Source organism: Clarias gariepinus, chromosome 4 (genome assembly GCF_024256425.1).
Source record: "Clarias gariepinus isolate MV-2021 ecotype Netherlands chromosome 4, CGAR_prim_01v2, whole genome shotgun sequence".
Taxonomy (NCBI): Eukaryota; Metazoa; Chordata; class Actinopteri; order Siluriformes; family Clariidae; genus Clarias; species Clarias gariepinus.
This window is the reverse complement of record NC_071103.1, coordinates 25,870,919-25,937,500: the sequence shown is the minus strand read 5'-3', so window position 1 is coordinate 25,937,500 and position 66,582 is coordinate 25,870,919. Positions and strand designations below refer to the sequence as shown.

Here is a 66,582-nt window from a genome sequence, read left to right as displayed (position 1 = left end):
CATATACAGGAGGTGGTTGAGTTCATTAAGGGTCATACAGGTCTCTGGAGATGTGGAACCTTTGTGCTGATGAGCGAGGTGGGAGAGTAAAGCCAGTTTCCACTTTCAAAAATTTTTGCTATGGATTGTTACAGTTATTGCGATCACATGACACAAGACAGCTATGACTGTCTACAAGTGACTACTGAAATGACCAGAGATAGGCTAGGAAACATATGGTGATCCTACAGGCCATGAAAAGCCAGTTTTGTTGTAAACGGCAAAAAGAAGCGAATTAGTACGTCACCCTGACAACCGTCAATCTTACTGTCCAACTATCCACAGCACATCACAAATTGTGAATTCATAGCGATCCGTAGCAAAAATGCGAAAGTGGGAACTGGGATAAGAAGAAAAAGATTTCAGGGATGTGTGAATAATGACATCAACCCTGTTATTGCTCACAGCAGCTAACGACAGCTCGATTATGCTCAGCGTTACAAACCCTTACATGCCATTAATCTTGCAGATTGGAGCAAATCATTATGCACTATTAATCTCTGCTTGCTGGGTGTGACAAATTATGTGTCATTAATCCTGGAGAGCCAGGCTTGCTGCACTGGGTCTGACCTGCTGGCTTTGGACAGTTCAAAAAAACAAATCACATCTCCTGCAAACACCAAGTGCTGTTTAGTAGCGTTCTTATCTGGTGAAGATAGCAGAGAATAAATAAAACAATTGTTACTTTGCTGGCATAACCTCTCTTCCACCGTTATCAGATAAAGATATGTGGGGGAGATAGCGCTCAACAATGAGTCCACTCTCAGATATATTACTGTGCTACAGAATGAAGAGTTGGGTCACAAACCATGGTGAAAATGTAAGTAGGAATCCTAATGTGCATATGGGATCATAAAAATAGCCCCTAGGGCCTTTCACCATGTTGCATAAAGAGACTGTTGACGCAACAACTTGAGCATGAAAACATTGTGTGAAATTGTATCTTTGCCAGCTAAGCACTTCTAGCATTCATCAACAAATCCCGCAATATGCATGTGTTTTATACTTACTGTAAAAACTTTCCTATTAATTAATAACTCTAAAATGACTGTTAAATTTATTTTCCGTTCCTCTTTTTTTAATATTAGTTTTTTAACAAACGAGTCTCCCAGATATAAAAGCACCCCAGCAAGAGAGGGACAGAACACAACTGGAACCTTGCCTACTACCTAAAAAAGCGCGACCATGGGAAAATCATTTAGCTGCCGAGTATCTCAGTGAAGTGCACTACTGTCTGCTCCAGACTCTGCTCGTCCACCTCCACAGATGTTTTATTGAGGACCCAAGGAACTGCTGGATAGGTAATTTGCCTCTAAAAAAAGAAGGGAAAAAAAGAAAGTAAGGAAGAGAGAGTGAGTGGGTTGGGGGGGGGGAATCTGGTAAAGGAACCACTGTGGTAAAGATGTGAGTAAAAGAGGAGCCATGTGCATACTTTCCATAAAGTCTCTCTTCCATATCCATCTTCTCTTAGTTCTTCGCTTTTGCTTTTCCTATCTATGCTGAAGAACCAAGCGGCACAGCCCCCTCTCCCCCCCTGCCTGCCTTAACCTCTGCAGGGGATCTAGGTCAGGCTCGCTTGCTTAGGACAACTCTTTGCACAAGTTAAATTGAACACATATGCATGCACCAAATAAGAGAGCCCATTTGACCAATTCTCACTGTTAATCTTTGTGAAAAAGCACACTCTGTCACAGAAAAATCCACTCACACATATACACATATGCACAGGAGCTGTAGTGTTTGCTTATGTGTTAGGGAAAGTGTTAGTAAGTAGCAAGCTTGTGTGGAATGTCTCAAAAGGTACAGAGAGTATGATCCAGCCAGCAGCACTGAACAGTCCGAGGTAAGAGTTAAACCTTATACAGTTTTCTCTGAATGTCTTGGCTGTTCCCCCATAATGACAATACCAGATTGCTATTATCACCAGCAGTATGAATGCCCAGCATCCACCCTCCTCACTCTCATACACTTCTCCCCTAGCAGCATCCAATAGGAAGTTTCCTCACTTTCAGGGGCTGTTGGTTTTTAATTGTTATTTGCTATAATGGTGAGTTGTGTTTTTATATGTAAAGTCAAAATGTCCCACAAGGATCCTAAATGTTTCCCAGTCCTGTTCAAGTGGTCACTGCTGCCTGCATGTCTTGCACTTTTTTTTGTTGTTGCATTTTCTCTTTACAGCACAGAGATCGAGATGCCTCGTTTCTACACAGGCATCTCTACAGTGAAAGGTTACATTAGCAGGAATAAGTTTACCCCCAAAAGTACGTTAATAGAGTTTGACACTTCATTTGTGTGTGTGTGTGTGTGTGTGTGTGTGTGTGTGTGTGTGTGTGTGTGTGTGTGTGTGTGTGTGTGTGTGTGTGTGCAGTCAGAAAGGTCCCCTGCAGAGCAATCCGCACTATGTACAGTTATTGAGAAATCACTGTCAGGTTTGTGAAATAGAAACCCTGCTGCGAAGGAACAGCCTTCAGAGTTTCATGACTACTTCAAATCTCCTTTCATATTCCTTATTACTGTGTGCAGTGTATATGTAATGGGTTCATGTGGGTTTGTGTGCGTTTGTCATTGACCATGCATGTAATGGTGATATATGGCTCAAGTGGAAGTTAAGTATAAGAATAGCTTCTGCAAGCTATTTGCAGAACAACATTTTGTAGTGTGTGCGTTAATCGTGCAGCTGCAAGTGCCAAGTAATACACATTAAATGAGAATTCAAGGTTGTGTTCCAAACAGCATAGTGCCTGTTAATTAATACATCGAAATAGTAAGGACACCAACAGTGTACTGACACACTATTTACTATGGTAGTATGAGGTTTGGGATGTTGCCCATGTCTTCACAACTTTGATGATATAAATAAACCGTTGCCCTTTTGGTAATACTGAAGTGTTATTAGAATAGAATCTTTACCGTGCACATCAGCACATTTACTATATGTAATGTAAAAGAGCTTTTATTTATAAATAAATCTATTAAAAATGTTTAGAACAGTCATCTAGATAGCTCACAGTGTATATGTCCAGTAGCATTGCTAGAGGAATACTGATGCCATGGTGTGTTATCATCTTTATGTACTATAGAAAAAAATAGGATTGGACTTTTAAAAAGTCATGGAGAGGGGGTCTAAGCAGCAGCACCGTCAGCTTCGTTTTGGATACCACTGCCACTACCACTGCCTCTACCAGGTCACGATAGCTACACTGGCCTTGGTACTTTTAACTCCTGACTTCCACCAACGCTATCAAAGGCCTGTGAGTGCCATTCTGGCCTTTACTGTGAAAATGCTGCCGAGAAGCCTGTAAAAGCCACCTATATTTTATGCCCATGTCTTCTATCTGCCACTGCCATCGTTCACAAGCTTTATGTCATCATGCCTGCTGGTCACTGCTTCCGACACACACTGGGTCATGAAACTCTTATCTTTTCATTTTTCCTACCCCAATTCCCTGTCTTTCCTCAAAACCATCCCATTAATTATAAATAATAATAAAAATAAAATGATAATTTAAAAATAATAATACTTTTTTTTTTTTTACGTGAAACCTCACCTCATGTCTGTATGTCTGTGGAGCTCACAGTCAAGATCTTACATTGGTGGAGGATGCGGGCACTTAGCACAGAGTTTGGTTGAGTCCCTCACGAGGTCAAGGTCTTGTTTTTCGGACGGGCAGTGAACGGCGACAACCGTGAGCTTGGAGGTGAGGGAGGGATAATGTCACAAATCCTTCAATTAAGGGTTTGCGCTTAAAAGAATTTTTCCGCTCCTCACTCACTACAACCTTGAACTTCCAGCCCCAGGAATGTAAGGGGGCAGGGCTGCTAAAAGTGACACGAATGGACTTTCTCACCTCTTTAATAAATGTGCAGTAAGGAGCAAAGGGAGGATAGTCAGAAGGTGGTGTGGTGCTTCCGAAGTCAAGATCGTACAAGGAGATACGTTTATAAATATACAATTTATATACTGAGTTTAAAGAATACTGTTAAAACTGAAGAAGATTTTCTATTTCTCAAAAGTGGATCAGTTATCATTGATTACCATTTTAAAATGTTTATAACAGAAATAAACCCTTTGCAGCCTGGTACAACAAAAACTGTTTTGGTCTTCATAAAACTGTACGGGGAGTTACCAAGTGACTAAGAATTCTGTGCTTCAGGGTTATTTTTTTTTATTTTGAGTGAAATTTTTAATTTTAAGTTAATATTTTAGTTCCATCTTCTTTTTATTTTGTGACGCTGCTTTGAGACAATGACCATTGTTAAAGTCATTATATATATCAAATTTAATGGAATTGAATTGAATTAGTTTTATTCCTTTTTTTTTAAGTTAAAAAGATATTAGTTTAAAAAGGTTTAGGTTAACTGACCACAAGAAGTGGAGGATTTATCCTGGGACAATGTGAAGGACTCTAATGGAGTTTGATCTAAGGAAAAGTAATATTAGCAAATAAATTAATATTAGCATGTTAGCTAAGCTAGTAAGTATGTAAGTAAATTTCTTTTCAGAAAATATATGTGTTAAAAGTAGTTTTTATCCATTAAATTTTATTCAAAGCAAATCAAATTGTATTTATTCATTTACAATATATATTATTGCACTAATTAAAAATTGCCTTTGTTAAAATAGATAAAGTTTCTGTAACGCTGCCATTGGCTTACAAAATATTGTGCAAATTTAGTCACAGAATGAATTTTCTAAAATCTGGTTAATAATTAAATATACTGTAGTAAGTAAGTATTTTCAAAGGATAATTCAAAATGCATTGTGCCTATAAATACATAGGAAGTAAGTGTATGTATGATTTTTTTTTCTCAAATGTTTTTTGTACAATCGTTATGCAGAGGTATTAAAGTACATAGATATTGGAGATATTTGGACTGATTACATTTTTCTGTGATAAAAATGTTTGCCTTTAAAGTACTTAATTATCTCCATCAAGATCATGTAGAAGTTCCTGATATGGAGTTGTATATGCCCATGGCTGAATAACATGACCATAGGCCCTGGGCCTGTGGGTGGTCATTAAAAATATGAGTCTATTGGAAAGCCTTAAAATCAGAATGACATAATACAAACACCTAAGCTTCTTGTCTAATATGACCATATAAACAAGCTCTAATAAGCATATAAAATAAAGGGGTAAGCCCGAGGCTAAAGGATCAGTGAAACAAATGGCTAAATTCTGCAATGATGTTAAGTAAAACCATGACCTTAACCAAAATAATATGTCTATGACTAAAGCAAGTGATAGCTTATCCGCAAATCATTTCATAACACATGGCTAAAAGATCACGTTTCTGTTTAAAACACTGCAGCATTAAAATAATCAGCAATGACCTAGCTGTGCATGTTAATCATTAGAAGCTCTTGTTTGAACTTGTATGATGTCAAACCAGACTGACATTTGAAGAAACATTTATCATACGATGGCTTTATGATTAATCTGAGTAGGAAAAAAGAACTACTATATACCTCACCCTACTCTCGATCCCTTCAGTTCATACTGAATATGCACGTTATCTGTGAAGCAAACTTTTAAGTAAAAGAACCATCAGACATGGTGGCCAAACATGAGGGCAGAGATTCAGATACATACAGCAGCCCCGGATATGCTTGTGACTTATGTGATATAAATGCTAAAAACTATCATTGGATTCTTTTTGGAGAAGAATAAGCATGTAAACCAATTATACAGTACTTATCTTACCCATGAGGGGTATTCAGGGCTGCTGAGCTTCATGACAGGTAAACACAAACATTAAGAGTGTGTGTATATTCAGGGAGGAATATGTCCATATGTTTCTATATGTACTGTAAGCATGTATACATTTCTGACATCAGTTGGAGAATGAAAACAGTCTCAGCTATTGTCCAAAAGCTGTCAATACAGCATGTATGTTGGAAAACATCTTTTTATAACTTGGTGGGGAGCAACTGTCTCCAAAAAAATGGAATTGGAATATCTGACAGTTTTGTCCTTGTTTGGACATTTGGCTGTTCCTTAAAATGAAAACATGAAAACCTTTGTTTATTCATTGCATTAAATAGCAGCGATAATAATTATTCCAACTGCATGGACAATAAGATTCCTGTGTGTGTGTGTGTGTGTGTGTGTGTGTGACCCAAGTAGGGCAGGCACACAGTGTGGGTATGTGTGGCAGAGTGCTTGGCGCATTTTGCCCAATCTACAGGCACGCAACTGAGCGCCAGAAGGATTGAATGCCTGAGGCCCTGCATTTTTCTTCCAACCTTTCTCCATCATGACATCTCCAAAAATGCCTGTCAAGAGTAACTGAAGAGGAAGGTGGAGGGGATGGAGGGAATCACTTTGTACTTGGATGCACTGATACTTCAGGCTGCCAGTTTAGGTGGATTTTTTTTGGTCTCTTCAGCGCCCTCACAAAGAGTTACTAATCCTTAGTTCAATAGAACAGGCTTTCCTGTGTAATTACAGACACAATACAAGACTCTGGTTACATGCCATTTACCGCTGAGACATGAGAGAGAGAGAGATGCCAAAATGATGCCAAGTAGCATCAAGAATTCAAAGTAATTTGTACACTATGCTCTCTCTCTCTCTCTCTCTCTCTCTTCCACCCATACCCCACCCCACCCCACCCCACCACCAGCACCACCACCACCACACACAGTCTGATATTAATATCTTTTTTGGAATATTTCCATTAATGTTTGCGCGAAACTAAAATAATAATACTAAACTCTAATCTTAAGGTCCTTTCAACACTTTAACTTTCATTGTCTATATTTAATATTTTAGATCTCTTTTTGTTTATTCTTTAAAAAAAAAAACATCCCATGGAAATAAGCCAGATGTTCATACAAAGTTGAAACTGACATTCGTATTATAATGGGATACAAGTATTTGATCCTTGAATGAAGTAAAGTATATGAGCACACATTTATACACAATATTTTTGCCATCTTTGATTCATCTCTAAATTGTTGTCTGCGCTAATGGGCTCCCTGCATTCTTGCAAAGTGACATCACCTTTGAGAGAATGTCTTTTTCTGATTTCATATTGTTGTGTTCAGGCAGCTGCAGCTGAATTACTAAATCCCTCAAATGGCTGTGATCATGCAGTACTGCCAACCCTTTCACCTCAAGCCTCCCTCTTTTGCACAGGCCTTTGGAGTGTGTCTCTGTGTGTGAGAAACAGAACACCCATTGCAACTGAAATGCCTCAAACACACTAGCGGAAAGTGAAGTCTGGCGAAAAATGGCAACAATATACATAAACAATATACTATTGTCAAAGGCAGACATTCTAATTCCATTATCTTTTATCCATGAACAGTTGGTATTGAGATGTGTCTGCTACTTGTGTCTTCTGAACAGCTTTAATCTGAGGTGCTGTACTGTAAAATATAACTGTAAATTGGTGATTTTTGAGGCTGGCCACTAACTTCTCCTCTGCAGCAGAAGTAAGTTTTGGTCTTGCTTTTCTCGACTGGTCTTCATGAGAGTCAGTTTCATCGTGGTGCTTGATGGGTTTTGGAAATGCACTTAACAATACTGTTCTTGCAAGAACAGCTGAGCAACTGGTCTTACAGTAACAACTGACATTTGTTGGTGTTACTCAATTACCTATAATGCTATATAGGTAATTTCATAGTTTTGATAGTTTTGACTGGTGCTGTATACATGCATCTATCCATACATACATAGTGTACATACATACATACCCTAAACCTCCAGGGTCAAGAGGTTGAGTCCCGGCTACTCCGGAGTCTACAGTTGAGATACAGGCGAAACAGGCTAATTGCCATTTCCAAATTGCCCATAGTGTGTGAGTCTTCCTAGTTCCATTAGTCTTCTGGGGTAGGCTCCAGGCCTTCTGCATCCATGTATAATAGCAAGTCTTTGCTGAAAATGACCAGGGCTTCCAGGAATTTTTATAAAAACTGAGTCTCACACAGCCTATATGTGTGACATCATCTGCTTGTGGTGCATTTATCTCTAGAATGTGAAGTTCAGAGTTAATCAAAGTGCATGCTCTTAGAAAGTGACAGTCTCCAGAGCATAGCCCAATCCTCCGCTTAGCTCCTAAATAAAGAACCACAAACTTACAGCTAATGAGGCTGGCACCATTCCAGGACTGAGAGGCCACTGGAGGATATACAGTATCAAAGGATCCTCAAAATAAGCCAAAGGGCATATAAGGCAGCCTTGTATGTGTGTAAGGACTTGTTTGTGTATGTGAAAGAGAAGAAGAAAAAGTAAATGGAAATGAATTTTTGGGTGCACCATTCAGTGACCTTTCCCAGTTCGCTTTGAGATTTCATAACTCTGCCTTTATGTATTAGTAGAGTCACCGCCTTGCTAGAGTGTAAATGATGAATCAATTTGCAAGGTGTAGGATTTGTTTTGGCAGCACTGTTTGTCTGTTGCAGAGCCAGAGTCTATATTAGGTTCTGCAGTTCCCTTGGCCTGCACACAGAGCACAGACCACACCATCTTTATTTATGCAAACGATTGCCCAGAAACACGCCACATAATACTTTCACAGGATGCTTTCTGTCTTTCTGAGCAACATTCTGCATCATTGCAAGATTCCGTATACAGTATGTATATGTAGTGGGATATACAGTGGGATAAATACGCATATGATCAGCAATACAGCATACTTGCAGAGTCATTGTTCATTAAATAGCAGTTTCACAGAAATCTGTACATAGACTTAGATCTCTAATAAACAAGCCAGAAGCAGCACAGGAAGGACTATATATAAATTGACTTAGGGAAAAAAACATTCAAAAGCACTGGACTTATTTTAAGTAAATCATCTTCTTCTAGGTGATACAGCACATTCATTACATTACACATTAAGTGTTGGGGCTTCAGTATATTGAGTGGTTGTTCATTATGCACATGTTGTCTATAAGAGCCCTGGGATTCAAACAGGATAGTTTTTATGATTACAGGAATAGGTCTTGTCACAAATTTAATGTGAATATTAAATGGGATAAACAGATGGTACATGATGTGCAGGGCTTCCAGATATTCTGTGTCTGATTTATAAAACCAGGAAAAAGAAAAAATGTAATAAATAAATACAGTTAGGCAAAATGCTGCTTAAAGTCAAACTGACATCAAAGTAAAATAACATTATTTTGTATCGCTTTATATCATTGTATATACAGATCATGTGGATAATTTACCTAGGAATAAAAGCTGTAAAAAGGATAAATGCTAACCCTCTGGATCACATTTGAAATCTTTCGTTTATTCGGATCACAAAAAAAGACATGTGGAGACATTTATTTTCCCTTCTTAATTAAATAATTTATTTACCAATAGAGCACCACAACAATGTGTTACAATACATCATAGTGGGTCAACAGCATCAACATCATCATAAACAACAATAACAATATACAGCTCTAACACAGAGGTCACTGATATGGTCCTCGAGGACCCTCGGCCAGTCCACACTTTAGTCCAGATCCTATCAGAGCCAGGTAGTTCGAGTTGCACAGTTCTCTCTTACATGGCTTAATATGATCGGAAATGGGGAAAGAACACCAAATGTGGTTTGGCAGTGGGTGTTGGAGGACAGGATTAAGAAACCCCTGTTCTAATGTGACAATGGTTGTGCTTCCTTCTATTTCCTGTGTCTTAAAGAGGTCCACTAGCACTATGAGGGAGCTGGGGTAGAGTATGGTATACCGTCCCTTACATATCATATAATGGTGGAAGAGATCATTCTACACTGATCTGAGCAGTTTTCTTTTTGCCTGGCCGAATTTCCTTCCTGAAGTCATGTCATCAACACTTGCCTTACTGCATGTTGAGAATGAGGGAGCATGAACTGCATGTTAAAATTCAACAAACAGGAAAAAGTTACAAATAAAAAAAAGGTAATAATAAAATACAGTCAGTGCAATTCTTCGTATCAAAGGATCTCGGTTCCTTGGAACGGGAAAATAAACAAAGTAGGGGCTTTGCTCTCAGATTTGAATGCAATTCAAAGTTTCTCAATGGCACATATCCATCCATGGCTACTTGACTACACTTGTATGGCTGGCCTGGCCCCATTCATGCCACATGTTGAAACTCGATAGGCTGGAAGTGCAAAGGCTTTTACTGACTCTCATTACCATAGCCAGCCACAGAGACATTGTCAGACATCTGTTCTACATGCCTCTAATCACTTGGCAAAAATCCCTCCGCTGTTGTCCTGTCCTTCCTCTGACTTTCCTGACACAATCTCCTTCCCAAGCCTTCCACAATACATTGTCACCTGCCATAACCCTGCTCTCTGTCCCACTCTAATTACATCTCATCACATTACTTCATAAAATGTTGACATGACTGTACCTAATCAGCAGAATTGGCTATATAGGAGCTCTTAACGTTCTTCTTAAAGTCTCTAAGGAGAACAGATTTCTATTCTGTTTGTGCCTTATAAAATAACCCCAATTTTTTTGAGTGAATGTGTGGAGCTGCAAAAGTTTTTGCACTGCAGTATATATATAATATTATGTTATGTAGTGTGTGTGCTCATGATCACTGGGCGTTGCAGATGATAAACATAGATCCAGAGAACATTTCGGTTTAACAGACTGATTCACAGAAACTCTAACATTATGCTTTGCACATCTTCCAAACTGAAAAAGCATAATGATACAGCATATTCCTAAACCCTGGGCGGATCATGAGGCAGACTTCACACCTGCTGCTTTCATAGTCATTTTGCTTGCTTTTTTGGAAGTTCAACTCTTGTTTAGCTACAATGGAATTTAGCTAAACTATTTTCAGTCCCTTTGTGTCTCTCTGTATCACACAAATCTTTTCACCTTTCCCTTCGCCGTTCCTCTTCCCGTGTCTTAGCCAGGAAAGTCACTAACAGGCCCCGTTGACATTAAATAAGTGAGGTCTTCAACAATTTCCAAGAATCAAAACCAGCTTTAAAAATAACAAAAAACAAATGTTTCTACAGATTCAAGGGACGCATAGGTAGAGAAAGAAAAGAAAGAGACAGAGTTTGCTGTAACTGCTTGCTGAAATGAGGGATTCTCTTTTCTACTACATCACATGTAGACACTTAATCTTGTACTTCCAGTGTTTGCCATACTCCCGTCCTGGTGTGATGAGTGTGTGAGATGAGATGTACTAAAAGGGCTATTTTGTCCCAGCACACATACACACACAAACACATATGCGGACACTTAGGTGCAAACTCTGTGTGCGCCTTTGTGTGCTCACTTTAAACAAATACATACTGTTGAAGGAAATGTACATTTCTGTTCCCGGCCTGCACAACAATTTCTCTACCTGTGTGAATGAGACAGTTTGTGACTGTATTCAAATTTATAGTGTATGTGTTTCATGACTGTGTGTGTGTGTATCTGTGTATGTGTGTGTGTGTGGGTATGTGCAGCGTTAGCCAGTTCCTAGCTGCACTTGCAGGACTTTACAATCATATTGGAAAGCTGCTCGATTTTGGGGGTCTTGCCAATGAAGTAAAGGATGGTAAGAGGTTCCAGGTCTTGAGAAACGCAGCACGGAGAGGCTGATGCTTCTGGATTAATTGTGTTATATAGACCAAGGACCTGAGAGAGAACACAATAAACACCATTTTCAATCCATCTTGCACACTCCAGTGTTGTGGCATGCACAAGTAACACCAAAGATGCATATTGTTTTTTCATGCATTTTTTTTTTTATTCTGTAAACAAAATGAAATGTCAAAGTATTACACATGAGGTCACATACCCACAAGTAAATCTTTATTTGACTAAAGGCGGTAATTCATAATATTTGACCTCTGACCAGGAATAAACTAAGAAAATGGGAGCTTTAAGCAATGATGTTTCTTAGATTAATCAACACACAGATTAGCCTGTTTAATCTCTAGCACTGACTATGCGTTTCTCTGTTCTGAGAGAACTTGTTGCTTCAAAAAACAAAGATGGGTTTTTTCTCCTTACTTTAAAGCGTAAAACACTAAAAGATGACGTCCCACTTGTGAGGTAAGGTGAATAGAGCATTATGAAGAGAATTGAACTGCTTTTGGCCAAACTTAGCCATACATGATAATAACACATTTTTGTTAGACTGACAGAGAAACAGACAAACGAAAGAAACCTTTTGAAAGCAAGGAAATGTTAATTCCCAAGGTAAAGCATGACTATCCTGTACTGCTTAGTATTTCTGCCTGTTTGTATTACAATTTTTAATGTAATCTGTTAATTGTGTTACATTAACATATGATGCCGATCTGCAGGAACAGGAAAACCTTAAAATAAAATAAAAAAGTACTTTGTTTCTGATTACACTTTCTTTTCCAAATTAGTGCAACCAATAGTTCCAGTGACTGATGTGGACATTGTGTAAATACATGTACGAGAGGCATTCAAGTCAAACCAAATGAAATTATGTTTTTTTATAAGAAGAAGGCATAAAACTGATTTGAAGAATTCAAGCACAATACAGTGATGAGACTCTTAGTTGCAATAAAACATTCATGCACACCAGTTGCACAGTACAGGAACTAGGCTGGGCGTTATCGCCACATCCCTTGTACATGTACATCACCATTCTACATGTTTGGCCTGTTAAAGGAGTTCCTGAGAGGTCAGCGTTTCAGACGTGAAGCAGTCAGTCTGGTAATGGCTCCAGTGTACTGGAAAAACTTTCTACCTTGATGGTATGTAAGTACTAGTGAAATGCTAATAAGGGCCTTCATATGGCAGGGAATAATGGTAGTATTCTCATAATTGTGTTCTGTTATTCTGCACAATCAAAAATCCCAATTTGACTTGAACGCCCTTATACATTGGGTTGGCAAACTGTACAATATATTGCATTTAACAGTACATTTACATTTTAATCAAAAGCAGTGAAGGCTTTTATAGTTTAATAGCAGTCCAGACCAATAATTAAATAAATCCCTAAGTAACACACTTCTTAGCTAACACATTCCACTTATAAAACTGCAAATGTACAGTAAACAAGCATATCTTTTGATCAATTGAGCAATGGAAAACTCCACAATTTATGGAAATAATTGTGCATACGGACCATTAATAATTGATGGCCAAGGTTCTAAGTTATGGAGTAGCAAGCAGGATTATCAGAATATCTGATCTGTTCCTGATTTGTGATTGGCCACATAATGACATTATTATTATAATGGCATCGGTCACTCAATCATTTCTAATACTTTTAAGATACTATTAAGATATCTACAATGAGTTGATTAGGATTTAAATCAACTTGAGCCAGATATGGCTTATTAAGCCTGCATAATATTAACAGACCTCACTAATACAATCCAGGGTGACCGCTGAGACAGCAGAGCAAAAATTTGGAGGCAATTTAAAAACATGTAAAGGTAAAAATAAACATATGTTTCTAGGATATAACTGTTAAAATAATATTTGTTTTTGCTCGAAATTTGCCTTTTTGTTTGCACATATGCTCTGGTGTGGTACTCTGGTGTGGAGGAATCTCATAGGCCAAGCCATATTATGTGATTGTCAGGGACAGTCTATAAAACAATACACCTTGACTAGAAAACCTTGTGTTGTGGTTCTGAATCGCAAAATAAATTAACCAGAAAAATATTCTTTAAAGATTTTAGCACCTAAGCTCTCGTCCTATATTGAGTATAGTTTATGTTAGATATTTTACCTTAGTGTGTTGGGTGTCTGCACTCCAGAGATAGGGACATGCTCCAGCACAGAAGTTGGCATTGTACCCTTTTGGCTCATGGATCCACCTCCATCCCAGATCCTTCTTGAAGTCAATGTACAGTGAGCGCAGACAGCAGTTGTCCTGAACATTCCTGTGAAATCCAAGAGCAGATCCTTTTTTTTAATTTACAGTCTGGATGCATGATGGGAAATGGTAAAACCCTGGTGTTTTCCAAGAACTCTTTCCTAGCTTAAAATGGATTCTTTAGGAATTCTGACCTGGAGCAGAAAGCGGCATCCAGGGCTCGTTTCTGCCTGTGGCTCTTGTGCTGGGATTCCAGGCGGTAGGATGGGAGCAACATGAGCAGCAAGTGTGGAGACCTGCCACTGTGACGGCCAGTGATGCTATCAATCCCTGTCAAGCAGCATCCCCAAAACTGATTAGCAAAGCCAGGAAGTGAGAACATTTTTTAATTCAGTAATCATGGAATTTATTGCAAGCATTTAATCAGCTAGGTGGATTTAGAAGATTAGGTGTCCTGCCATGAGACAGAATCAAAGAGCATCTGTCAGATATATTATTTCAGAGTTGGAGAACTCTTGTCTGACTGATTAAAAGGAAAACATAAAAAAAAAACCTTGTTGAACCTCAGAAAGACATGACACACTTTCTCAATTTCCTCTCCTCTCACACATGCATGCATTCCAACACTGCGACCCACCTGCAAAGCGTGCCTCCAGCTCCTCACTCTTGTTTGGGATGATGTAATTATTTATTGGCACAAACGTGCAGCAGGGACAGTGCAGGCTGATCTTAAATCCATTGTTTCTGTCTGGAGAGAATAGGGAAGAAGTCAGGCCGGCTAACCTACTAGAGATAGATAAGCTCACCCTAGAGCTGGCACAGGATTTAGATGACTAAGTTATCTCACTTCCACTCGCTACCATGTGGGGGTCCAGTACCAGTCCTTCAATCTACACTGAGCCAAGTCATGCATTTATCACAGCCCTGCCAACACTGCTGACTAACATTTAGTGCTCTTTGATATTTTACACATGATACTGCTTGAGACTTGAGAACAGATGTCTGTGGTGGGGTGGATGTGGTGGTGTTTTTTCTTTAGTTGTGCACAATGTTTGGGGAATGGATGAACAAAAAATACTTTAACACCGCTTAAATAACAAATAAATTATTGCATAATGCATCATTTTGTAAATATTTACCAATGTATACATTTTTTAGTCTCATAATGCATATGCTTTTTGTTTCGCTTCAGTTGGCACAAAGTTCCAGTTTTGCTTTAAATGTTTTTAATGCCATTTAAAATGTCCTTGTAAATGCTGTTTATCGTTTTTACATGCAAATAAGTATGATAATTTCCGTCAAAATATGCACATTCATATGCAGTTCATAAAATTCATAAAATGTTCTATTTTTCTGTCATCGATGTCTCATTTATGTTCTTTCACAGCTTTCCGACACAACCAGAATTGATTAAATGGGATTATTAAATTGTAAGAAATAGTTTAGAACCATAAATTGTCATATTTAGTTTTGTGTAAAGGATGTGTAAAAACACACACATACACACAAACTATTGCTCACTTTTTCCCTTTACCTCTGTGCAGTAGCCATTCGCTGACTGCTTCGGTTACATCAAAGGACAGCCACTCGCCCTCTGTCCTTGTGCGCACCACTTTGCTGTCGATGTAGCGTTGTGTTACCGATGCGACATCCTTATTTCCAAGGACCTACAAAGAGAAACAGCAAAAAGTTCAGCACTCTCAACTAATACTTCTCAAAAACTTTGCAAATCTTTCCTTCCTTTCTCATTCCTCCAGCATACCAGTGAGTGCAAAATAAAGATTGGCCATCTGCCTGCTGGTTAAAGCCAAAGCTATAAACAGTTCAGCTGCAAAGGTCTGGAGAAGGCCCCGTGCCCCATCTACATCCCACCACCTACTCCACCTACTCCTTCTTTACTCCACCCCTTCCCGTTGGAGGCTCCCTGATCGATTAGCCAGGTCTGGGAAAAAAAGCTCGGAGGAGCTGTGCTGGCGGAAACAGATGCTGGCCGGACCACGCTGTTATTGCTCTGTCCTTCATGGCTGTGTGTTTACATTGGACCATGCACTCCTTAATGTGTAAAACACTGCTTGGTCTGCAACGCTGAGAAACTCGGCCTGCCTCGCCTCCGTGGCAAATGTTAGACACGAGGTTCATGCTGGGTCTAAGCTGTAGAGGATGTACACTAGAGACCCACCACTACACTACAGGCATCTGAAGGAGGAACTGGGGCCTTGTACTGATCAGCTCATAGAAAAGCTGTGCTTTGGGACCTGTAATTTGGTTTCACTATAGGAGAAAGCGATACAGTACAACTCATTGGCAAGATGTTATGAAAACTGTAGAACGTGAACAAGGAAGGAATAAAAAATGTCCCTGAGTCATGATGTAATGATATTTATAGACAATATGTTGAAGAACTCTTTCTTTTTTCCTTGTCCAGAGTAAGACAGGCTAAAACATGTCCTATAAAATATGTCCTATAAGTAGCATGTAGGTTACTTTGGATCATGGAGGGATTACAAGGCTGAAAATGTACTTTCCTCGTACCATGTACCACATACATCATCATAATCTTTTTGTTGGGGAGAGTGAATCCCAGCTTAGCTGGTGTTTACGGCACTTGTCATGGCTGCCTTTAGGCATAAACACCATAGTGTGGAGGGGCCAGAGAGGTGCGAGTGGGAGATTCATGCTTTCTATGTGAAGGAGCACCGTTTAGTGGATCAGTACACTTTACAGCTTCATGATGGATGAACATAGATGGATTATGCATGATGGAGGTGTTTGTATGAACGTTACATTAATTATCTATTTGTGACAGGCTACGATTCAGGTTTATAGTAGAGCAATGTTCAGATTAAAAGCCTGTTAAGAGAGCACAACTTTAGTAAAAATCTTATAACATTTCTTACAACTAGTTCATTAACTTTTATGAGTCTTATGAACTGACTTACCACTACAACTTAAGTGTTAAACATTGGCCATTGCTGGCCCAATGTTGGCTTTATAACTCTATAGAAGGCATGAAACCAAGTATGATGCAGCATGAACAGTGTTCTAAACAAATACAGACACAAATACAGACGGAACATTATTTGATTTTATAGTTTGCTCTTCTGTATAAATCTTCCAGAAAGGCAGATGTGCACCGAGACTGGAAGTCCAGAGGGTGCAACAAAAAGATGATTTTTTTATTTCTATGCATGAAAAGCAAGTGGTCAGATATGACAAAGGCCAGATAAACTAAGCCCATGTTAATTATCACTTTTATGGCCTTTTAGTCAAGTATCTTTAGTAACCAGCTGATCAGGTTTCATATTTGGGAAAATTAATCTTTGGGAAATGGAAGCAACTATATTTGTTAGAAAATGTGCGTTAACCCCTCCATTTCAGGCCCACTTTAGGTTTAAATCTGAATACAGATATAGATATGGATTAATGATGTAATAAACAGATGAACATCAAGATGTTGGCAGATGCAGATAGAAAGATTAGTCTATTTCTAATTAATTAGATTTAAGTCAACCATAGCTATTTGCAAACAAATGCCATTTTGTCAGCTTGTACTTTTACTGGATTATGCTTTAATTTCTAGACATGTATTATGTAACTGGCTCACCTGATAAAGCTCAATACGCTGTTCGGATACACTGGCCTTTGGGTTCTGCAGCCTGAAAATCCTCAGCTCTGCCTTCACCAGGTTGGACGCATTCTTCTCCATGGAGCTCACGTCAAACCTGAGCCATCTGAAGTAGGCATTGTGCAAGAACTGAGAGATCATATCTGTAAGACAAAAAGGACACACTTATAGACAGTCAAAGACAGTCAGAGCCTTGCAGGGCGTGGACCTTTAACATCATCTGCAGTGTTTTTTTGTATATTCTTGGTGGGGCTTTTTCACTAGTGATTAGAAGCTGCTGCCAAATGAATGGGCTTGATAGAGGAGCCATATGGTGGATAAAGCAGGGTTTTAGAAGACTTCTGGATTGCACCTGTAGTACACATCTCATCAGTTATTCAGCCAAGGGTTACTTGAAGGATGTTAGAATTGATGTTTAAATGTCTGACTTAAACAATGTACAGGACTTACATTTAAATTAATATCAGAAAGACATATAGGATAGAGTTTTCTCTTTTTTTTGGTACTAATAAATTTGTCAGGAACCAGGGCACCATAAGAAATGCTTAAAAATGGAGGTTGTAGTAAATAGATCAGAGACAGCTGGGGATATGGTGCCTCTATGAGCCCAGTAGTACAACAACACTTGCATAATACTCTAAACCATGTGTAACAGCTGTGTGCTCTGACCGGGTCTTGTACTCCATGTAGCAACAGCACATTGAACTGTCAAACAATGTAATATGAACATCTTTTAACAAATAGGTAAAAAAAAAAAAAGAATTGCATTTGCAAAAAATTGCAGCAGGTTTCACGGTTGCCATCTAGATACACATGAAATTTCCCACAACCACAGCCTGAAGCTTTACATACCTCTATCCCTACCACAACTGACCCCCAGTCATGTGCAAACTGTGTGCACTTAGCATGGCCAGAAAGGCAGAAATCATGTATGTCGTTTCACTGGCTGTACTAGAGCCTGCTCAGTGGTATCGGACGCAGCCCGACGCCCAAAATTGATGGCTGTTAGTGTGTGCAGAAGCCGGGGATTAAGGAACTGCGGTGCTTTGTTTAAAGAGCCTACACGAGCAGGATGTCCAACCAAAGAGTAAAAAAATGCTTAGCAGCTGCTTCTAGAGTCAGCATGACAGCAAGTTCAATCACGATTTTCAGGGAAAAACCCATTTACTAACTTCTGCTTCATGGGAATGAAGTGTGTATGTGTGTGTGTAGGGTGGGGGGGGTTGGAGCAGACTGAGGCTGCTTTGTCCATGGATTTGCGATGTCAGATGTAGTAGCTGCCTCTTTACGGTGCTGGATGGACATAGAAAAGTATGAGTTTTGGCCTATTTTGTAATAAAAGTGTGGCAGAAATATGTGTAGTGGAGACAATATAGAGCCATACAAGCAGCGTTTAAGCAAACAAAGTGTTTCCCAAAGCCAGGCTTATGAAAGCCTCTCTCTCTCTCTCTCTCTCTCTCTCGGATGATCCTCCTGACAGGCAGCCAATACTAACTTTTCACTGTATGACCAGAAAGACATATGGGCCAAGACTAGCAAAGCTCTTGCTAGCTTATTTCCCATCCATCAACAGAAAAAGAGGGGGAAAAAAATCACACTTCAAACCTCCAGTAGGCCATCTAAAAGAGCAGAGTTTATATAAACTTCTCCCAGGCATCCTGACTCTATGAATGACTCTGCTGTGTTCAGCTTTGCGCTTGAGACTTTGAGCTTACAAAATACACGCACTGCTGTGATGAACACACACTATTGTGTGTTTACACACAAATTGCATCACATGTGCTGGCATACTAAGAAATAATGAAACCTCTAATCCTAATATGCCATGTTTTTCCTGTCACACTCTGATTGGCTGGGGAATTTGGGCTGACTCAGTAAGCAAACCACCGATTTACTGAGGTCGAGAGGCAAAGAGGAGAGTAACCACGTTACCACTGATTTATATGAATGTGACATGAACGTGATCCACCACAACTGGCGCCACTGTGGTTTGAGTGCCTTGCCCCAGAAAGAGATTTTAGCTATCTTTCAGAAGCGATTACTCATCAATTAGCACTTACTTTGTTCTAGGCATTTATTCTATTTTGGCCAACTGTTTTATACACTAGGTCAGGGATCTTCGATCTTCTATCCACAAAGGCCACAGGATTGCATTCCAAACAAGCAGGACCCCTTACTTAATTAGTTTACACGGGTCTCCAGTATGGTCTCTGTATTGGTACTGGTAAACATTATAGTTGATTATAGACGACTTCTGTATTTTGCTTTCACTGGCATAGTGGGTGGTGACTATTATTAGGAGATTATGGGTAATAGATCACTAGCCTATTTACTAACAGTAAGAGTGAACCATGATTTTTAGATTGTCATATTACTCTGACATACTAATTCTAAACCATTTTAGAGCAAGAAACCAACACACCATATATGTATTATAATTAGTCCAATTTGTTGGCCTCTCCGTGTCTTTGTGGGATTTCTCCAGGTTCTCTGGTTTCTTCCCAGAAACATGCTGGTAGGCAGAAGCCGGTTAACTTGCCCATGTGTGCATGACTGTGTAAATGTGTTTGCGTGTGCATGGCACACAGCGAAGCACTGGCACCCCCTAAAGGGTTTTCTACTTTATGCCCAGTGTTCCCACCAGAGGATCCAGATCCACTGTGCTTTTGACCAGACTAAAGCAGTAACTAAAGGCAAATAAATATATCTATATATTTACATTTTATATAAAACATTTAAAACCTCAAACATTTACCATCATTCAGATTTCTTACACTTGCACAAACACTGCCCTTGCTTCATTCTCATTTTCTTCATTTCCTCATTTGCCATAAGCTTCTTCATCTCGTGCCATTACAAACATTTGGTTAATAGATCCTGAATGGCTTCCTGAGTGAGCAGTACTAGTGCTGAACAGGAGGAAACGTGAACTCTTAAAACCATCAAGCAAGAGCTTCCTTCCTGAAGGAGAATGCTCGTGCAGATGCCTTTCCCTCCTCTTCCTGCTTGGCCTGAAGGCCTATGCTGCAGCAGGAGATGATACTCGTTTGGTCTGTTGATAATTAGCCACCACTGCTCGGCCTGCACTCAATCGGCTCGAAGCCAACACATCTCCGCACCACCCAACAACCATAAGCCTCACCTCATTCACCCTCAGAGACACACACACGCAAACTGAGGACGAAATGGTTGCGTCCCTGCACATAATATGCGTACTAGAGAAGCCCTGAGATATGTTTACCCTAACCAGGATCTTCATCTTGGGGGTATTACATTAAGTAGACATTTGTTCCAGCACACTGGAGCCAAGCCTCCAGTCTGCGCCAGTGTGTCTTCTCGCTGATCAGGAGACCTGTGCCAGGAATTCGTTCCCAATGTCCTTTACTCGTTTGTTGACCCCAGATTTGTTTCCTGTGCAATGGATTCTCTCCAGTGTACAGTGTGCATATATAACCGTTGTTGCTGAGCAGACAATTAGCCTCACTTTATACAAATCACATTGGAAATGCACAGTTTTATGGTTGTTTAATCGAAGGGCGAGATAAAGTGAAAAACATACTGTATAGACCACAACTGTATGAAGTCCGATCCTAACTGTACAAACATGATCAAAATAATTGTTTGTGCTCTTTCATGGTTAAAGAGGTGCATGTTTTATTAAAAAAAAAAAAAAAATCAAAATGGAAACTTAGTTTAATTCTAATTTTATCTTATATTCATAACCGAAATAAGCTTGAGCTTTGAGTGCACTCAGATTAAAAGACATTATTTCGTTTTTTTTAACCACTTGAAATTGAAAACTGGTAAGGCAGAGCTAAAAAGTTTCAGGGCGAGTAGAGGGGAAAGAATCTGACCTACTTTTGAGCATTTCTCACTTCTATAAGATATGCTGTCAAATTTCCCCTGCTTCGTCTACAGAAGGACACACTGTTCTCTTCTTCTCACAGTTGAGGGCCAGAAAAAGACCAGATGAAAGCACTGATCACATAAAAAAAAAAAAAAACACGCAAGATGAAAGCACCGATCATAGAAAATAAATGACGGAGAGGTAGAGCAGTGCTCCGAGGTCAGACTATCCTTCCTTTTGTTACGTGGCAAGACTGCAGAGTTTAAGAACACTACTGGCTGAGTCAAGGCCTGGAGAACTGGAACAGAATCCAGTCTTTGCAAAGAGAGCAGGAAAACAGAGGAGGAGTGGGAGTGGGAGAAGAGAGATTGAGAAGCAATGGGTAGAGCGAGGAAGGAACTGAGGAAAGGTGGGGAGAGAGTGAGAGAGACAGACAGAGAGAAAGAATTTGAGACAGAAGAGTGCTCCTGCTTGTGCCATTTCATGCGGATGCCTCCGCCCAGCCACTCACCTGCCAATGGCAAATTGAAAACAACTCTGTGCATAATCCCTGGGAACTAAAAATACCCGAAGCTTTGAAGACCTGTGCACAAACTCCTGTCAGTCTGCACACGGTTCCTTCCCAGCAACAGTCCAATCAACACACACGCACACATAATCACGATGAGGAAAGGAGCTAAGAGATAGCTGATGTGGAAGGGACTGATGTCCTGCTGGCACTCTGTACAGGCTTCCCTTCAACTGTTGTATGGCAACCAGAAAACAAGCAACTGCAACTGAATGTTCCCAATGACCCTGCTAAAACCGGCCCAGATAGACAAAGCTCACTCCTTTATCAAATTTCAGCATTGCTGCGTGGTTGCCATGGTCTCATGGATCATTTGTAAAGAAACATTTCTGGAAAAACAGAGTGTGTACAGTGCTACTTCCTGTGAGCTCTACAGCAGAACTGTGAACTAACAATACAGATAAACAATAACCGGGTGACAGTTGGCAGATTCTCCTGCATACACACTCAGTGTTTGAATTAATTAATCTCCGCTATTCTCCACACGCCTTCTCAGGCCCAGTGCATCCCTCACTCCTACGGACCCGTGAGAGATAGATGGGCTCCAGATCTCTTTCCCACACTAGGATTTACTTGTGTTAGAATATCATATTACCCAGGACCTGTGCTCTTGCTGTAAACAGTATGAAAGTGTTGGAGGAAAAGTTGTTATTCTTTTGCGCTTTCTCTCCCTCCCCCCCACCTTTTCTCTTTTTCTCGTTACTCTCTCCCTAGTTACGCAATAGAGTTTGGCCGCTGGAAAAGCGGCGCTGCGTCCAGGTCTTGCGTAAGTTTACCGAGCCCCTCTTTTCACAACAACTCATCATGCAGTGTGTGCCCATGGAGTAATTTCTAACCTTTGTTGAGTAGAAGGCAGATTTCCTATTCAATTTAGAGCATGAGAAACTAGACGTTCTAAATCTAGTAATGTATCTAGTCAAAAATTATGAGTTGGGCTAAGCTGATCCTTCGGAAAATGCCCCTGACTTGGCACATTTCTTTCGAATACTGACATCACATCACCCATGCATACGCAAGTATACCCACACCCACACAATAAAAACAGCCACAGAAAAGAGGCTGAAGGATCAAATCGGAGTCATGGATTTAAGTGTGCAACATATGTCTCCCAAAAGAAGAGCAGAAGCATATGAAGCACAAAGCCACAGATTGAATGCAGTTGCTGGCTAAACATCCCCTCGATTATGCTCTCCAGGCCTGTGTTAATAAAGCGCTATCACATGCATGTTCGCTCCTTGCGGGTTGCTGTAGATCAAACTCTATTTGTTTCCAATGATATCGCACAGATGGGTTGCACGGCAGCGAAGGCTTCCCCTCACGCAGCCTTGTGCAGGGAGGTGGAGGCCTCAGCACGGCTCCGTGTGCTGGGTTGATTTTGGGAGAGCCCCTCCACACCACAGTGTTTATTTACAGTGCAGGAGGGAAGAGGGGCTCGAGTGTTCTCTTGCAGTCACTAAACATAATCTGTCATGCACACGCACCAGGCTTCTCACTAAGCTGCACAAACACTGACACACTTCAACCTCTCCATCCCTCCCTCAGCTTCTTTTAAGCTAGTGCTGTGAAGCAAGCATATATTACTAAAAAACAAAACAAATCTAAACAAGTAATGAACATTACAATGTATATTATTATTTAAAGGTTTAATGGCTCGTCTGGCTATTGATGAAGGATACAGTGAAAAAAGACTGATTGGTTAATAAACTTCACCCATTAAATACAGTTATTCACACTCTATATACTGATTTGTCAAAACTCCTATGTGTATATTGGCACATTAGGGTAAGCACTTAGGTTTTCCAACATGACTAATTCTTCCACTTAAGTGCTAAGTGCTAATTAAAGTTTAAAACCAGGAAAATTTAAACAGACAAACTTTTCTCTTATTGCTCATGGGCAGGGAGCGGTGTGTTCGAGCTGTAGCAACGCTGCTGTTAGTGCATTAACACTAACTGAGAAAGGATGAGAAAGCCCTGCGATGCCCTAATGTCTGGTTTATAGTTTTGTGTTGAAGCTGTGTTGCAATGCAGAGATGAGATTTATAGGTAAACATGACACACAAATCTATAATGACTTCTTGCCAGTGGGCACTAGTTGTAACAGAAAGGTATGTTTGATTGCATATGCAGAAAAATTATCATGGGTGTTGTGATCCTACTTCTTTAGATTGCGTTCAAAGATTTTTAAAGATATATTGCCCATATTCCCTATATGGCCAAAAGTTTATGGACACCTGGATGTCCACCCCCAGAAACCATTCCAGAATTAGGGTCCTCTTTTGTTATACTGTTCAGGGAAGGCTTTTAACTAAATCTTGGAGCCTGGTTTTGGAAATTTGTTCATTTGCCCATAAGAGCATGTGGGAGGTCAGGCACTGATGTTGTGTAATAAGGCCTGTGGCACAGTCAGCCCCAAAGTGTTCAGTTGGGTTGAAGCAAGTGTCCTGTGCAAGTTCTTTCACTTCAACTTGTCAATCGTGTCTTCATGAACACTGCTTGTGCACGGAGGCACTGTCATGCATGAATAGGATTGGACCCCAGGTATTGATGAGAAATTGAGGAAGGCCAACATGTGTACACACTGATCAGACATAACTTACCTAGGTTTTGGCTTCCCCTTGTGCCACTGGAGATGTGGCTCCATGGGACCTCTTGGGGAAATCTTTTGGGTGCTGTGGGTTGTGGGTTGGGACCTCATGGATTGGACTTTGTGGATCTGAGATCTGGGCAGTTTGGAGGCTTGGTTGGCAGCCTTGAGGTCTTTGCCTGCTAAGCCTTGTACGCATCAGGGTGTGGCTCACTGGGAGTTCTTATACCTTTCTGTTGTGGCCAGAATTTACTTTTTGGGCAGTTTGTGCAGCATTGCCATTTCTGTGGGATTAGGCTGGGTGGGCTTGCTAATTAATTTTATAAAATTTACCCAATTGTGGTGTTAATGTTATATACTTCCTATATTGCTTTACTATGTAATATGTCTACTCTTTTGTTTATCTTCTATATTCTGTGCAGATAATCCAGAACAATACTAAACAGTTCACTAAAAGGTCACCTTTAGTAGACTTGTAAAGAGACCCCCAAAAAAAGGGTGATATTAAAGGATGATGTGCTGTTTTAGGTCAGTCAAATATATTACTTATAACACCAATGAGCGTCAGAGATATGCATATGCCAGTAGGAACCAGTATGCACTGACTTCACAGTAAATCTATATGACCTTTACGACCCAGTTGTATTCATACACCTGCATTTCATTTGAACACTGAACAGACCACTGTAGCGATTTCAGTTACAATTACTTAAGGTTAGACACCCAACATAAAAGAAACACATGTTGTCATTACTTAAGTATGTTCAAAGTGTGGTTGTTTAAATAATTTATTATATTGACCTATAATATGTTCTACTGATAAGGTTGCTCACCTTGAGTAATTTATCTTTATACTTCCTAGCTGGTCATTACACACACCAAAATACTTATATAGTCTTAATGCAGAAGAGCTTTTTTTTTCTTGATATTTTTGCATTTAACATTACATGTATTTGCATGGATTTTGACGGAGCTAAAAAATATTCTGTGAGACATACCTATTGCATAAAGAATATGCATGTAAGAAAAAATAATAATGAATCAAATTTAATTACCTTATTTGGTTTCTGTTAACCTGAGCTTACAATAGGAGTTTTAAGATTACATTTATTATTCTAAAAGCTGACCTGAAACATCTATTAAAATGCTTTTAACAACCACTCAAAATTGGGTTTTGAATAATTTGAATACCACTTAGCACAACCACAAATATGTGAGTGCTTTGTGTCTATTAAGTGCTTCAAGTACAATATTTTTGTAAATATTTGACATCCCACTTAGAAGTACTCATGACAGCTCAATGCATTTAAGAGCACACTTTTGCCTCTTTTTTAAAACAAATTACTATCTCAAATGGCCACATTAATTTATTTGCACGTTCCCAGGCTAGAAGTCAACCATTTATGTGTAATCAATTTGAAATCACAACCTTTATGGCAACACCCATCAAACAACTTAACAGTTCAAACAATAGCAAACTGTGCATACTGATATGGCCAAACTTCAAATGCAACATTTGCAAACCTCTAACTCCATGCATGCACAGTGGAAGCCTTGTGTTCATCTGCACTTATCCACAAGGCAGCTCTATACTTGGTTGCAGGACATGTGCGTTTACTAACATGAAGACAGGGTACTGGTATGCTAAAGTTTATGCATGCATGGACATTTAATAGCTCAGCTTATGTGCAGAGAAAACAAAACTGACCAAGTGCATGCTACATTAGATTTAACAGATGCTCCTTTGGGACACTGCTTCTTCTATTTGGATACCTGACCTTGCCACTTTGTGTCTAAAATATGTGGCAGAATAAACCATGTATCAAAACTTGGAGCCTGTTGGAGACATCAAGTACATTTGGAACTCTTGATACAGCCGCAGTGTGCTTACTAATAAGGCAAATATTCTGAATTCTGGGAAAAGGCTGAGTGTGTCTAATAAAAAAAAAATCAGCATAAAAATAGCTGGTTTTGGAAATAATTCGTTTTAGAAATTTTTGAACACAAACTGAATAGGGTATCTATGCTAAATGTGTATGCCAGATTAGAAAGGAGGAGTATTGAGTGGAGAGAGGGAGGTGTGTGGGGCAGAAAAGCCTGAGAGAGTCTGGACAGCATATAAAGGGGGAGAGGGGTGTAGGAAAGGGAAAGCCTCTCTGGTGACTAGCACACTCCACACCCCAGCAACAACGGGTCTCCGGCTGGAATTTTCCATGGAGCATGTGGCACAGAGAAGCATATATGCATGCTACCTCTACTGCACTCCAGGAGTGTTTCATGGATTTTGAATGCTCTGTCCCTGTGCACAGTTCACCCCAAGGAAACTCTCTCTTTTTGTTTCCCTCCTGCTCCCGATCTCTGCATTTTTGTGCTGCTTCCAGTACCATTGTGCCCTGCAGTGCTGCATGTGGGGACTTCCTGGTGCCCAACCAAATTAGTCTGATAACCCTGTGCATTTAGGCAAGCTTACAGTCAACTCTTACAAATCAACAGAATCAAAAGTAAAGATCAGTAATGGATGAATTCTAAAATATTCTGCCTCTCTTCTCTGTGTGTTGACACAGTATTATTTATAACCCATAAATACCTTCCAGACTGAGGCTGGCACCAAGCCAGATTTAATCATATTAAGGGTATTTGTACAACGGATAGGGCCAAGAATAATATTTAATGCAAACTATACCTTGGGGAATATAAAATATCTCGTAACTATATTTTCTCCTCTGTGCTACGTATATGCTGGCATTTGATCTGTGAGGGGGAAAAACCATTTCGGAATGGATGGCACAATAAGTCCATTGAATGTTATTATTTCGCTTAAACAGTCATGACTTTGTAAACACCAATGTGCACAGTAGGCCTGTGTAGGTACACAGTGGCATATTATTCCAGCAGATGAAGGAGGGTCTAATGAAATTAGTAGGCCTGCTTACTGAAACATTGTTGTGGAAATGGCCTGTGCAAAAAGGGTTAGGTTATCCAGCACACAAAAGTGGCTTCATGCTGAGGATTAAAAGTAACGTCTAGGTGATAGTTGCACTGTCTGTTTCTCTTTGTAGTTTGTTTTTCAATCAATACATGGGTGCATGAGCATGTGCTGGCATTTCAGAAATGTTGTTATAGAAAGCAGAAACTGTGTGTGCTTGCCAACAATTGCAGCAGCTCAAAGAAGTGATCTAAAAAAACGTGCAGCTAAGATGTTCTCAATGCATTTATTTAAAGAATAAGAAGCTGTTTGGCAGTGACCTTTCATTCTTGCCAAAAATTACTGCATGCATTCTTTAAATCAAACCAGCCGCCAAAAAAGGCCCATGGTGTAACAGAGACAATAGGTGGTTAAAATGCTATGTGCAATGCTTATTAAAATATATATATATATATATATATATATATATATGTTATAATCACTAAAGCTATACTGTACTATAGTGTACTTATATTAATAAAACTAATGAAATGCCCATCTTCTCCTACTGGGACATAAAGTCATACAGTGGGAATCTTGGAATGAATTGTTGAATCATACAGTAGAGGACGTCTATGTTTCATATGATAAACAATGCACACATTTACACGCACCTGGCTCGTACTATGGAATATTAAGACACTTTGTAATAGCAGGTATACCACTGTGCATCACTCACTCGGGGGGTAGTTGTTGTTGTGGCTGTGCAAGTCGATTTTGTGCACCTCCTTGGCGTAGTACTCCTCCTCGCTGCGCTGGCGCTCGCAGGTGGCGGCGCGCTCGTTGGCCTTCTCCTGCAGCAGGTCGCGAGTGCTGTTATAGATGGCGATGATGTCCTGGGACACGTCTTCAGGCTCCGGGAACTCGTCCGGTGGCTTGCTGAGTTTCAGTTTACTTAGGATCTGGCCGCGGATCGCCTCGATGCGTTTCTTCATGAACTGGTCCATGTCTAAAGTGCTGCACGTGGACAAGCCGAGCGCCACTGCCACTAGATCCAGGCTCAGGAGAAGGCTCACTACGAAGAGGTTCATTTTTTTTTCGGGGGAGGATGGCTGGGTTCCTCCAGTCACCAAAAGTAAGCTAGTTTTAGAAGCTATTATTAAGGTTTGTGTTTGCTGAATTAAAGCACAAGTATGATTTTTAAAAGTAGACGATCAATGCATTTTGTAGCCCATCATAAAAACTTTAAGCTATACTAGAATCATTAGTCGTGGATCTGTTTCGTCTCTGGATATCCATTTGGCGTGACGGCACTGACAAGTCGTAATTTTGCTGTTTATATATGTATATTTAAAAAAAAATCCTGGTAGAGGAGAGCAGATCGCCTATATGATCACACAGCAGGACGGAGAGTCTCAGTCACGGCCATCTGAAGTCTAATTCTAGGAGCGAAGAGAAGCGCGTGCGGGTCAGCGCACCTCCACCGCATCCGATACCGCGCGCGCGACTCACCTCACTTCACCTCACCCCTCGCGCTGCGCTTCTTTACTGAAACTCGGCGCGGTCCGCTCGCGCGCCGTCGCGCATCTCCAGCGCCTTCCGAGTCGCGTAGTGTCCGCGCGCGCGCGCTATACGGTCGCAGAGCAAACTCTAACAGTGCAGTGCACGCGAGCAGAAAGGCGCAGAGAGACGAGAACGGAACAGACGAGAGAGGCAAAGAAGTTATTTTCCTTTCGGCGCGACGGAAAGAGCGTTAGCGCGCTTCTCCATCCCTTCTTGTGGAAAACGCCAGTGCCGCGTGCCAGCGCGCACCATCTCCTGGCGGCTGGCTGGACAGAATGGGTGCTTTATAAAGGGGACGCACCTCACCACGTGCTTTCGAGCGCTTTCACACCGAGCTTGTGGTCATCGCCCTCAGATCGACAGGAGTAGACTCCAGCCCACGCGGACACGGCCACTTATTATCCATATTGCTGCGAGTGTTGACATGGTGCAAAAAGACAGAAACGCACAACCACAAGGTCCTAATGCCGACCGAATAAAATTCCACCAAACGCACTTCATTTATATTCCTTTGTACTTAAATACTACGGCACATTCTTTTTTATCTTTTCCAATTCATTTCAGTTAAGATTCACTTTTAACGATGGATATTGTCCCAAAGCAGATTTACAGAATACTAATAATATTTTTTTTTTCTCATCAGCATTTATTTAGGCAGGAACTTCTCCCAAATAACTTACTGTATGTTGCATCATTTAATACTTGGCTACATTCACATTGCAGGCAAAATCCTTTTTGATCAGTTTTTCCCCATAACAGTGTGAAAAGCACAAAACACATGTATTCTGATCTTTTTTATTCTGATTTAGGCCACTTACATGGCCTTTGTGGCCCTAAATCAGATACAGACCTAATTATAAGTTATAATCAGATACAGACCTGTTATAAGCAAAATTAGAAAAGGAAAAATTTGACAACCAAAAATAAATAAATAAATAAATGTTTTAAGGGAAAAAAAAATCAAGACAGATAAAAAAAGCAAGGACATCAACCATATAATGGTTAAATAAGGTATCCTTTTTAAATGCACCATGTGACATTTCATGTTCCTTTGAGCATGGGCCAGTTTTGGAGTGTGAGCTGTTTAATGTCAGATTACAGGTCACTCTGAAAACACACTATGAATAGCCTAAAAATGCATTTGGTCAGTAACTCAGATAAAAGCTACATTTGCTTGTAGAGTGAATATGGGCCAGTGTCTTGTTCTGACTGCATGTTTCACAAATCTGACCCTTAGAACTGAGAGCATCAGAACGCATTTGGCTCTGTTCAGACTGGTAGCCTAAATCTGAACAATTGTTGCTCTATCTGAATTGGTTGCTGTTGTAATGATGTCAGAAGTGTGGGTATACTGTAGCAGATGTGTTGTGTGACATCAAATGCTGGCAAATTATAACAACCAACAGATACTTAATTGAATGTCACGCAGTTCTTTTTTAGCATATGTGGTTGGGTTAGGGTAACCAAACACGCTGACAATAAACAAAAACAAAAAAAGTACGAGAGAGCGCTGTGCCGAGGCTGCCATCAGTGGCACTGTCTTGGATTAACATGTCATCTCCACATCTTCTGATTCTAATTCTTACTCTGATTCTAATAACAATAAGACAAAAAAAATGGAGAGATCACATTCCCCCAAAGTGCTATCAGACAATCTGATTTAGGTGAAAAGAGCATTTAGGCTTATCTTTTGGAATCTGCATTGAATCTGATTCCAACCACCTCTGGAAGTGATGATTTAATGTGGTTTTGTACTGTTCCCAGCCTGAAACAGTCAGGCAGCCTGAAACAGCCTTAACTGGTTAACTTGATTACCCTACAGTTGCTTGCAGCAAGATATGAATTCACAACCTTTCAATAATATTCTCAGCCTTAACCACTGAATCATCCCATTCCACTTTTTACAGTGCTTTTAGTTTTAGAATTATTTTTAAGTTGTTTGACAACAAAAAGGTAGCGGTGCTGAGGGACTACTTTTAAGAAGTGTAATGCATTCTTTTGCTCTTCAGCTATTTTATACGCACATCCACACCACGTGTTTGATTTACACTTATAGGGAATTCCTTTTTTTCATCTTTTGCCAAAGTACCCCCTCCCAACCCAAAATCCAACGATCAGTCAGCTATGACAGGCTGTCAGAAGTGTTTTGGCAGGCCAGCCACCTGTGTGAACCAGATGTGGTCACTAAATCAGTACTTATACTACCAGATGTGGACCAGATAGAAGGCTTTAATTGTGTATGTGTGTGTAGTGTATTGTGTTTCCATATTGGACATTGTGTTGAGAAAGGCACAAAGTGCACTCATTCATCCACCTGCTATTTTTTAAACCCTATCGCTGTGACCTACACAGGTGAATCTCTGGAATTTAGTCAGCAGTCAGCCCAGTATATCAAGCAGGAGAAAGAACACACAGAACGTTAGAGGGGACACATTCTAAGGCTAAGTGTCAACAAGGCAAGGAGAAGGCTGGCATTCTTGAGTGAAAGGGTGCAGTGTTGCTGTGACGAATGGACACTTTACGTGGCGAGACAGGTTGACTGAAACGCAAAACCTTGCCCTCTGTGGGCGATAAGGCACTCAGCAAATATTTCCATTCAATGTGTGAACAGAGCTGGGAGGAAGATGAGAAAAACGTGAAAAAGTGCAGTCAGCAAAAATCTTCATTCCACCATGACTGCTCCCTAAAAGGGCACAAACACTGCGCAAGACAGATTTCCTGGCAACCCTCCTACCGAGGCATCCAGACAGACTTATACTGGGGCTCACCACACACTCACCTAAATATAATATATTTTTGTGTGCCTATCATACTTAAAGACGCAAAAGCAAACTTATACATTGGGGTCTTGAAGAGCTCCCTGCTCTGAAGTATGTTTACATTAAGCAAAATGGGGTTTTTCCCTCCAGGTCACAGAGTCATAAAGTGACCTGACCATCCTGTCCTAAAGATCAACGTTTAATCAAATTTCTATAGTTTGGCCAGAGCGCCACCTTGTGGTCATTCTAGAATCACTATAATAATAAAAATGTTCCCCTTTAGTAGCAGAAAGGGCCATTCAATCCTAAACTAAACTACATATTGCCGAATACACAAAATAACTTGTGTAAAAAAATTATTCTTTATAAGCTACATTTATTCACGGTCGGGTCTGTGTGCATGGAGTGTGTGCAAATACACATAAGCCCCCTGCTGTACTCTCTGTACACCCACGACTGCGTGGCCACTACCAGCTCCACCACCAAGTTTGCTGACGACACTGTTGTGGTGGGCCTGATCACGAACAACGATGAGACGGCCTACCTGGAGGAGGTTGGAAATCTGGAGAACTGGTGCCAGAGAAACAATCTCCTCCTGAACGTCAGTAAGACAAAGGAGCTGATAGTGGACTTTAGTACAAAGCAGGTGAGGAACTACCAGACCCCCGTCATCAACAGGAGCTCAGTGGAGAGAGTGGACAGCTTCAGATACCTCGTTGTTCACATCACGCAGGACCTGGCATGGTCCTGTCACATCAACACCGTGGTAAAAAAGGCCCGGCAGCGTCTCTACCACCTCAGACGCTTGAGAGACTTTAGACTGCCCTCCAAGGTGCTCAGGAATTTCTACTCCTGCACCATCGAGAGCATCCTGACGGGAAATATCACGACCTGGTTCGGGAACAGCACCATTCAGGACAGACGAGCTCTACAGAGGGTGGTGCGATCAGCTGAGCGCATCATCCGCATCGAGCTCCCTGACCTGCAATCGATTTACAGCAAGCGGTGCTTGACCAAGGCCAGGAAGATCGTAAAGGACCTCAGCCACCCCAATAACGGACTGTTTACTCTGTTGCGGTCTGGGAAGCGATTCCGCTCCTTGAAGGCCAACACAGAGAGACTGAGGAGGAGCTTCTTCCCGCAGGCGATAAGGTCTCTCAACCACAACCACACCACTATGCAGAACTAACACAATTTTTTCATAATTGGTCAAATCTATCAATCTTCTTACATCCATGAACACTATGGACAATTAGACGCTCACCTTCCTTCATATATACACTACATGTCGTACGTTACATCCTGGACCATTGCACAAAGACACTTTAATAACTTTGCACACCTACCTTCACAACTACACTACATTTTACAGTTTTACGTTTACATCCTGGACCAGTGCACAAAGACACTTTAATAACCTCTGCACTAAGACACTTTGTTCTATGCATATTTGCACACACCGTACAGTATATTTAAATTTGCACAGTATATTTCTATTTTGTACATCATATTTCTATTTTTATTTTTAGTTCTATTTTTTCCTAGCACATTTCTATTTTTATTTTTAGTTCTATTTTTCCTAGTTTAATTTAATTTTTTAATTTAATTTCTATCGTATTTCTTTTATTCATATTTATTTCTTATTTGTAAAATTTAAATCTCTTTTAGGCTCAATGGCAGTCGTATAATGCATTTCACTACATTTCGTACTGTGTATGTTTGTGTATGTGACAAATAAAATTTGAATTTGAATACTCTTGAGCTTTAAATCCTGCACGTTCTACTCTATGAGAAATCACTGATGCAATATAGATGTGGTCAACTCCTCCTGGTTGTAACAATAATGCTCTGAGGTGAAATGGTAATGTTACTGCATCATGACAAGCAAAGGTGGGCAACCTTAAGCAGGGAGATTTAAAACATTTACGTGAGGTCAATGATCTTTAACCAAGTATATTTTTCATAACATTTGCATTTTTATAGCTGTCAGTAATGTATCCGATTATATGCGATTAACTTTCTCCGAAGAGGCATCACCACTTCGCTGTTAGTCATGCCACTTGACAAATCAGAAAGCACTGCCCTTTGCACCATCTGTTAGGTATTCCTGCATAGACAGTGATCATGCATGTATTTCAATAATATTAAAGGGGAAGGATGTGTTTATTTTAATTTTTAGTCGAAACAACGTCATCTTTGAGTCACTGACCAAAATCCACAATCTCTGTAAAAGGTGATTTTATTCCTGAACATGTTTTTGATAAAGAACTATATACATTACTCAAGCAGATGTTATTTAAACATCAGTATTATGGAATTCTCTGGATAGATTACACAATTCAAAAAAGATGATACACATCAGAATTTCAGAGTCCAAAAAAGAGGATCGCATGCCTTGGCGTCTGCACAAGCAAATCAGAGCTAGATGAGCAAATACACCGAATTCTGAATAACAAGACCCCTTGCTTGAAATCTGTGAATCTGAATCTGTGAATATGCGGTTTAGCCTCCTTGCACATGAGACACACCGCATGTGCGTGCTGCATATGAGTAGGAAAGTGTTCCCACAGAAATGGTATTTATCTCAGTCTGAGTCACTGTTGAAGTCCTCTGCACCGTCTGGCTCCTTATGTCTCTCCTCTGCATCACTCTCCTTGTCCCAATCCTTCATAGATGAGCCCATCATGAAATCATCTCTCAAGACACTCCATGCTGGTTTCTCATCGATCTGCTCTTCAGACTAAATGGGAGCACATAAGAGCAGAGGTTAAGGCACAGAATACCTAACCGATCTCTATTTTATTTATGTCCAAACCATTCTTGATGTCTAGTATCGGACTGTCAATGTGACTTTACTGCTGAACCATCACAATTATAATAATAATAATAATAATAATAATAATAATAATATTTATTGTGATTATTATTCAACTCCTATCTCTGGTGCTTTGTCAATTTAGCGAACCATCATGACAAGTTATAAAAACTTAATGTATAAAGGATGTAACCGGTTAATTTACAGTAAAGACTGCCACCTTGTGGACAACAGTCACAATGACATAACCAGGAAAGAATTGCCTGTCAAAATCTACTCTCTCACACTTATTCTCTGCACTGTTCGACCTGTACAGGGTTGCAGGAAATGCAATAATACTAATGACTAATTTTATGATTTTGTTCCATTACTTTTCACATATTATTTATCTTCACATTAGTAGCCTGCTAAACTAAGTTTAGTATGAATGTTTTGACTTCCAGTGAGCTCAGGCATTACCCCTGAAGCACGTGGCTGAAATTGTCAAACACAATTAAATTAAAGATCATTAGGATATTTATGCTTTTACACCTTGCCAGCTTTTAACACCACTTTTTCTCATTAATGAAATAAACTTAAGATTAGCTAAAGCGTACTCACCATTGATTTTGCAGTCTTTTTGACCACTGTTTTACACCCAGCATTTTCTCTCAACACGTCAATAAAGTCTTTCTTAGATATTGAGGAAAGGACCTTTGCCTTCTTCCTCTCAGATCCACCAACTTCCTTCATCCTTTCATCCACATTCTTTTGGTGTTGACGAACTGCATTAAACAACTGCACTACACCTCTTTAAAAAAAGAAGAAGAAGAATTAAAACAAGCTTTTTAATCCTGTAAATGACTTAATGTGACTATTCCCGTCTTAAATGCTATCACAAATAACAAACACATGCATACAGTGGTGTGAAAAACTATTTGCCCCCTTCCTGATTTCTTATTCTTTTGCAGGTTTGTCACACAAAATGTTTCTGATCATCAAACACATTTAACTATTAGTCAAAGATAACACAAGTAAACACAAAATGCAGTTTTTAAATGATGGTTTTAATTATTTAGGGAGAAAAAAAAATCTAACCCTACATGGCCCTGTGTAAAAAGTAATTGCCCCCTGAACCTAATAACTGGTTGGGCCACCCTTAGCAGCAATAACTGCAATCAAGCGTTTGCGATAACTTGCAACAAGTCTTTTACAGCGCTCTGGAGGAATTTTGGCCCACTCATCTTTGCAGAATTATTGTAATTCAGCTTTATTTGAGGGTTTTCTAGCATGAACCGCATTTTTAAGGTCATGCCACAACATCTCAATAGGATTCAGGTCAGATTCAGGTTTTTTTCTCCCATAATAACGTAAACCTTCATTTAAAAACTGCATTTTGTGTTCAATTATATCTTTGACTAATAGTTAACGGTTTTTGATGAGCAGAAACATTTAAGTGTGACAAACATGCAAAAGAATAAGAAATCAGGAAGGGGCAAATAGTTTTTTACACCACTGTATATCCATCATTATTTTACTATGTCAATTGTACAAGACAGTTCCAAGACAACAAGCTGTAGACTTAACAGTTTCTGCATTAACCTATTCTAGCCTCTTCTAGAGTTATGTGTTTATTTGTCACACTTACAATACTGTGCAAAAGTCTTACACTTATGCAAATAACAGCAGCAAAGCAAATGTGTCTTCAAAAAAAAAATCCTACATTTAAAAAATGAAAATAAAAAGCAGTTGTATAAGGAAATAAGCTCCTTAGTTTAACTGAATATCCTGCAGAACCAGCCACAGCCCTTCTGAGGACTTTTTCACACCTGCTTTTCAAGCATGCAAAATCCACCAGCCCAGATAGTATCCTGTATAATAAGTATTATTATTGGAATACTAATGTAAAATAAGAAAAGCACTAACTTTTTGCACTAAATATAATAATGAAGTCTCAAAAAAAACATGTATAGTAAAAAAAAATAGCAACACAGAGTGTCTAAGACTTTCCCCCAATATTGTATATTACTACAGAGTGAAATTCTTCTTTTTTCCTTAAAAAAAACAGAGTCAGAATATTGGTTCAGCCACAATATGGCATTGCTAGAGCAAACAGCATTAAGGGCCCAACAGTGAATGGTGACAGCTTTATGAAGCTGGAACTTGAAAGTAACCCAAAGCCTTAACCCACTGAGCTACCCCTGGCCCTAAAAGGTGATAGTGTTTGCAAAGGTACAACCGTCTAAAATCATTAAGATACAGAGAACACAGAAACAAACACAACAAACACAGCGAAGTCCAATAAACTGGACTATTACCTACCTTGTAGCAATCCTCTGCAGATTCCTTTCCTTCTCTTTGTCTCGCACTACATCTGGCTTCACCCGGCACATCATCTCCCATGCTCTCTTTTTATCTGCCTGTCAGTGAAAGCACACACTTGTTTTTTCAGGTTGACAATGATAATGAGCTTTCACAGAACCGACCTAAACAGCACTGAAACGACCCACTTACTCACACACTCGTACCTGTTTCTTTTTTTCCAGTTTCTCTTTCTTCTCCTTTGCACTGAGCTTTTCCTTCTGTTTGTTTTTTAACAGAATACAGGGCTTGTCCTCTGGTGTTTTCTTTCCCAAGATTTTGGCCATGGCATCTGCCCAGCCAGCATTGGGATTTTTATCAGACTCTTCCTGGTTTTTCTCAATCCCACCATCAGCTGATGACTCGTCCTTGCCTCCTTCTTCATCACCTCCATCAGCTGCTTCCTCTTCTGATTCTTCATCATCACCTCCATCAGATGATTCCTCTTCCTCACTACTTTCCTCATTCTGATTGTTTTCACTCATGTCATCTTCCTCTGAGTCTAAAAAATACAACCACCCGAAACTTAACTGTTTGCACTTGCGCATTCAGTTCAAAAGTCAGTAGCTATACACTTGTATAAAAACAGATACGTTTACAACAAAAGACAAAGCAAACAACAACGTTATTTACTTACAGTAAGATTGATTTAATGTTCCCCCAACTATAACAATCTTTAAATAATATAATGATATACTTGCTATTAGTATATTACCTTAATGTGCAAGTACAACATCTTTACTTCATTTAGACTTAGATACAAACTAGAAAAGTACAACTAGACACTTGCTGTACTTCACCTCCCCAATAAATACTACCAAAACTATTGGCACCAATCAGTTTGGAAACTTAGCTGTTAGCAAAACTATAAGGACTCTCATTAGCTACTATATTTAACAATACAGTAATTTTAAACAAAATTAAATAATTCTAAAGATAAACTAATTTACATCCAAAGTTACTACACTATAAAGCTAAAAAATAACGAATAAATATGATTACCGAGTTCAATCTCCACATGTGGCTTCTGTACGGACGCCGCCATCTTTCTGAATGCTCCTGTGTTACATGAAAAATATCCCGTAAAGAAAAGTGATCCGCACAAAAGGTTCCGGGTGTAAGTGTCACACCGGTGGAAATTACACAAACAGTAATGCATTTCATAAGGGACATGCTGAGAATGTGCCAAGCTAAAAAGAAGCACATTGTTTTCAAGTCAATTGATCTCTTCAACAAAACTTTTGCCATATTAGCATTATATTATATTTTAGTATCGAATATGAAAATCTTGTTATGAAAATTATGAAAATTTAAAATCTTGATAATTCAACAATCACAGCAGCAACTACAGAGTGCCTACATTTAAATACAAATGTATCACCTCCTAACTAGATGGGTTCAGATGCCTCTATGATTAGAACTAGGACTACAGCTTATAACTGTATTTCCATCCATTCATGCATCTAGGAACCATGTAGTCCAACTAGGGACCATGGAGGCCAATGGTGACCATTGTATTAATTTCCACACATTCATTCCCACACTGCCAGATGCCAGTTAGCTTAATAGTGAAGTCACAGTGGCTTAATTGTTAGTACCTGGAAGAAACCCACCAAGCACAGGGAGAACATGCAAACTCCATGCACGCAGACCCTGAGGTGGAAATCGATCCTGGGCCCTGGTGGTGCACGGCAACAGCGCTAACTTACAGCTGTATCAGTGAACTTAAAGTCACTCCTGCCATGAAGTAATTATTATTATTATTATTATTATTATTATTATTAATTTAAAAGAAAAATGTAATACAGAAAAGGAGGATAGTAAAAATGCAGTCAATATTATGTTTCCTTTTTATAATTGAATGTGCTCTGCATGTATTAACATAAAGCAAAGTGTTATGCTGTTTTAGTGCTATGGTTGCTTTTGTATATTAAAAGGATCATATGGTAAAATTCAATAAAGAGGGATTACATACTAAAAGTCAGCACTCCCCTGTCAGCATTTCCCAGTTGTTGTTTGTTGTTGTTTGTTGTTGTTTTAATTGAGCTGTGAATGACCAACATTTTTGCTTTTTAGCGTGTTTTATATTTATTTATTAACATCCATCCAACAACCTCTGTAGTCCAACTATGAACAGTGGTGACCATTGTAATTATTTCCATCTTTACAGCCACGGTAGGAGCATTCACACATGCATTTAAACACGCATTCACACATTCACGCATTCACACACTACGGGCAAATTCCATGCACACAGACCCAGAGGTGGAAATCAAACCCGCTAACTGTCGCAAGGTGACAGTTCCAACTACTAAGCTACTGTGCCGTCATTTATTGAATTATTCTATATATTCTTTTACTGGTGTGATTGGGTGATCCTGTGTCTGTAAAGGGTGAATAAAACCTATTGTGGTCTTCTCCTTTTGTAGCCCATCCACTTCAAGGTTTAATGCTTTTTGTATGCTGAGATGCTTCTTGTTCAGTGTGATGAGTGACTATATGAGTAATTATACAAGTCTGGCCATTTTCTTTTCCTTTCCTCTCTAATCAACAAAGTGTTTCCACCAACAAAAATGCCAAGTAAATCAGTATTTCAGAAATTTCCAAACCAGCCCATCCAGTACCAATAGTCATGGCACAAAGCAAGGTCAATGTAAAAATTACCTAAAACTACTGACCTTGTATCTGTGTCATTTTATTTATTCTGCTGCTGTCTCATGACCGGCTGTGTGAATAATTATAGTCATAATGAGCGTAATAATAAATGTAAAGCACTAATTCTATTAAGCTAAGCTTTACAAGCTATTATTGAGCATGCTACAGTAATATCGAGTGACCATAACAAGGTGCAGCGATCCCAACAGTGTGTACCATACAAATATTAGGGGAGAGAAACAGGTAAAGGGTGTGTTCGTTAGCTCATGGGGGAAGGAGTACACCTTCACTCATGTGTGTCAATAAGAAGCCTGCTGCCTCAGCTTGAGCAGTGCTCTATGGGTGACTGAGTCCTTACAGTTGGATGGAATCATTGGAACACACAGTGTGATCTCCTTAACTACCATGGCACCATATTGGAAGAGTAAGATTACTATTTCTATTTATTTATTATAATATTATTAAGGGTAAGCGATATGTAAAAAAAAAAATACAATTATTATTTTAACTGGTAACCTTATGTGGGCTTTAGTTTTTTTAATTTGTCAATGAATATCAATTCAGGCATGTGTTTTTCCTGTATGGTGGCACTGGGTAACGCAATTCTATTTTAGCTGTGAATTAATGTACTCTTTGTATACCCTTTATCCCTTTTTTTATATCACTTTTCTCAGTTTAGTAGACCTTACCTCAGTGCACTACTTATTATCTATTAATTGACAATTAAGTTTCTCTATTGAACACCAAACAATGCAGTATTTATCCTAAGGAAGTAAGAGAGACTTCCGTGAAGTTTTTTCTTAACACACATTTAGCCTGGTTTTATTAACTTTAAATAATGATAACCTTTCTCCATTTTCCTAATTCACAGTCATTCTGTGACTATTACCTGCATGTATGTGAACAAATATCAGGTCCATGACAACAGGTTAAACAGGATGGTCACGTTAAAATCATTTACCTCAGGCGGGTTTATTTACATTTGAAACTGAAAAGTAGCGAGTGAGTTGTTGTGCAAAGTCAGGCTTAAATGAAATACATTTTCATTGAACTCTTGCCGGCTTCTATTGGCATTTAGCGGTGCATAGTCCAGGGACATTGCTCAGGGTAGATTTGTGTTCAAGCTGTAATTCATGCTTTTAATGAATCCCAGTATATACTGTATAGAATATGCTATCATATTTGACACTTTGCTGTCTTTCGTTGTCAGATCACAGGAGTTCGGTAAGGGAAGGAGCTGTTTGCTTTGTGCTGGGAGCAGTAGGAGGATGTGCATTAGGAGCCACAGTGACTCCAGTACAGCAGGCCATGACTGAGATTATTTCAGGGTCACTACTGCAACCAGTCACAGATGCCATGAGGACTGTGGGGCCACTGGGGCTGGGGACTTTACTGGGAGCAACTGCATTATCCACAGCAATGGCTTCAGCTGCAGCAGGAGTCATCGTGGCTGCTTTAGTTTCTTTGCTGCTCATGGCGCAAAAGAAACAAGAGTCTATGAGTGGATTTGTGTGGATTGCAGCTGCGGTAGCTGCAGCCCTTAGCACAACATCCTGTGGAGCAGCTCTTGGGTTTGTTATAGAAAAACACATCATGAAGTCTGGGGTCATGGCACTTCTCTGGGCTCTAGGGATATTCACTCTGCTGAAAGCATTAATTCACATTGTGGTAAAGCTGGCATTCAGAAAATGGGAGTGCTGTAGCATTTTTGTCACACGAGCTGAAGAGCAATGCTACAAGAGACTGGACATTTTGGACGCAGAGCAGAGAGAAAAAGTCACCGTGGAGATTGAACAGATTATGATAGCCCTTGAGGCAGAAAAAAGCTTGGATGGAGAGAATGGCCAGGATTTCAGAGCTGCTTGGGAGACCCAACGCCAGAACAGAGAGGAAATAGAGAAAAAGCAAAGGAAAGCAAGGGAACTAACATTGATGCAAAAGAGCATTTATGAGCGTCTGACCAACATTTTAGCCAAATATGTAGAGTTTCTGACTTTCTCCAGCATTCCAATGATAGTGACTGCCACTGTGACTGCTGGCTTAGGAATCTTTGGATATGGGGATTACAGATTTGTTTTTGTTGTCCTATTAGTCTTAGTCCTATGCATGGCCTTTATACTAATAAGGTCGATGCATTTGAACTTCTGGATATTCACAGCCTGCGTAGGAATATTTGCCACATTCTCCATCGCTGTGCTCACGGTGCATGCAGGACAGGAAGTGCTGGAGATGTCTGTAAGAATGCGAAAGGCTGGACAGGTACTAAGTAATGAAAACATTGCTGCCAGGATGGAGCACAAATCTTCACTAGAAGCCATAGGATCAGGGTTTTTTGTATCCAAAATGATGCAGATCGCTTTAGGTGCCTCAATGGGAGGTCCATTGGATCAGAAGGTGCTAGATAAAGTTATAGTGGGAGCATCTGTTACAACAGTAGCTCTTCTTTCAACAGTTGAAACCTTGTCAACCACTCTTGGGATTGGTGGTACAACTGGGGCATTGCTGGGGGCACTAGGGGCAGCTGGGGTGTCTATGGGAGCAACTGCAGCTGTATCATTTCAGTGCTCCTCATGGGCAGGAACCATAAGCACCACAGCTGGGATGTTATCTGGGGCTTTAACCGTTGGAAACTGGGACATCACTAACATTGGACTGCAGATAATTGTGGCCTACATGTTTGCTGTGACAAATCCATACTAACAGATTGTTGGTATCAATAGTTTAATGAATTAATTTAATGTTTAAACAGTTACATCCTGAGGCTGCACTTCAGAATGGTGCCGTTTAATTATGTGATAAAAGTGCAATTCTAAAATAATCATTTTTTTTTAAATAAATGTAATAAAAAAAAGTTCAATCACAAGAAGACCAGCATTCAGTCATCTGTGCTTAAGCTTTATCTTCCAGGTGTGTTAAACAAGAGACTCAATATTTTACAAGCAGAATAATTTTATTAAATACATTTAAAACACGTTTAATTTTATGGAATGCATTTTGTAAACACATTTTCTGTAAATGCCTACAGTGTTCATTTTCTATTAAAAAGACAAATGAATTGTCTCACACTAAGTCATTAAATATATAAAATAGAAAAAATGAGGAGAAAGAGAGAATAAGTATGACCCAAAGGTCACATTAAAAGACATTATACGATCAGATACTGTATGGGGTACAGAACTTCAAAAACAATGATTATACAAAAATTGTTTGTCAGCTCTTCACTGTAGCATTTAAACTGTATAACTACAGTTATAGTAATGTGCCCAAGACATTTTTAATCTTATCTTTTACCTGTATATAATTTTTTGACAGATGTGTCCATGATTTTTTTGCCATTATTGACACTAGAAATTCTTGAACTTATTTTTGATTATGTAAGAATTCATACAATCCTCACACACCACAGCAATCTGAGAGTAACCTAAATAGCTAGCCTCAATCATTAACTAGCTTTTGTCCTGCATGTTTACTGAAAGCTATTGTGTATTTGCCTTTTCTGACGAAACGCAAATACAGAATTTAGTTTAAAGTCACCAAAACACCACAGGTTACATAAAGTTATTAACCCACTAAAGCCATTGCATGTCACACGCTGGCCAGTGGCTGCTATCGGAAAATAAAATGTTTTATAACTATATGCACTAGGTGCAAAATGTAAAGATTTTATGATACATAATATTACATTATATTACATTTTATGGTAAAAAAAATGTTATGTTTAATCTGGTTGCTCTATACAAGTATTATTTTGGTGTTTATATTTTACTTAATATAGTAAGTAATACTGATTACTGAATGTATACTTAGCTGTAATTCCTTATGTTTTTCTCCCTGTAATAATTTAATCCTTAAAAAAGTACTCATCTTGAAAGGTTTTTTTTTTTTATATAACATCTTGCACTCTGTCCCAAGACTTTGTACTTGTGTTTAAAGGTATCAGCATTGCCACTGCACGCTATACAAAGTGCTGACACCCAGGACTCCTCCTGACACCAAACAAAAATCAACTTACAGAAAACTTTACTATACAAGAGGATTAGAGAGATCATGAGAAAACAATTTGGGCTTTAACTTTTTTTTTCTCTCTGATTTTTTTTTAATTGGCAGCATGGTGGCTTGGTGAGTAGCACCATGACCTTGCACCTCCAGGGAACGGGTTTGATTCGCACCTTGAGTGTGTGTGGAGTTTGCATGTTCTTCCCGTGCTTGGTGGGTTTCCTTCAAGTGTTCTGGTTTCCGCCCACAGTCCAGAGACATGTAGATTAGGCTAATTGTGGTTCCCAAATTGCCCGTAGTAAGTGAATGAGCTTGTGAGTGTGTGTCATTCACATTATATCACACAAACACACAAAATGTCATGCAAGTCCACTGAATCCAGCTGTGTGAACATTAACATAGAGGCACAAATAAGTTAAAATCAAGAAGTACAGACTGTCTACATGCATTTTTTTTATGTATGCTAGACAAAAAAAATGTTATAGATTACCAAACAGCACCATCTTGTGGTCAGCAATGAGAATCAAGAAAAGTTACTGAAAAAAGAAAAAAAAAAATCACTGAACTCGTGTTCCTTAAAGTCCCTTTCCCTGTCCACATGAGATTCTTTCAGGACTCAAAGTGTATGTTATATGTGTGTGGATAAAAACTGAAGGAGCCAAAACCTAAGAATTTCTGATAATCAAACATTTCCCACTGAGACAACAATTTTCTGTGTATATATCACTTCCTGTTCTCTGTTCGGTCTGGCTCAGGTCTTCCTTCTCGCACAGAGGAACGAATCAAGACACTTAGCAGGGACATACATTTATATTTGCTTGATAATATATTGTAATTGTGAAAAATGCGTATTTTCTTTATAGTTCTTTATAGCAAATGCTCTCAATTGTTAAAGTCTACTCACTCCTTTTTTTTGTGAACACGGACGACTCTAGAGGATAGGTTCTAAAGTACCCCATGACCTTTTAGTTTGGCCTGCTTGACATACCTGGTTGAGCTAATAAGCCAATTAACAGCCCTTGTCTGATCACATAAGCTGGAAGTAGTTAATATTTTATTCAGACACGCTTTAATCTGTGTTGGGACGACATGCAAATATTTCATTAAACTTCTGAGCGTCTTTCAGTCGTATACCGAGGATTTCCATCCAGAAACTAACAACACAAGGTAGGCTTCTTGAACACTGCATTTCCGCGTGCACGCCAGTTCAGTCAGGTGACTGTCAAGCACATGACTCTAACGGATCTCCCCGCATCCTCGGCCTCCTTTCGAAACTGACAGGGGATTTGCCCAATGACAACACAGATAGATAGCTGATTGCCCAATAAGCAAGTAGAAGGCTGGCCTAAAGTAAAGCTTTCGCTACAGGCAAACATTGGGGAAGACGAATGTGTCTGAACGACTTTGTTCTCTATTAATAGACCGGGAGGCATTTTGTGCTTGTTCATGCTGCACTGTATGAGTGTTAGATGTACGGTAGCCGTGTGTTAAAGCAGATGAGTGTAGAGTAAAGGGGTGGGGGGATTTTCGGGGAGAAAGCGTCGTTTGGGTCAAGATGTCGATTCAGTACGGAGAATCGCTGGCGGATAGCTACGGGGTGGCCGACTCGTTCCCTAAAGATTTCGGTTATGGAGAAGAGGAGGCAGACATGGAGGACAGTCCAGCACCCTCCGACAGCAAACCGAGAATACTACTAATGGGCTTGCGAAGGAGCGGGAAGTCCTCCATTCAGAAGGTACAAGTGAAAATCAACCTAGCCAGATTAATTCCTCAGGGCTAACTCCTACCGCCAAACAGCTGTAGGTGTTCAGACAGAAGTTCAGTCCCAAATGCGTCTCTGTCGAACAGATAGTTCGCTGCTCCGAGTGTAATAGCTTTTATTTAGTGCGCGACGTAGTGTACTTGTGTAGGGAATAACCAGCTGATTGGGATTAAAGCCATAGACACCACAGACCTGCCGAGTTAGCAAATATGCTATTTAGCTAAATAACCGGAGGTTTTCTGAAGTGGATTTTCAGGATTTATTTGAGAGTGAAAACTGCCAAGTTAACCGAAATCTGTAACATAATACTGTAACGAACGTATTGATAATATTTTCGTATTAGTTACATTAGCTATATTTTACGTACAGACGCAGTCACCAAATCGCTTAGTTTGTTTTGATATAGTACTGACAATGAAGGTTAACGTATCTGATAACTGAAATAAAATATTTTCACAAAGGAATAGTCTGAGTGGGCTGAGAGGGGCTAGTCGCTATTATAGAACGTTAAGTCGTTAATTATCGTTTTATACAGAGGTTTGGTACTTTATATAATAAAATTCCATCCATCCATCTAGGAACCACTGTAGTTTAAGTATGGGCTGTGGAGGCCAATGGTGACCATTGTATATATTCTCATAGACCTCTGGTCAATTTTGACACACAGTCACACACATTGGGCAATTTGGAAATTCCAATTATCCTAATCTGTCTTGGGACTGTGGAAGGAAACCGGAGTGCCTGGAGGAAACCCATCAAGCATGGAGAGAACATGCAAACTCCAGGCACACAGACACCAAGTTGGGATTCAAACTCGGACCCTGGAGGTGCAAGGCAACAGTGCCACCTAATATATAATTAATGGTGCTTACTGGTGTTTACAGATCTACAAGGCAACAAATCTTGGGCCACCTGAGAAAGGCCAGCATTCATCTCCCCATGAACCTCACATCAGTGGTCCCTGCTTTACGACACACACACACACACACACACACACACACACACACACACACACACAGACACAGAGTCTAGCGTTTATGACTGGACTCCTTGACTCATTTAGGACAGGAGTCCTGATGCATTTGTTTAACATTAATCCCTGTTGTCTCACCATACTAATGAACTGCTAATAACGTGTACAAAAATTCTTTTTCCTCCCCCAGCAAAATTAACTCAATAGATAATGTTGTAATATAAATATTTTTTTGTGTTTTTCTTCTCAGGTTGTGTTCCATAAGATGTCCCCAAATGAAACCCTGTTTCTAGAGAGCACAAATAAAATCTACAAGGATGACATCTCCAGCAGCTCTTTTGTCAACTTTCAGATCTGGGACTTTCCTGGTCAAGTGGACTTTTTTGACCCGACTTTTGATTATGAGATGATCTTTAGAGGAACCGGAGCATTGATATTTGTCATTGATGCACAGGTAAAGTCAGGAATATTTAAAGCTATATAAAGTTTAAAAACCTGGTCACTTTATTGTGTCGATTGCCATTTTTATTCTGCTATCTGCTCTGTGCAGCAGCCAAAATGTTTTGTCTTTAATTTACTACAGTTGGGGTTTTCAGAATTATTGGTGTTTAAAGATCACCTTGACTAGTAGAGGAAGTGTTCACAATAACACTTTCCACATTGGGCTAAAGTGGCATGGTAAGCATAAATCTTGCGCTGGATGATAGAAAAATTATGCAACTAGAAGGCCAAGTAATTAAATATGATTGGCATCAATGCTATTACGTGATTCTAAACTAAAGAAACTTGTGAACTTTGCATCCAGCTTAATTGTGAACATGTGTATCCCTTAATGTCAAACTCTATCAAACACTGTCTCAGCAGTCCCTATTAAACAGAAATGACACAGGTGTGCTTTTAGGTATTAAGGTAAGAGTACCATATGAATGATGAGTGTTTTTACCTGTTAAAATTGTTTCCCCTGATTAAAACAGTGTTACATCATCAAAACATATATAAAAGATTGTTCATAATCTAAGTAAGTTTCTGAACGTTTTTGAAGTTTCTGGTTTTGCTCATCCTTTGGAAGAGACCAAAGAAAACATGGTGTATACTTCCTATATCATGTATGAGGGCTCATTGCCAGGTCAAAGTTAAATTGAAGTGAACTCAGCGCAGCCTCATGGTTTCATGTCAAAGCAAGGCGTTACTGCTCCCTGCATAGAGAAGCAATGGCTTTGTCGGTTTTCCTGGTGGAATGATGTAGGTGGACTTCTATATGAAAAAATTATTGAATATTCAAAACACACCAATTATTTGTTCATGTAGAAAACATTAAATAAATGAGTAAAATGTACATTAGAGGTCTAAATATAAATTTCAGTTAAAACATACGGCCTTTACATCAGGGATCTTTGCTTTTATTCGTGAAGGGCCAGTGTGGCTGCCGTCTTTATTTCAGCCTAATAAAATGCACACTTGATAGTTCATCTTGGTCTCCAATCACCTCATTAAACAAGTGGTATGTGGTTTGGCTTCTACTTGGGTGTAACAAAAAAAGAAGTCTTTAGTCACATTGGTCCTACAAGGGCAAGATTGAAGACCCCAGAAGTAGATGACTACACTCTGTACACCCGTAAACAGAATAAAAAAAAAAATTGGCAGTAACCTTGATCTCAAGCAGTTGATTCACAACTGGGAATTATTTAGTCAGTAATTCACACTATATAAAGCCTGGAAAATTCAAGATTTTATATATGGAGCTGAAACATGTGACACGGCCTGTGTACCACTTTCTTCCTTTTGAGCTTGATGTTTTGCAACATTATTTGATGACTCAAATCACCACTGTGAATATCATCTGATCAGCTGTTGGGCATTAAACCTGATGTAATTTACATTCATAAGATCATTTCATTTATCTCATGACAAAGATTTAAGTATTTATGCTTTTCAGTTTTATGACAACTGCATGCAACCCACAAGTATACTTATGTTTAGGTTACCTTAAGAGATTATAGAAGTCATGTGTTGTATACAGAGGTAAGCAAATGTATAATTGGATGGATGGTTGTTTCATGGAGTATTCTAGGGTTAACAGCAGACCACCCTATATATATATATATATATATATATATATATATATATATATATATATATAAATAATTAAAATAATAATTTTTGTCTTAAATTAGATCACAAATCAGTATTTGAAAAGTGAGAATTTTTTAATCATTTGATCCCCAGTAGCAGCTGTAGAGCTGTTTAAGGTAAGTACTTGTGGCTTCAATTTGTAATTTGTTGTCAGATATTAGATTTAGTTCCTGTTCCATTCTGTAGAAATGTTTTTTAACTCTTAGTAAGTTCTGTCATATGGATTGCCTATATTCGTCTAGGCATTTGGCAGACGCACTTATCCAGTAATTTTTCTCATTACACATCTGAGCAGTTGAGGGTTAAGTCCCTTGCTCAAGGGCCCAACAGTGGCAACTTGGTGGTTGTGGGTTTTGAACCTGGGATCTTTCGAACCGTAGTCCAATGCCTTAAACACTGAGCTACCCCTGGCCCCCAAATTTATCACAAACAGGTCAGCCTATGACTTCCTTCCTTGCAGTGATCTTTATAGATGAGACATTTCACTTAACTGTTGTTCTGTTTGTTTGTGGCGTTACTTTTATCTGCATTTGAGCTTCTGCTCCTCATGTCCTGATCATCAGGCTCATATTCAACCATTAATGGCAAACCTCAACTTTCATTATTGGGAGTCTTATTTAATGAGGAACACTTATTTTATTTACGTATTTATAGACAATACTTTTATCTGTTTTTGTATATATTTTTTTTCACTTAGCAAATGTGAAGTGAAATCCTGAAATCTTGTATCATTACAATTAAGATTTCCACTCTCAAAGATATAATGCTTGCAAAATGCATCTGCTTTTCTAGTTTGGTACGGAACATAAAACAAGTGACTTTAGAAGTCATTGAAAAGGATCTTCATGTTTCTGCCTTACACCAGGGGTATTTCTCAAGTGCTTGCTTCTAGTTACTTTCATAGATACTGTAGAAGAAAGGCAGGAGTTTCCTAGTCACCTTCCGTCACTGATGGATTTTTTTAGTGCTTAAACTTTCGCATGGATAAGCTATCTATTTAAATTCTTTATTCTGTAGATGATACAAATTTAAATACAATAATAACACTATTACTAATGATAATGATAAAAAAAAAATTTGTTTGTTTTTTTGTTTGTTTTATTTACTCCACAGTGCAGCTGAATTCCTAAATCTCTGTGCAGAAGTACTGGCTATAAAATAAGCTAAAACATTAGTGTTTTTACAGCACAAGTTTTACAGTAAAATTCACAACATGATACACTCGATATAAGGGTAATACTTAATGCATTAAAAAGGTGTGTGGTGTCAAGCAAATAAAAAAATAATAATTAACTAAGGTCATGGATGTTTAATAACATAATTTTAACTATAAACAATTAAAAAGCAAAAAGGATAAGTTGCTAAAAATTGCATATGGTCTGGATAAAATAAAAATTGACTCCAGTTTGATAACATCCAGTATTACAACACGCCAGTATGGATATTTTTTTTATACAGCAGCACGGTTCTTCATGCATTATTGTGTCAAAGGCCATTAGAAGAGCAATGTCATCCATCAAAAGTCGTGAAACAGGCATGATTTGAGGAAAGGCCAAAGAGGTTTCATATCCATAAAAATTTGAAACGTGTATATTTTAGCATATATATTTCTTTTTTTTTTTTTTTTTTTTTGCTAAGACTTCCACTTTAGCTATATAGAATGTTGTATGGGGGAAAAAGACATCACATACATCATATGCTTTAATGTCACTCCGCTTTGGCCACATATTATGCTACTGTGAATCAAATAAACAGTGCAATCCAGGGAAGTGGCCTTGTTTTATATCTGTTTTCTCTCTTATAGGATGACTATGTGGAAGCTCTTACTAGACTCCACTTAACGGTATCTCGGGCCTACCGCGTCAACCCTGAAATCAACTTTGAAGTGTTCATCCATAAAGTTGACGGCCTATCTGACGACCATAAAATTGAGACACAGAGGGATATTCACCAGAGGGCTAATGATGACCTGGCTGATGCCAGCTTGGAGAAACTGCATCTTAGGTAAGCTTTTTTTTTTTTCTTTTTGGCTTGAATGCAGTACATTTGTCTTTCTGTGAAATTGTGAAATACTAAGCAAATCAAATGTCTTCACAAAAAGCATTACTGTTGCTGTTTCATCACCTTCTCCCCAGTTTCCAGTTGCCCTCTGTGATGCCGGCTTTTGCAATATTAAGTTTATAAAAAATTTAATACATGCTAAACAGTGCCGCTATTGCATAAATAGTGTATTGCAATAGAATTTGCTACTTTCATTGGGTCATAGGTTTGCACAGTGGTAAAAATAAAAACTGCCTTTCCAGAGATTCACAGTACAAAGTTTACGTAAACCAATAGTAAAATACCAATGATGTCTTGCAATTTTACTTGTAATATAATTTAAGAAAAGAAAAACTATTTGGTATGTTAAACAGGGTAATGGATTAGTAGCTTTAGCAAATATTTATCATATGCCAAGGTTCTGCAAAGATAACAAAGAACTTATTTTGCTTTGGCATCACCGTGAGTGCAGCTCAACAACATATGTGACAAGGACTTGGGAATGTTTGTTTCTGACTTGCTTTTGGCCTGAGTGGAAAAGTAAAATGCATACCGCATGTTCTGCATGCTCTGATCAACAGTGCCACATTCCCCTTAGGCTCAGGTCTAAAGATGCCTCAGAATGGCTATGGACTGGCTTAAGTTTGATTAAAACACAAATGTTAATGTGTTACATTTATTGTAAATAAGAAAAAATTTAAGTACATTCTATGTGTGCGCATGAGTGTGTGCTGGGCATTAAACATTAACTGGTCACAATGGGATATCATTAAAGCTGCTGAGACTCTTGTAATCCCCATGTGTTTCAGCAGGTCCCTTAATTCCCAGGTTCAAAACCCAGCTTTATACTTTAATCATTTAAATTCTCAATTGCTGTAGTTATTTATTTTTTTAACTTGGCACTGTTTTTATGTTAATATTATCTCAGACCTTATTTTCGTGTATTTTCTACACTTCTGCACTGAAGTAAAAAAGAAATGTTTGACTTTTTCCTTTTGTGTCGATTATTATTATTATTATTGTGCTTACTTAAAGTTTTTTCATCAGCCACTGTTGTGTTTGAAAAATGTTTTCAGCAGATCTTTTGCTTTATGTATTCATTAATCTGGAAGTATGAGAGGCAAATATCTTCATAGGCTAGGTGCATTAGGTTTGATGTGTATGCACTTGAGCTGACATTTGTTTTCACTTTCTTTGGAAAAGGGCCGTCTATATGTATTAGTTTTCATGGCCTTGCATTCAGGTACACACGTGACTTAGTTTACCTATGTGACTTTTTAATATTCTTTTATTGTTGTATGTAGCTCCAGTTGAAAGAACAATTAGGACTGCAACAGATTATCAGTTAAAAGTACTTTTTTTTGCCCATCTAATTTTATACATACATTTTTTTTTTCTCCAGCTTCTATTTGACGAGTATCTACGATCACTCTATATTTGAAGCGTTCAGTAAAGTGGTTCAGAAGCTCATCCCTCAGCTACCCACCCTGGAGAATCTTCTCAATATTTTTATTTCTGTATGTACTTTTAATTCCCTTTTTCATACAATATAAGCTTTGGATTAAACATGTTTTAAAAATGTTTTAAAATCACAGAAACTCCTGCATTGAACATGTTTGACACACAGTTTTCCTCTATACCTTGTCTGCTTTTTTGCCGACAGAATTCAGGGATTGAAAAGGCTTTCTTGTTTGACGTGGTTAGTAAGATCTACATCGCTACAGACAGTTCACCAGTGGACATGCAGTCCTATGAGCTGTGCTGTGATATGATTGACGTGGTCATTGACGTATCTTGCATATATGGGTAAGTCTGTAGATTCCGAGTTCATTTATAAATGCAGGTTGTATGTCAGTTGTCTGAGTATTTTTTTAGGATTATTTTCTTGGTGTTTGTTAATACTGTATGCATATGCCATTAATGTCAGTTTATCTTTACCCTATGCTATGTTCATATCTGTTGGTAATGGTGTCTAACACTTTTTAATTTTTAATAAATTTTTTTATTGATGCAGGTTAAAGGAAGATGGCAGTGGCAGTGCGTATGACAAGGAGTCAATGGCGATCATTAAACTCAATAACACCACCGTTCTCTACCTGAAAGAAGTCACCAAGTTTCTTGCCCTTGTCTGTATTCTTAGAGAAGAGAGCTTTGAGCGAAAAGGTTAACATCTTTTTCTCCTCTCATTTACTCCTTTAATTAAAGTTTACCACTGCCATTAAATATTCCTATTGAACATTTTACATAAGCGTGCCAGATTGCGGTCCTGGAGGATCACACTCCTATGTGGTTTTTCACACTTTCAACACTCCAGATTTATTGCAGTGTATTAAATGCAAAAAAAAGTGCTGACTCTGCAGTAAAGTGGCTGTTTGCATCTGTATCCTATCTCTCCTGTATGGAATGATTTGTATTTGGCTGATCCTTCATTGCTACATAGCGGCAAGAATAATAATTATGATCAAATGTTGGGTTATTGCAATTATTGCATGATTTTAAAAACTACTAAACAACTAATTTAAATATATGATTATATAATATCATACTACCCCAGCTTCTATGTTTTGTATGTAATATGTGTGTTGGATATAAACAGTGGGCAGTGTTTTTAGTAAAAAAAATAAAAAAAAATAAATAAATTGATTGCATGGTTTGACACCGTTCTTCTCTTTGCATTTTAGGCTTAATAGACTACAATTTCCACTGTTTTCGGAAAGCGATTCATGAAGTATTTGAGGTTGGTCTGTCCACACCGAGGATGAGAGCCCAGGCAGCTGGAACGCCCTGCATGATGAAGACAGTGACACTGAATGGCACCCCCAGGAGCACCGTGTAAAGAATGCATAGATGAGAGAAGGACACGAATAGAGGAAGAGGGAGTCAGTGGAAAAAGCCAGAAAGACAATAAATGGGAGGCGCACTGCCATGCCAACCATTTTGCCTGCTCCCTAATGCCTTATACACAGTGCAAAGGACTCTAAAGCCTCTGAAAGAAAAGACAGAGCAATGGGGTGGACGGTTACAACATAACGGGGTAAGCAATAGGATAGAAGGGAAGCTGCACAAAGAGAAACCCCTTTTTGTGTTATTTAATGGCATTAACAAACTGGTTTAAAAAAAATAATACTAGACCGCAATCAAATGACGAGTAATGCAAGCCGAGGGGAACGCAGTGTGGTCCTCTCTGCGAAAAGCCTTCACACACTGACCGCTACCTGAGCAACAGAAGCTGATTGAACCCTGTACTGTTCTACTCCTGGCCTCATGTGCTGATTCTAAAAAGCATTTGGTTTAATCCAACAGCAGAAAATGTGATGGTACTTGCTTTTGGGTGCTGATCTGAGAGCCAAGCTGGCTGAGTGTCCACAAGAATGCTTGTGAAGCCTTATATAGAGGAGACTTGCCTGATGCAAGTACCTGCTTACAATATTAACCTAATCCTATTTCCTAAGCTGTTGCTTTTTTTTAAAGGTTTTCCAGGGAGTGTGAAAAGGGATTAAAATACATTGTGTAGCCTTTCTGTGTATAAAAAGGTGTGTGCGCGTGTGTATTTATGTACATGCGTACCTTTCCTGCCTAATGAGGCTCATGGATATGTTGTGACCTCACACACAGGGCTGGACAGTGGTAACAAAATAATTGTATTTTTAAAAATTAATAATTAATTGAAATAAATAATTATTATTGTCTTCAGAGAAACCCTGATGCTTTATTAAAGGAAAAATTTTAAAGTAGAAAATGATGGAACATTCACAAAGCCCTCATTAATTGTGTAGTGCTGTTTATAAACCTTAGGGTTTATCAGCCAGCTGCATTATAATCATAAGTGGAGTCAGTCTTTTGCATTGAAATGACTAAAGTCCAAAGCTGTTGTTTCTGCTATTTAGCGGTTTAGCTGTGCAGCCCTTCCTTCTCACACAAAATGTTACAAAACAGGGAAATAATTGTACAGTTATGCGGTAGGACACTGTGATTGCGCTCACTTTTTGTTTGGTTGCTTGGCCTCGGAGACTCTGCACATCTCCACACACGGTGGTTTGAGTCAAAGTGAACTACATTCCAATTGTGTGGCGCCAGTATCTTCTATCACTGACCTTCACTTCTATCACTGACTTTCACTGTTTTATTTGGTGTAAAAATAAATCATAAGGGTAAACATTGTAGCTGATGTGATACCATGCTCATTCCACACGTCTGCTTAATCCATGTAACATTTTTATGTTGAGTTGTAAGGGGATGTGCACTAACCCAGTAAAAGCGAAATCAAAGATGGAACAACCAAATCTCTCATTCTAACTTTACTAGAGTATTTCTAGATCTCTTACAATTCTTGCTTTTTAGACTGCATATGAGATTATATCTGGCTTATGTTGTGCTAGAAATGTTACCATTCACAAAAAATAAAACATGCACTGAAATCATCCTGGCTGGTGGACTGTACTTACCTTTCACATTAGAAGCATTGGTTGGTTTAAACAGAATGCAAACTTTACTTCCTAAACCCATCTATCTTTGACACAAATCATGTTCATAAAGTTTGGCATTTCCTTCAGTGTGCTGTCTGCTCATATATGTAGCAATAATCCCTTTTCTTAAAGGTCACCTATTACGCAAAATTCACATTTTTGCCATTTTTAGACATTTAGATGGGTTTCCAGAGTGTGTGCACAAACCAAAAAATAAGGGGGAAAAAAGTAGGTTTGAGGTTTGGATTCTCCACTGTGACCTCATATAAGAAAACGCTCTGCGCCTGTCTTGTTTAGATTTGCTGTTCTATATTTGGACATGGCTCAGCAGGAGCTTATTGACATAAACATTGAATCGCTGCACTCAGAGAAGTGAACTAAAGAGATTTTAAAAGAGTCGGAAACAGTCGTTCATTAGTTAATAGGGATTTCACTAGAGTATCAACAAACACTTTGGGGGAGCTCTAAGACCTACTGTATGTTAACTCGGCTTAGATGGCTCATTGTATTTTGTCTTCATCTTATGTTTGAGTTTGTGGTTTAGATTCTGTAAGTGAGCTGGGAGAAATTTTGGGGGAGATTCTCTCCTGCTGATCTCTTAATTTGGTGTCCATGAACCAATACCAGGTGGTCAGGGATTATTTTATTCAGTTATTCAGTTACATCCATAACACAACCCACTATTATCAAAGCTACTAGTCATGATTGAGTTTTTGCTGTCATTGACCTGTTTATGTAGTCACATGGTTTGAATGGCAATATTTATTTATATAATATGTATATAAATTAATTATTAACATAATAAAGTATAGTAAATGCACAAATTATTGTGCAATTTTCACAAATTTTTAAATATGTATACAATAATGTCCATGGATTATATTGCATGGTTTATTTTTAAAAAGTCCCTGGCTAGAAAACATTTGACAACCCCTTGAATAGGAGAATAGTCCAATACAGAGAAGAGCCTCATGAAAACAAGAACAGGTAAGAATAAGGAAAAAGAGAAAATGCTGAATGTAAAAGTTTAAAGTAAGGCATATTATTAATAAAGGTTAATTAGACATTTAATATTAATTGAGACTTTTAGTTAAACAGATATCTGAATTAAAGGTAGGTTGCTATGCATTGTTTATGCAGTATGTTTCTATAAAAAAATATAGTGACTAAAGATGGCTGTGTTCTAATCTAAAAGCTTTAGTGCATTGCACACCAAAGTTTTTATATAGCTCAGAGAGTGATGTGTGTATGTAGCTCTTTTTCACCTCCAGTTCTTATGTCTGCTATTGTGAAGAAGGTCGAATAAAATGTTTCTCTGGCAGACTGGTTCTATCTGAAGTAAAACGAAACTGCTCACATTTCTAGGATTATTTGTTATTTGTGTGTTGGCTTGCAAAACGAGACTTATGGGGTGACTGACCTCTGCAGAAACAGTTTTTTCTTCAGTCTGGTGTTCCTGAAGTATTGGTGAGCTATTGCAACTCTGCTGATCTCAGCTACGCCATTGATGATTAGAGAACGCAGAATTCATACTCTTTTTCTTCTTCTATTTTTTTTTCTTACTATTTTTTTTCTTTTATTTTTTCTAAACAAAATGTGTATGCGAGATTTAACCTGAGCTGTGGAAACATGCTCTAACAGTGTCGAGCCTTTGTGACAGGAGAATGCTCATGAATTCAATGTTCTCTTGCTAATACTGTTAACAGGCTATGAATTAGCACAACTGTATACCGCATTGTGTAACAGAATAGTTTGCATATTTTAATGCGAGCCTGGCATTTGGAACGTAAGATGCTGGAGAAGCCAATAAGCCTCGCAGCTATTGTCACGAGTCATTATGAAAAGTAGGCACGGCAGTTAAAATCCACTTCCACACAATTTAGATGCAATGAAACAGTGACAGAATTTTATCCACTTCATTAAGCTACTAATTTCTGGTAAATATTCAGCAATAGATCCTCTAAATGGCTTCCTGCTGCCCTCAAGTAGCATGCTGTTTCACCGCACATTGTCTCGTCTGCCTGCAGTATTGTTTACCTTAGAATGACTAATTTCTTACTAAAGCATGGAAATAAACCAATTTAAATCAAATGTCATGGAGTTAGCTATATGAAGTGTTTATATATGATGGCACATCTCAAAGTCCTTAATGATTTATAGTTCGGAGTTCATTTTTATTAAGTTGCTCTTAGTTTCGGAAGTTTCATCAAATATATATGTTTACATTTATTTATCAGAGGCAGCATTGACTCGGGCAACTCTAAGCTTTTTGTTGATTAGTTCATAATTGAATAGCTTATAATAGCAGGACAAAATGTATCTGTTTATTTATATATACCTAAACCCCTTAACAGATTATTATTATTATTATTATTATTATTATTATTATTATTATTATTATTATCTGCAATGGTGGTAGTAGTATTCAATTAAATAGCATGAAAAACTACAGAATTACAGTTTTAATTTAAGTTAGAAAAATGCAGTTCAATATCAGTATAATTAATAAAAGACAGTAGGAAGTACAGAAGAATAATTAAAGACTGCAATAATGTGAAACCCTTTTTTAAAGCTTAATTTAAAATAATATAATTATGTTGACAAATAAGTGAATGGTTACATGCTAAAGTAAAGATAGACACAATTACTAATTCAGAAACCTATTCAGCTTATATTGCTTGCTTTTATCGAGAGCTGATGTAGAAGACTTAGCTTTCATGGCCACACTCTATTTAAAACAAGAATCTAACACTGATTTCCCTGGTGCAAGCATATGAGTCACGTTTAATATAGCGAGCAAGTTCTGTAGTTCTTGCTTATTTTTGATATTTAAAGTGAGCAAAGTTTACAGTTTTCACAAAACTGTACCGTATATGGCATATTTGTTGGGAGTTAAAGACACTCTGGTTTCCATCCTTCCAGAATGTTCATGGTTTAATTGTTTTTCAGGACAAAATATAAAAAAAAAATTTAGGGTTTAAAAATAACCGTTATAAAATATCCACTTTTTTTTTTTACCATTATTAAAATTAATCCATGCACCCGTGGTGTGGTGCTTTTTAACTATTTCCAGATCTCTGAGTGATAAATAGTAACACATTAAAAAAAAAAAAAAAACAGTGATTAGTTAATTAATTTCAATAGTATTATATGCAGATCTCCCAAAGCTATGGCCTAAATCCCACCCATCCAAACGTACACAAACTGTAGCTACTGTACTCTGCAATATGTCAACTTTTTAATTGCAAATCAAATGCTGCCTCTGCTACACACATTCCTGTTCAATGTGCAGATATGTAGATTTATAAATTAAAATGATCTTTAATAGGATCTACTGTACATTACTAAATACTGCTCTTTTTGCCTATGTATTTTCCTATCCCTTCCTCTGATCTTATAAAAGAGATACAAAATGGTATACTGACAATAAAGATATCTTATGTTCATCCTTTTTTTAAGTATAAATAGAAATAAGGGTGATGAATGTAATTGAAGTAGTACTACCTATGGGTTAATGAAAATGGACATGAGTATGAGCAGATATTAGGAAATACTGCAGTTATGTGTCACAGTGTGCGGTCCAGCGGACGTCTCATTCTGTACTCACTAGATGGAGCCAGTGCTCTGATTTGGTTCTTGATGAGTGACTGTTTAGCCTGAGGTTCTGTAAGGACCCAGTGTGTGTTAGCAGACATGCAAATGAAATGTTAACATCACACAGTTGTACAGAGGGGAGGGGGAAGGGAGCAGCATGATGTACAACTGTAATTTGGCTGAATAGCAGTCCTTGAAATTGCTTTGCTTTATCAAAACTGATGCCACACTTCCCATCCTCACCACTGGCAGACACTAATGACCAATTGCTAATAAGTGGAAACATCCGTGGCCTTTTTTTTTTTTGTTACTAATAAAAACTTCTATTTTATAAATATCTATTTTCACTCCTGCTGTAAATGATCTCACGAGGCTATTTGAAGCATTTTTTTAATCGACTTGTTCAGGGATTCTTCTTTCATTAATTGCATTTTATTTAATAATAAATTTCATTTAAGAGTGTGAGATTTTGCCAGGTCACAAATAAGAATACTTTAATTCTTTATAGGCATGTCCAGTTTATTAGGATTACCTATATATTTATGCAGATATACTAATATGCAGTTAACTATGTCATGTGGCAGAAGTGCTAAAATCACGCATATACTGTACAAGTCAACTGCTGGAGTTAAAGTTGGCATTGAACATAATGGAAAAACCTCTTTTACCATCGATGGCTGTTTACCGTTAAAGTCAAACTGTTCATTTCGTAGGTTGTCCAGAACCAATAGCTACATAAAAATTATGCTAAAAAACTGAAAAAAAACCAAATGTAAGTTATTTCTAAAAATACTCAAAATGGCATGCCTAGCACCAACACTATACCACAGTAACCAACATCACATATTCCCTGATCTGATGGTTTGATATAAGCCATACCTGAAGCTCTAGATCTGTATGCATTGTGCTGTTATTACATGATTGGTTGATAATTGAAAGAACAAGCAGGTGTGTTTCAAATACATTGAAGGTACATTTACAAGTACATTTAGGTACCTGTATAGGTTTGTATCAGGCAAAGGTGTGTTTCTGATCTTGAGTTCATATCATATCATATCATGACTTTATACTTTTATGTTTTCTAATATACATAATTCCAGAAAAGGAAACATTGACTCCCATATTATAGCTTTGGCGAGTTTCATGTTCCTCACTAAAAAACCTTGATATGAACAGGAGCAGAAGTGGCCATGATTCATTCAGTCCCGTTTAAGCTCTTTTAATGGTTCACTCAGAAGCCAAGAGAAGAGAACAGAAGCCACCCTGTATGTGTGACAGCAGGGAGACAAAAGACAGGACAAGGAAGGACGGGCGGAAGGAAGAACGAGGGATAAACAGAAGGCTTAGAAAGTGAGAACGAGTAAGCGAAGGGGAGGGAGAGAGTGGCAGCAGTCTCCTGTATTTTTGTAGGAGGGCATCAGAGCATGTCAAGCCAGGGCAGCCAGCCAGCAGTAAGCTAATGGGCAATGCACGAGCGGCTGTGACTAAAGTAGCAGCGACAGATGCCATTATCTCAGCCTCATGCAGATACAATGCACAGGACAGCACAGTCAGGCCCTTGGACAGGCTCAGACTCTGAACGAAGTGTGTGTGTGTGTGTGTGTGTGTGTGTGTGTTCCCCTATGCTTGTTTAAACTTAATGGAACACGAAGGAGAAGCACTGGATAATCGCTAGCACAAGGATGTCCTGTTCCCCTTGTCTGAACCCGTCCACAATCGGTGCCTCCAAGTGAAGCTGCCTGAGTGTGTGACTAGGTATACACACTCTAGTTCCAGCTCTAGAGCTTCAGAATTCTACTTACTCGTCTCTCATTGCCTATTCACGAGGATCATGAAAAACATATTGCATGCTCTGTGCTCTCATCAGACCCAGCTTTAAAATATTCTGTTCTCGCTTCACCAGGGATATTCTGGTCATAGATAGGGGTAGAAAAAGGGGAGTGTGCGGTGTGTGTTCGAGTCCTGTGGGCTTAGTCAGAACCTGAGTTGTTAGACAGTATTTTTCCGGGTGTAACAAATGCGAAGCATGCTCGGTGTGGTGCAGCCATGTGGGGCAGTACAATGTAGCTCAGGGAAGGTTGTTGACAGTGGATTGTCACTCTTCAAGTCATTTGCCTGTCTCAAGTCAGATGTGAAGCTCTGAAATGGGAGGAGGGGCAGGAAAGAAGTGGCACGCTCGTAAGTGTGTGTCTTTTCCTTTGTAATCTGAATACAAGGCTGTCTCCTTATCTGCTCCTTTTACTTGTACTTTTATTTGAAGCTTATGTTTCTCTATAATATACCAAGTACAATGCTATTATTTTCTGTAAATGTTAAATATTTTTGTAGCTTGTGAAAAATGTTTATTTGTGCAATAAAAGGGTTTAATTTACTGTATAATAACATGCTGTTATACAGTGATGTCAAAACTACATAAATGATTGTGGTCACTCTTAATCATTTATTGACTGATCAATTTATTGATCAGTTTATTGAACAATTCTTTTTTTTAAATTCTATTATTTATTGAAAATCTATTGAAAAAGTTATAATCAGCAATTTCCTTTTTTTCCTCCACTGAACAGAATTTATTTGTCCATTATCACATACCAGGCCAATTTTATTTGATCCATGTCACAGACGGTTAAAACTGAGTTTAACTATTATTTTAATTTGTATAGGTTTTTTTAGTAATGTCCTCACCGGACTCTAAAGATAGGTACATACAAATATACATACACTGAGCTGGGGAAGGAAAGACCACTGCAACCGTAAGTGATGTTGCCCCAGGCAACTAAATTAATTAGCATGATTTTTTCCCCTCAAAAACATGCTAAATACTTTAGTAGTTTTTCAAGTTATTTCCAAGTCACTTTTGAAATAACAGTTTGTAAATCAACAGGATCTGTTCTGTTACAATTAGTTATTTTTTCGATCCTGTATTGCCTTTAATGTTTTAAACAAATGAAACACTGCAGCTTTATCTATTTTGTTATCTTGTATGGGATAAATTGCGACTGTGCAGAAATCACAGCCACATAATTCTTTTAACTGGTTTTATAACACATGAATTTTGTCCTCATTATAGCAATGATTCAAATCCGGGTTTGGCTGCAGTGGAGCTCCTCCATGGATGACAAATGAATTAATTTGTTGTAGGAGTGTGAGTGCCAGTAAAGGGTCTATTTAATAACAACGTAATGTGTGCGGTCAAGAAAAAAGGCAGGTTGCAATTATTCACATTCGTGTGCCTCTTTTCATCTGTGCGTGCATCATCACATGCACTGGTGGAAACAGTAAGAGTCTGTCTGTTTTGCTCTTGTTGTCTCCAAATATAGACCAAGCATGTGTTTTTGTGTAAGTGCAGTCTGTTCGTTTGTTTCGGTGACAACAAGAAGTTAGGTAATTTGTACTCCTATATTTGTTTAGTGTTTGTTCTCCAGTTATTTAATGCTTGTCTTTATAGATTGTTTAATAACTGAAAATTTATCATAAATGTCCTTATGGCTGGTATTTGTATAATGTGCATTTTAAAAGGATGACAGTGTTTGCATGGGTTCCCGAGTTAGATGTTATTTTGACCACTAGGTGCAGCTACAGAGTGCATTTCCATAGAGAGCACAGTGACGAGAGAACACGTGCACTGAGGTGATAAAGTAAAGCTTTATTCACACCAGCAGGTACAGTATATTGCTCAATAATCCACAAATACAGCTGAACAGAATCCATTTGTTCCCCAGACTGCATCCAAGAACCATGCCAGCTGATGAACATGTAGATTTTTGTGTTATGGTGTGGGAAAAGCAACTCAAACCACAATTTCCCAGTGTACGGTAAATAGCAAACCTATCTTGAGTCTCTAGATAGCAAAGACATGGCTACCAGATACAAATATGGGAATAATAATAATAATAAAGGAAGCACAATTTTTCTTTTTCACCTTGAGGATTCAGAGTAGAACAAAGGCCAATTTTCTCCATTATGAAGCACAATGTTGAAGCACAACTAAAGTGCCATCGGAATAAAAAGGAAGTGTTCCGTTATGAGTACAATAATGTAACTGTCTGGTTTCATCTATTTGTCTGAACATAAGAAATTATCCTATACTGGGTTTGAGCCAAATGCATGAATAGATTGCCAGCACTTGAACCACATGCATCACAGGGGCAGTGCCAGACTTTGCACATTAGGGTGACCAGGTTCATCCCAGTGCCTTACTTGGGGTGACAATCTAGGGTGGAACAACCTATTAACCCCAGCCTAAAAGAAATAACATGATGTAAGGAATAAAAAAAGGCAGCATTAATGTTTAAGCTACAAAACGCTAATCACTATCATTACATTAGCCTATTTAATGTATGCCATAAATTCAGTGTTATGTTTGCAAATAATGAGCATCAAGTTAATTATCTGTTTTTTTTTTTTTTACTGTTTGTTTAGAAACTTGCTAAACTTGCTTGCTCCAGCATTACAGTAGTAATCCTCGCTGTCAGGAACCTTCACATTTCCCAGAAATGATGTAATGGTTGTTCTGTAAATTTTTCAAACTAGACAATCAGAAAGAGTTTTACTAAAGCAAATTATTGTTATTATTATGAACAACAACAACAAGCTGAATGTCTTACTAGAATGGTCAGATGGATGGCCATACTTCATTCTCCACTCTTCCTGGCCATCTCTGCCCACCCCTTAGCTACACCTAATACAGTGCATACTAAACTTCTTTCTCACTGTATTTCAGAGGAAACCAGAGTGGGAATTTCCTTGCGTTTCAGTAGCAGATGGAAAACACTGATATGAGAAAAGTAAGTACACCTTGATGGGCAAAGGAGTTATCTTAAGGGATACAAAATCGATCCTTGGGGGAACATCCAGTAGATGAGAAAGACTAAAAACACCAGTCCCCCCTCAAAATGTAACCCCTTTAATGAGAAAAAATTGTTTGCCACAAATGGCCTGGCTCAGCGTCTGAAGATCATGAGCATGTACTTGCGTATAAAGCAAGTTAAAAATAAGAAAATACTTACAGCTGACTGCTGATCCTCGGACACTGGAGGGAGAGAGTGCTATTCCTTGAAAAATTAGATGTGCCTCCGGTGGCAACGAAAATAAATGGATTAGGATGTAGTGGTTTCCTTAGACTATATTGTGAAAATAATCTAGGAAGTTAGGCATCGTCTATGCACCGACTCAGCAAATATGCCGTGGGTTGTTAGAGGAGTCAATTCTCTACCTTTTCAAGGTGCAGTACGGAAGCTATCAGTCTCACCTTGGTATCACACCTCGGTATGGAGCGGCTCTGTGTGATGTGTTAAACGAGCATATACACATTTCAATAGAGTACACGTGTCTGTGCACATCTCTTCAACTATGTGTTACTATACTATACAGAAGAGATAAGGTGTACATGAAAACACTCTCTCTCTCTCTCTCTCTTTCTTTCTCTCTCACTCTCTCTTTCTGTATATATATATTGTTTATATTTTCTTAAAAAAAACTATCTTTCTGAAATTAGCCTGGAGGTACAGTATGTCACTAAGATTTTATTTCACTGCTTTGCATGATACTTGCAGTTAATCTTTTGTTCTTTAGTCATTTCAGAACACAATTGAAAAATGGTAAATGAATCTTGGTGTGATATATTAACAGACATGAAATTTGTGCCACTTTAAATTTAGTGTTATGAAAACACTTATACATTAACATGTCTCCGAACCACTCCTGCTATTAAATTGTCTTCATATATTTCAACTTTAAAAAAACTTTCCACACATTTTTGTGTGCACACTACCTCAGGAGATTTCTGGAGTTTCTCTGCCATTTTAAACTGTTGTCTCAGACATGAGATTATTTGAAACAATACAAGGATTATCTTAAATTGTTGGTGATTAATGTTAATGATGTAATCCACATAGAGTACGATATAGTACATCACTCACCTATTGTATATTTGTCTTTCAAACATTAATAATAGATACTGATGAGGATTGTTTTAGTATTTCTTAAAAAGATTACATTTTCTGCCTTTCAGTTTCTTATATATTATTTATAATATTTGCCATGTAAATAATTTTAAAAAAGAATGAAAGCATCAGATTTGGTTTATTCCATACTCAGGTAATAGAAAAGAAAGTGCTTTTCTTGTCTTGATTTATTTCTCATGTAGTGTATGTTGTTTTCACATAGTAAAAGCATTTTTTTTTTAACACAGGTGCAGGTGCGTTTCTGAATGCCTTTGGCAAGGGCAAAAAGCAGAATGGCTGCAAAAACAAGAAACAAGTAAACACAAGGGCACAACTTTTTGAAAAGAAAAAGGTTAGTCAAAATGTTCTTAAGCAACCTAGTATGTCATGTTCGACTTATAATTGTACATAAGGAATATTTGTGTTTTATACTTTTCAGTGAATTCCACTTAGATATTTGAAACTAAGCCAAGAATTCTGCAGTATAAAAATTACATGCTTTAACTAAGCTTTTTTATTTTATGACCCTAATGCAAATGAACCACATCTAGGTTTTAAACTAGCGACATTATTTAAATGTCTACAATTTAAAATTTAAATATGTTTTAGTTCCTAAGATTTATTTTTTTTCTTGCGTTTCCCCAGAGAACATATTAGGTTCCATCAGTGACCAGTCCATCAGGCTAATATAAATAATAATCTGAATAGCTGTGATTTGTGATTTGTGCCACTATAGTTATATGAAGAAATCAGAAATCAACCCCTTTTTATTTTTTCAAGCGGCCCTGCACATTCCTGGGGTCTGGTTTAAGAACCACTGGTATATAACACTTAATTAATGTGCAGAGAAAATAGCAAGGAGAAAGTCACAGGAGAGAAAAGAAGATGAAATGTGTGTGTGGAAATACATGATTTAATGAGCGACACAACTTGTTTGGAAACACTGCCTGCAAATCAACGAGTGTGAGCTAGTGTATTTAGTTTAGCAATGTATGTCGAGTTTAATAGCTGGCAAGACAGCATTTCCTTTGCACACACTGTGTACATTATTTGAGTGACGGCTGCATATAATGTCTCTATCACCTCATGCCTTTCAGATCTTTTAAATAAATATAACACTTTTTTCTTCTCTTTTAGCTCATATTTTAGCCTCAAAACACACACTGGGTGCTGGTTGGAATGCTGAATGAAATAAAAATAATATCTTTATCAATTAAATGAATTATATTTATATTAAACAGTTGATTGGCACTGCTTTTTTATTTTAACTTACAACTTTAAGTGTAATGAGACAATACTTTTAATTTAGAAAAAGCTTCACTTTATTTTATTTATTAATTTTTCTCACAGTTTTTGTTTGTTTGTTTTGTTTTTTTATGTATGGTTTATACAATAAATAACAATAAAGCTTACTGGTGTACGCCAGGCTAGGACAATTCCATATGTCTGCATGCATGCATGCATGAATGTTTAATTTCAATATTTCTTATGGACAAAGTTAACTGGTCCTTTTTGTGCTAGCAATGCAATAATGAATGTAGCTTTATAATAGCTTTAATATAATTGTCCTTAGGTCTTTTTTGGGTCATAAGACTATATAAGCATAATTCTTTCTCTAACTTAAAATGTATTTTTTCCCCCTAACATTTGGTTTGGTTTTATATGTTACTAATGTTATCTTAATTCTAATGTTAACGTCACTAAATATGAGGAAGAAATATATAAAGATTGCAATGGTGCATATATTTATATACTGTAGATGTACTGTATATTCCATATTTTAACCTCATAGAATTCTGCCCTATAACCTCTCAGTCTCTGTTTTATTACAAATGTGCTGAAACAGCCTTAAAAACAACAAATTCAGTTATAGACGGCACTGTAGGAGTGAAGGGTGAACTAAACCCAATATGAAGTTCAACAAAAATTTGGAGTTGCATTCAAATTTATGTGCATATAGAATGTTTCCACTAATATAATAGTATGTCCTGCTGTCTATTTTCTCTGGTTTGGTAGTGTCACTAATTCCATTATGGGACTTTGAAAATTATTTGAGTCCTGCTGCAGGAAAAGTTGCATCAAAACACCATACTTAGAACCATAAGTGTTTTAGTATAGAACATTTGTGTAAGGTGCCTGTCTCAGAAAAAAAAGATAATCTATACAATATAAATTCCGAACCTACGTAGAGTCAGTGTGCAATAGGTTATGTTAAATCCTGAAATCAGGATG

At 38.4% G+C, this 66,582-nt stretch overlaps 4 protein-coding genes across 4 annotated transcripts; 2 read left to right on the top strand and 2 right to left on the bottom strand.

Annotated features, from left to right (window-relative positions):
- Positions 1-9,315: 9,315 nt before the first annotated feature.
- On the bottom strand, positions 9,316-29,265 carry tgfb2 (transforming growth factor, beta 2). The gene is made up of 7 exons (XM_053493786.1): positions 28,052-29,265; positions 17,386-17,549; positions 15,316-15,448; positions 14,419-14,529; positions 13,976-14,111; positions 13,695-13,848; positions 9,316-11,611 (listed from the first exon to the last, which is right to left on the bottom strand). The coding sequence occupies exons 1-7, from the start codon at positions 28,401-28,403 to the stop codon at positions 11,453-11,455; spliced, it is 1,209 nt and encodes a 402-aa protein (XP_053349761.1). The 5' UTR covers positions 28,404-29,265; the 3' UTR covers positions 9,316-11,452.
- Positions 29,266-33,857: 4,592 nt separating this feature from the next.
- On the bottom strand, positions 33,858-37,858 carry rrp15 (ribosomal RNA processing 15 homolog). The gene is made up of 5 exons (XM_053493793.1): positions 37,792-37,858; positions 36,957-37,291; positions 36,751-36,848; positions 35,050-35,239; positions 33,858-34,374 (listed from the first exon to the last, which is right to left on the bottom strand). The coding sequence occupies exons 1-5, from the start codon at positions 37,832-37,834 to the stop codon at positions 34,219-34,221; spliced, it is 822 nt and encodes a 273-aa protein (XP_053349768.1). The 5' UTR covers positions 37,835-37,858; the 3' UTR covers positions 33,858-34,218.
- Positions 37,859-39,792: 1,934 nt separating this feature from the next.
- Positions 39,793-42,144, top strand: LOC128520312 (uncharacterized). The gene is made up of 2 exons (XM_053494502.1): positions 39,793-39,868; positions 40,655-42,144. The coding sequence occupies exons 1-2, from the start codon at positions 39,850-39,852 to the stop codon at positions 42,142-42,144; spliced, it is 1,509 nt and encodes a 502-aa protein (XP_053350477.1). The 5' UTR covers positions 39,793-39,849.
- A 2,659-nt stretch (positions 42,145-44,803) lies between these two features.
- rragca (Ras-related GTP binding Ca) lies at positions 44,804-54,769 on the top strand. Its single transcript, XM_053495029.1, has 7 exons — positions 44,804-45,175; positions 46,426-46,629; positions 50,113-50,312; positions 51,751-51,865; positions 52,012-52,154; positions 52,363-52,511; positions 53,030-54,769. The coding sequence occupies exons 1-7, from the start codon at positions 44,996-44,998 to the stop codon at positions 53,182-53,184; spliced, it is 1,146 nt and encodes a 381-aa protein (XP_053351004.1). The 5' UTR covers positions 44,804-44,995; the 3' UTR covers positions 53,185-54,769.
- The last annotated feature ends 11,813 nt before the right edge of the window (positions 54,770-66,582 follow it).

What these genes read in the sequence shown, in the direction of transcription:
- tgfb2 (XM_053493786.1), bottom strand. Translation starts at nt 28,403, where the DNA reads ATGAACCTCTTCGTAGTGAGCCTTCTCCTGAGCCTGGATCTAGTGGCA. An exon ending in AGCGTATTGAGCTTTATCAG is followed by an intron (nt 15,449 to 17,385) that starts GTGAGCCAGTTA and finishes TTCTCTTTGTAG; the next exon opens with GTCCTTGGAAATAAGGATGT. An exon ending in GCTGGAGGCACGCTTTGCAG is followed by an intron (nt 14,112 to 14,418) that starts GTGGGTCGCAGT and finishes GCTGCTTGACAG; the next exon opens with GGATTGATAGCATCACTGGC.
- rrp15 (XM_053493793.1), bottom strand. Translation starts at nt 37,834, where the DNA reads ATGGCGGCGTCCGTACAGAAGCCACATGTGGAGATTGAACTCG. An exon ending in ACATGTGGAGATTGAACTCG is followed by an intron (nt 37,292 to 37,791) that starts GTAATCATATTT and finishes TGTATTTTTTAG; the next exon opens with ACTCAGAGGAAGATGACATG. An exon ending in AACTGGAAAAAAAGAAACAG is followed by an intron (nt 36,849 to 36,956) that starts GTACGAGTGTGT and finishes TTTCACTGACAG; the next exon opens with GCAGATAAAAAGAGAGCATG.
- rragca (XM_053495029.1), top strand. Translation starts at nt 44,996, where the DNA reads ATGTCGATTCAGTACGGAGAATCGCTGGCGGATAGCTACGGGGTGGCC. An exon ending in TATTTGTCATTGATGCACAG is followed by an intron (nt 46,630 to 50,112) that starts GTAAAGTCAGGA and finishes TCTCTCTTATAG; the next exon opens with GATGACTATGTGGAAGCTCT. An exon ending in GACGTATCTTGCATATATGG is followed by an intron (nt 52,155 to 52,362) that starts GTAAGTCTGTAG and finishes TTATTGATGCAG; the next exon opens with GTTAAAGGAAGATGGCAGTG.